At 42.5% G+C, this 58,093-nt stretch overlaps 1 protein-coding gene across 4 annotated transcripts; it reads left to right on the top strand.

Moving 5' to 3' along the window:
* Window positions 1-7,320: 7,320 nt before the first annotated feature.
* On the top strand, window positions 7,321-55,556 carry EEF1AKMT2 (EEF1A lysine methyltransferase 2). 4 transcript variants are annotated; one of them, XM_063670372.1, is made up of 7 exons: window positions 7,950-8,124; window positions 9,505-9,570; window positions 10,660-10,774; window positions 26,510-26,617; window positions 35,341-35,557; window positions 40,382-40,499; window positions 52,279-55,556. In XM_063670372.1, the coding sequence occupies exons 1-6, from the start codon at window positions 8,015-8,017 to the stop codon at window positions 40,474-40,476; spliced, it is 711 nt and encodes a 236-aa protein (XP_063526442.1). In that variant the 5' UTR covers window positions 7,950-8,014; the 3' UTR covers window positions 40,477-40,499; window positions 52,279-55,556. The 4 variants fall into 4 exon arrangements, 3 of the variants coding, with proteins under 3 accessions (XP_054359266.2, XP_063526442.1, XP_054359268.1); XR_010127486.1 differs by having other exon boundaries at window positions 7,951-8,124; window positions 40,382-40,567; XM_054503291.2 differs by lacking the exon at window positions 52,279-55,556 and having other exon boundaries at window positions 7,321-8,124; window positions 40,382-40,931.
* Window positions 55,557-58,093: the final 2,537 nt, after the last annotated feature.

Below are 58,093 nucleotides of genomic sequence, written 5' to 3'. Positions count from 1 at the left end.
CTTGGGCTCAGAGGCCTGACAAGGAGTTCAAGACCAGCCTGGCCAACATGGTGAGACCCTGCCCACTCCCCCCCGCCCATCTCTATTGAAAATACAAAAACTAGCTGGGCATTCTGGTGCGTGCCTGTAATCTCAGCTACTCAGGAGGCTGAGGCATGAGAATCGCTTGAACCCGGGAGACAGAGATTGCAGTGAGCCGAGATTGTGCCACTGCACTCTGGCTCTGTCTCAAAGGAAAAAAAAAGGAAAAGAAAAAAGGCAACATTTACCAAGCTCAAGGATGAAAGGATAGAGGTAATTCAGGCAAATAAACAATTTGGTATAGTAGTGACATAATGTGATAACAGATAACACAACCACTTTGGCTGCAGAGTTGAGACTGTAGTGTCTTGGGGTGGGAGGGAAGTGAAATGGTGGTTCAAGTCACCATCATCTCTCTCTCCCAGAATTTTGTATCCTCTTACTCAGGGAGTCCAAGCTGGTGGCAGTTTTGCCCCCCAAAATGGCATGTGGCAATGTTTGGAAACATTATCAAATATCATAATTCGGTGTCAGGTGCCACTGACATCTGGTGGGTGGGTAGAGGCCAGAGAAGTGGCTAAACGTCTTACAGTGCACAACAACAGGCCCACAATGAAGAATTATCATCAGTGGTGACAAGGCTGAGAAACCCAGTGTTCCTGCTTCAGCTTTTAATCCCCTCCTTGCCAAATCTATGCTCAACATAGCAAAATGGTTGACATTTAAATGTAAGAATTAAACCATGTTGCTTCTTGGCCAAACACCAAGTCTTGCCAAGACCTGGCCCCTATTACTTGTCTGACTTTATTACCTGCTACTGCCCCCTTTATTTACCGAGCTTCAGCTACATTAGTCTTCTTTCTGCTTCCTGGACGTCCCTAGCTCATTCCACTTTAGGGCCTTTGTGCTTGCTGTTTTCTTTGCCTGGGATGCTCTTCTCCCAGGCAGCTGCATGGTTTACTGTTTCTGCCCTAGATGATTTGATGTGCCACCGAGAACTCCTGTCCGCCTTGCAGGATTGATTGATTGCTGCAGGTCAGCTCTCTCCTATAAGTATACCTAGTTGAAGAGAGCTTCATCGCCTAAGGCCAGTCCTCCCTTTGTGGGCATCCAGCATTCAATGCCTGGTCGAGGTAGATGAATAAAGGGGAGGGCCAGGAGGGATTTGCTGAAATTCTGTTGTAGTGGTACCTCAGTCCAACTACTTCATTCAGCCAATCCTGCTTCTTTTTCTTCTCCAACAGATGATGATTCTCAGAATACTCCCTAATCAACTTCCTCCCTGTTCATCTCAGCGTCACACTTTGCTCCCTGGGAACAAAACCTATGACAACCTCTTTTAGGTTTTCACTCAGTGCTGCCACCCCTTCAGAGAGTCCTTCCCTGGTACCCTATCAAGGATTGCAACCTTTACCCCATGTTCTCAATAGTACTTCCCTGTTTACTTTTCCCTTTACCACTTATCATCTAGCAGCATCTCTGTGTTATTCATCTTCCTGTCCATTGTCTTTCCCCCTCTCCAAGCATGTTCTGAAGTTCATGAAGACAGGGATTCTTTTTTTTTAATTTTTATTTTTAGATATAGGGTCTTACTCTGTCACCCAATAGCTCACTGCACCTCAAACTCCTAGACTCCAATGATCGTCCTGCCTCAGCCTCCTTAGTAGTTGGGATTACAAACATGAGACACCACACCTAGCAAAGACAGGGGTTCCTGCTTATTTACTGTTGCATCTCCATCATCTGGAATAATGGCTGGCATGTAAATGTTGCCAGATACATGACTGTTGAATGAACACTGCGTGAAAAAGTGGGAGGGTTTTAGGGAAGGTAGCTGTGTTTGATCAGCAGGGTGCTGGAGCGGGATGGAAACAGAAGCAGCTGATAAAAAGTGTGGCTTGCTAATAAGGAGGTGCCTAGGTTTGCTCACTGAAGAAACAATTTGGGATGTAGGAGATGAGAGAGGAAAGAGAGGCAGATGAACTGGGAAAATTTATGGGGTGAAGGAGAAAGAGGATGAGAAGAGGAGATGAGTGGCTACAGTGAGATTCTGGACTTTGGGGACAGAGAGATGACAATAAAGAATTTTTAGGCTCTGACCCGGCTTGGTGGCTCACACCTGTAATCCCAGCAATTTGAGAGGTCAAGGCAGGTGGATCGCTTGAGCCCAGGAGTTCAAGACCAGCCTGAGCAACATAGTGAGACCCCCATCTCTACAAAAAAATAAAAAAATTAGCTGGACATGGTGGTGGGCACCTGTAACCCCAGCTACTTGGGAGGCTGAGTTGGGAGGATCGCTTGAGCCCAGGAAGTCGAGGCTGCAGTGAGTTAAGTGATCATGCCACTGGGCCGGGTGCAGTGGCTCATGCCTGTAATCCCAGCACTTTGGGAGGCAGAGGCGGGCAGATCATCTGAGGTCAGGAGTTCAAGACGAGCCTGCCAACATGGTGAAATCCTGTCTCTACTAAAAAGACAAAAAAGATGAGCCAGATATGGTGGCATGCGGCTGAAATCTCAGCTAGTCAGGAGGCTGAAGTGGGAGAATTGCTTGAGCCCAGGAGGCAGAGGTTGCAGTGAGCTGAGATCATGCCACTGCACTCCAGCCTGGGTGACAGAGTGAGACCCTGTTTAAAAAAAAAAAAAAAATTAGATCATGCCACTGCACTCCAGCCTGAGGGATAGAGTGAGACCTTGTCTCAAACAAACAAACAAACAAAAGAAAATCTTCAGCAAAACACCTATAGTGATAGAGCACACTCATGTAGTGGTTATGCTTGAAAACTTTATGATAGATTGCTTGGGTCCCAATCTCAGCTCCAGAACTTACTTCTATGTGCCGTAGTTAGCTCATCTGCAAAATGAGGCTAATACTAATATCTACCTCATGTGGCTATCTTTTTTTTTTTTTTTGATGGAGTCTTGCTCTGTCACCCAGGCTGGACTGCAATGGCGCGATCTCGGTTTACTGCAACCTCCGCCTCCTGGGTTCAAGTGATTCTCTTGCCTCAGCCTCCCGAATAGCTGGGATTACAGGCACCCACCACCACACCCGGCTAATTTTTTGTATTTTTAGTAGAGACCGGGTTTCACTGTGTTGGCCAGGCTGGTCTCGAACTCCTGACCTCGTGATCTGCCCGCCTCAGCCTCCCAAAGTGCTGGGAATGTGGCTATCTTTAGAAGTAACTAAAATAATATATTGGATGCACTTAAAACAGTTCTTGGCACACAGTGACAGCTGTACGATTGCTAGCCATCATTTCTATCATCATAAATTAGTTTAAAACGTAAGAGATCTATAGGCATTGACAAAAAAGATCTCTAAGTACAGTATATCACTGGAATATTGTTAAATGAAGATGTAAAATGCAAACATGCAAATAGTAATATTCCATTTATATATATCGATACAAAGCAAAGCATTTCTGCATGAGAATGCCACGCTTTGCTATGATGGGCCTGAAAGTGGGAACAAGAAAATCCAGCTTCATTTGGATTATGCCCATTTGAGGAAACTGCGACTTAAGATGTTTAAATTTAGTAACTCACTCAAGGTCATACTTTGTATGGAGTAAGTTGTGATTCAAGTTCAAGTCAATTTGCCTCTACAGTCCATGATCAGGCAGGAGAATGCAAAGGAAAGGAGTGAGTGGTGTCAGGCACTGAAGGAGAGGAAAACTGGGCAAGTGTTGAAGGCCTTTCAAGAGGTAATGGGAAACAAGGCATAGCTGGGGCCTGAGAAGGAGCCAAGTGCCAAATGGCTCCTGGAAGGTTTACTCAGAAGCTGCTGCAATGGCCTGAGTGGCCAGAAGGAAGGCAGAGCAGTGGTTACAGGCTGGAGAAATGCCTGAGTCCAGGGACCAGTCCTGACCAAGAGGAGCAGTACAGGGAGGAAAGGAGGAGGATGATGCTCCACTTTGGGTGACAGGGTAGATGGTCAGGGATCAACCAACTGCAAACACAGAGGAGAAAGGGTTTGGTGGGGAGGCATGGTGGGGGGGTGGTAATGCAAGTGAGTTCAGTATTGAACAAATTGAGTTTAATGTAGCAAGGGACATCCAGGCAGCTGCAATACAATAAAATAAGAGAAAATATGAATCTGGAGGGAGAGCGAGGTTGGAATCAGAAGTCACTGACACAGGCATATGAAAAGGTGCTCAATATCACTGATCATCAGAGAAATGCAAATTAAAACTACACTGAGATATCTCACTCCAGTTAAAATGGCTTCTATCCAAGAGACAATCACAAATATTGGTGAGGACGTGGAAAAAAGGGAACCCTTGTACACTGTTGGTAGGAATGGAAATTAGTAAAATCATAATGGAGAACAGTTTGGAGTTTCCTCAAAAGACTAAAAATTGAGCTACCGTATGATACAGTAATCCCACTGCTGGGTATATACCCCAAAAAAAGGAAATCAGTATATCGAAGAGATAACTGCACACCCATGTTTATTGCGGCAGTGTTTACAATAGCTAAGGTTTGGAAGCAACCTGAGTGTCTAACAACAGATGACTGGATAAAGCAAAAGTAGCATATAGACACAAGGGAGTACACAAAAAAGAATGAGGGCCAATGTTTTCTGTCTGCGAAGACAACAGAAACGTGATAATTTGCAACAACATGGATGGAACTGCAGATCATTATGTTAAGTGAAATAAGCCAGGCACAGAGACAAACATCACATGTCCTCACTTACTTGTAGGATCTAAAAATCAAATCAATTGAACTCATGGACATACAAAGTAGAAGGATGGTTACCAGAGGCTGGGTAAAAAAAAAAAAAAAAAAAAAGAATGAATAAGACCTACTATTTGATAGCACAATAGGGTGCCTATAGTCAATAATAACTTAATTGTATATTTTACAATAACTTAAAGAATGTAATTGTATTGTTTGTAACTCAAAGGATAAATGCTTGAGGGGATGGATACCCCTTTTTCCAACGTGCTTATTTCATACTGCATGCCCGTATCAAAACATCTCATGTACCCCATAAATATATACACCTTTGTACCCATAAAAATTTCATTTTTATTTATTTATTTATTTTTGAGACGGAGACTCACACTGTCGCCCAGGCTGGAGTGCAGTAGTGTGATCTCGGCTCACTGCAAGCTCCGCCTCCCAGGTTCAAGAGAATTCTCCTACCTCAGCCTCCTGAGTAGCTGGGATTACCGTTTCTCGCTCTGTTGGCCAGACTGGAGTGTAGTGGCGCGATCCCGGCTCACTGCAAGCTCCGCCTTCCGGGTTCACGCCATTCTCCTGCCTCAGCCACCGAGTAGCTGGGAGTACAGGCGCCAGCCACCACGCCCAGCTATTTTTTTTGTATTTTTAGTGGAGACGGGGTTTCACCATGTTAGTCAGGATGCTCTTGATCTCCTGACCTTGTGATCCGCCCGCCTCGGCCTCCCACAGTGCTGGGATTACAGGCGTGAGCCACCGCACCCGGCTGACCTAAAACTTTTAAAGACTCACTCAGCCCCACTCAAGCATCTAGAACCTAGAAAAGATCAAAACAACCGCTTGCCCAGGGCAGCACTAATTGGCCGTGGCATCCGGTGGTTTTATTGCTCTGTAACAAGGTTACTTAAGTTCTTTCTTGAATTTTATTTTATTTATTTCTTTATTTTTGAGACAAAGTTTCACCCTGTCGCCCAGGCTGGAGTGCAGTGGTGCAGTCTTGGCTCACTGCAACCTTCGCCTCCCTGGTTCAAACAATTCTCGTGCCTCAGCCTTCTGAGTAACTGGGATTACAGGCGACTGCCACCATGCCTGGCTAATTTTTGTCTTTTTAGTAGAGATGTGGTTTCACCATGTTGGCCAGACTGGTCTCGAACTCCTGACCTCAGGTGATCCTCCTGCCTCGGCCTTCCAAAGAGCTGGGATTACAGGCTTGAGCCACTGCGCCCGGCCTTTTCTTTAATCATTACGCACAAGGATTTCCATCTGCCTTTTTTAAAAATTTTTTTTTGGAGACAGAGTCTCACTCCGTCGCGCTAGGCTGGAGTGCAGTGGCGCGATCTCGGCTCACTGCAATCTCCGCCTCCCAGGTTCAAATGATTCCTCTGCCTCAGCCTCCCAAGTAGCTGGGTCTACAGGCGCGGGCCTGGCTAATTTTTTGTATTTTAGTAGAGACAGGGTTTCACCATGTCGGCCAGGATGGTCTCTATCTCCTGACCTCGTGATCTGCCTGCCTTGGCCTCCCAAAGTGCTGGGATTACAGGCGTAAGCCACCGTGTCCGGCCTCCCGTCTACCTTTTATCTTATCCTATCACTCACTAGTGGCTGCCTGAAGAGCTCAGAACACCACGTATAGGAGATGCGCATCCGATCCTAGGAAGGATTTCTGATGCTATTTTATCTTTAGGGACTTGTTACTGGGCTTCTGTCTGCCAAGACAACAGAAACGTGGCCTAGCAAACAATTCCTTTTGGTTGGAAGGCAGTCTCCTTAGGGGCCTTTGAGGGCCTTGCCTACGACATAGGACCAGCAATATTTCATAGCTACTACAGAAAATACCCCAGACTTTGGCCCATAAGATTCTTGTATTATACTGCAGATCTACCAATGGCAGTCAGACCCAGAGGCAGATGCAATCTCCGGTTCGCGGGTTGGGAGCAGTCTTGTGGAAGAAAGTCACCGTCTAGTTCTGACATGGTACAGGGAGGAAACACACAGAGGTTAAGACTGAGACAAGAGGCCAGGCGCGGTGGCTCACGCCTGTAACCCCTGCACTTTGGGAGGCCGAGGCGGGCGGATCACTTGAGGTCGGGACTTCGAGACCAGCCTGACCAACATGAAGAAACCCCATCTCTACTAAAAATACAAAATTAGGCAGGGCGCGGTGGCTCACGCCTGTAATCCCAGCACTTTGGGAGGCCGAGGCGGGTGGATCACGAGGTCAGGAGATCGAGACCATCCTGGCTAACACGGTGAAACACCGTCTCCACTAAAAAAAAATACAAAAAATTAACCGGGCGTGGTGGCGGGCGCCTGTAGTCCCAGCTACTCCGGAGGCTGAGGCAGGAGAATGGCGTGAGCCCGGGAGGCGGAGCATGCAGCGAGCTGAGATCGAGCCACTGCACTCCAGCCTGGGCGACAGAGCGAGACTCCGTCTAAAAAAAAAAAAAATACAGAATTAGCCTGGCGTGGTGGCGCCCGCCTGTAATCCAGCTACTCGGGAAGTTGAGGCAGGAGAATCGCTTGAACCCGGGAGGCGGAGGTTGCGGTGAGCCGAGATCGCGCCATTGCGTTGCACTCCAGCCTGAGCGACAAGAGCGAAACTTCGTCTCAAAAAACAAAACAAAACAAAAACTTAAGCAAGGCCAGGTGCCTGGGTCGAGGCAGAGCTGAGGCTTATCCGGGCATCCTCTCACTTAGCAGTCTTTCTTTCACGACACACTGATCCCCGTGTTTGGCGTATTGTGGAGAGTTGCAGGGCATTCCTTTCCCTGGACATAAATTTCCACGTCTACCGGTGACATCAAGTCACAAGAGGCCAGAACGCAGTTTTCAAGTCAGAATCTTAGCCAGAAACGAAGCTGGCCTCTTGCCAAGGAGCCAAATATCTGGATGGACGCTCTCACCCACTTCGCAGACGGGCGCACGCGGTGGAGAGGTGAAGTGATTTCTGCGTTTGGGTAGAGCGGCTTCGGCTTTAGGTGTCCACGGTGCCGAGGCCAGCCGTTTTCCAAAATGCAATGGTCCCTCACAAACAGCAGTCCCCAAATACAGCCGCTCTTGAACCTCGACGAAGGGGATGCCACTAACGCTGTGGAGAGAGCGCTGTGGGGAGAGCGCACGGTCCGCGCCGGCGCAGGGAGCCGGGGGTAGCGCGAAAGGCGTCGCGTCTCCATCCCAGCCCCAGCGCGGGGGCTGGAGCAGTCGAGAGGGCGGCCTCCCGCCGCCTAGAGGCGCCGGTCCGCTCGTCCGCTCTGCCTGTGCCCCGTCTCTATGGCGGCCCCAACGGCCGGCCAGGACGTGGAGCGAAATGAGCTCGGGCTCTGACGGCGGCGGTGGCGTTGCGGTGGCGGCGCGGTCGGACAAGGGCAGTCGCGGGGAGGACGGTTTCGTCCCGTCGGCGCTGGGTACCCGCAAGCAGTGAGTGTGACTCTGAGCAGGGGAGGATGAGCCATGCCCCCTTGCCTGGGCCCCGAGAAGGGGACGGCGGGGTGGAGACCCGGGGCTCAGGGACAGGGAGACCCTCGGGGGCGTGACGGGAGCAGGGCCACCTGGCGGGGGCTCACGGGGATTTCAAAGAGTGGACTCCCTAGGGGTCGCCCTGCGCGGTTAACCGACGTTTCAAGGGATTGGAGCCCAAGGGGCTTGTGGGTGCGGGACAGGCTTTGGCTCCTGGGAGGCCTTTTGGGAGTCTCGAACCTGAGGGCCAGGCTTGGGGGAAAGGGGGAGAGGGCGAGGCTCGCGAGTAGGGCTGGTCGGCGAGACTGAGAGACCGAGGGAGAAGTGCTGGGCCTGGGAGCCGAAAAGGCTGGGTAGGAGGGGAGGGATGTGGGAGCTGGAAGTGGGGTGGGAATAGCGGATGACCCGAGGCGGGAGCGGGGAGATAGTGGGGGATCTTGGGGTGAGAGAAAGCGATCTGACTTAAAACAGACGCTCAGGAATTATTAAATGAATTAATGTGGGTGGATGAATGACTGCAGGGAACAGTTGGGGAGAGGTAAATTGGCGGGATGAGAGGGAGCAGGGATTCTAGAGAATCATTGTAGGAAAAGAGACGGCAAATGAAAAGGATTCAGAGGGCCGGGTGCGTGGTGGCTCACGCCTGTAATCCCAGCACTTTGGGAGGCCGAGGCGGGCGGATCACAAGGTCGGGAGATCGAGACCAGCCTGACCAACATGGTGAAACCCCGTCTCTACTAAAAATACAAAAATTAGAGGGATGTGGTGGCACACACCTGTGGTCCCAGCTACTCGGGAGGCTGAGGCAGGAGAATCGCTTGAACCCGGGAGGCGGAGGTTGCAGTGAGCCGAGATCGCGCCACTGCACTCCAGCCTGGCGACAGAGCGTGACTCCGTCTCAAAAAAAGAAGAAAAGCGTCCAGAGAAAATTTAAACGGAGGGCTAGAAGACTGGAATAGGCAGAGACAAATAGCACAGGAAAGAGACTGCTCCTGCACACTTGAGACCAGATGTGCTTGTTTCATCAAGTTTTGAACTTGGGTCAGGGACTTAGGGATACGTGGATAAATGTCTCTGTTTTTTTAGGCTAAAACTTATTGTCGTGCATCAGATATTGTCCTAAATGCTTTACATGTACAGTATAAACGTATTCTGCTTGCCCATATATTTCCTTCTTTTAACTCAAGGACGTTAAAAGATTGAACTATGTGTATTTATTAATAACACTAGTGATGTTTAAACCTCTGTCATAAATAGCTCTGTAATGTATTAGAAACATACATTTAATTCATAATACAGTTTAATTCAAGAGTCTTGCTTTGCATTTCATTGTTTACATAGTTGGGATGCTGTCTATGAGAGAGAACTGCAAACTTTCCGAGAATATGGAGATACAGGTGAAATCTGGTGAGTTAGGAAAAGAATCAAGTTATAATCTAGAAGATTGTATGTATATGTGTGTGTGTTTAAAAAAAATATGTATATATTCGCCGGGCGCGGTGGCTTACGCCTGTAATCCCAGCACTTCGGGAGGCCGAGGCAGGCAGATCACGAGGTCAGGAGATAGAGACCATCCTGGCCGACATGGTGAAACCCTGTCTCTACTAAAATACAAAAAATTAGCCAGGCATGGTGGCGCGCGCCTGTAGTCCCAGCTACTTGGGAGGCTGAGGCAGGGGAATCATTTGAACCTGGGAGGTGGAGATTGCAGTGAGCCGAGATCGCGCCACTGCACTCCATCCTGGGCGACAGAGCGAGACTCCATCTCAAAAAAAAAAAAAGCATATATTCAAGTGCTTATACCCAAAGAATGCCTAAAAATCCTGGGAACCCTGGATTAAGTCTGGCTTTAGTGGGTAGATTTAAAGTATGTCTCTTCTTTTATTATTATTATTTTTTTTTACTTTTTTTTTTTTTTTTAGAGAGGTGGGGTATCACTCTGTCATCCAGGCTGGAGTACAACCTGGACCTCCTGGGCCCAAGTGATCCTGCCGCCGCAGCCTCCTGGGTAGCTGGGACTATAGCTGCATGCCACCATGCCCAGCAAATTTTCTTTTTTGTAGAGACAGGGTCTCACTGTGTTACCCAGGCTGGTCTCGAACTCCTGGCCTCAAGCAGTCCTCCCACCGTTACCTTCCAAAGTGTTGGGAGAATGCGTGTGAGCCCTCTTTTAATATCTCACATTTACATTTGATGACAGCATTTCACCCTATAGTTGTACTTTGTCAATAAACAATAAAATTCTGAGACACCAACACATACAAGTGTTAATGCTGATATATAGAAATGTTAGTAAATAACATATTGACCTTGTCTATTCTGTTGTATTCCTGGAAGTGGTTTCTCCTAAATTACAGTAGAGACAAAGCTTAAGCAGTCACAGATGTTTTCACTTTCAAATAAGAGTTTGAGCATATGGTATAAATAGCTTAAATAGAATATAGTGGTGACTTTTGCTCTGTATCCCTCAGTTATTTGACTGATTCTCTCTAACAGGTTTGGAGAAGAGAGTATGAATCGACTAATAAGGTGGATGCAGAAACACAAGATTCCACTGGATGCTTCAGTGCTTGATATTGGAACTGGAAATGGTGTTTTCCTGGTTGAACTTGTTGGTACTTTTAGTATTTGTTTGTTAGAGACAAATTTTAAAAGGAAAATTTTTAAAGGCCCTGCAGTTGAGGATATTAACCATCTAAATATAAAATAGTAAAGCAGTCATACTTGGAGAAGTCACATAGTACAAAAGGGAGGCTACATGGATTGTGGAGAACCTAGGCAATCTGAGTCCTAGTCTTGACCCTTTTGGCTATAGCCTTAACCTTGAGTAAGCCACTTAATTTTTCTAGGCTTCTGTTCTTTCCTAAGGGTTGTGACTAGGTGATTGCTATTGGTTTCTTGTAGCTTAAAACTCTGGAAATGTATATATATAAAGATGACCTTTTGCAATTCCAGTAGGACATACGTACCTTATCTTAGGTAAGCATATGGTTTGAAAAGCGCATTTTGTCCATGAAACTGTGTTTTGGTAAACATTACGCTGCTAGCTAAACCATCACTGTTGTATGCCTGTAGTGTGCTCTTGCTATGCTGTGTGCTATGGAGGAATTATAAGACTTAGGCTTCATCCTAGATAGTTTTACAGTCTTAATTAGTACAGAAATAAACATAAGAGTGAAATTTGTTAAGTAACCACCGCATGCCAAGCCTCATGTTTGGCGTTGGCAACAGGAAAATTTAGACTTTGTGCTTGAATTGTTTACATTACAATAGAGTATGGACTGACATATGGACAGTTGTGCTATCACTTGATGCATGCAGTAATACACTGAATATAGAAAAGAGGGTCATTAATTTTGGAGTGGAGGGGTAGGGAAGCATCTTGGAGGAGTAAATATCCAAGTTGGGTGGAAATTTCAGGGACAGTATGGTGACCTAGTGGAGTGTAAAGAGGGAGAAGATTTCAACTAATGGAAATATTATCTAAAGGCATGAAGGCTGAAGAGTATTTTATGTTCTGGGCCTGTAAATAATTTGATAAATTGAAATACAAAGTATACGTGGGGATGGACAGACATGAGGATTAAGTTAAAGATAGGAACCATATTATGCTTTGCCATGCTTAAGACCTTCGATTTTGCATTTAGGCTATGGGGAATTGTTAAAATGTTTTTAGTAGTGGAATATGATTAGAAGAACTTGAAATAACCCTTTTTGAAACATTGAGATATAGTATGTGTACATTAAAGTGCACAAATTAGAAGTGTACAGCTAAGTGAATTATCAGAAAGTGAATACATCCACGTAACAATCTGTCACCCAGGTAGGAGTGCACTGCTGAGATCATGGCACATTGTGGCCTCAACCTCTCAGGCTCAAGCGATCCTGTTGCCTCATTTTTTGATTTTTTTGTAGAGACAAGGTCTCACTATGTTGCCCAGGCTGGCCCTCCTTCCTTTTTAAAAGTAACCACTATCTAGCAATCGTGAACAAAAGATGAGTTTTAACATCAGATTAATTTGCCTGTTTTTGAAGGTATAAATGAAACTCTTTAGGGTGTGCTATTCCTGGTGTCTTTCAGCCTTTTTTTTTTTTTTTTTTTGAGATGGAGTCTTGGCTCTGACACCCAGGCTGTAGTGCAGTGGCACGATCTTGGCTCACTGCAACCTTCACCACCTGGGTTCAAGCGGTTCTCGTGCCTCAGCCTCATGAGTAGCTGGGATTACAGGCGCACGCCATTATGCCTCGCTATGTAGTTCATTTTTATTGCCATATAAGATTCCTTTGTGGCCGGGCGCCGTGGCTCATGCCTGTAATCCCAGCACTTGGGAGGCCAAGGCAGGTGGATCACAAGGTCAGGAGATCGAGACCATCCTGGCTAACACGGTGAAACCCTGTCTCTACTAAAAATACAAAAAATTAGCCGGGAGTGCTGGCGGGCACCTATAGTCCCAGCTACTCGGGAGGCTGAGGCAGGAGAATAGTGTGAACCCGGGAGGTGGAGTTTGCAGTGAGCCGAGATCAGCCTGGGTGACAGAGTGAGACTCCGTCTCAAAAAAAAAAAAGATTCCTTTGTACAATTATATCAGTTTCATTTATTCTTTCTTTACCTATATAGGTTCTTTTGGGTTTTAATAGTTTACTGGTAGAGGCTAAAGATTTATCCTTTGAGATTAATAGCTTGTAGATTATTATTTTCTTTTCTTTTTCTTTCTTTATTTTTTTTTGAGATGGAGTTTCACTCTGTAGCCCAGGCTAAAGTGCAGTGGTGCGATCTCAGCTCACTGCAGCCTCTGCCTCCTGGGTTCAATCAATTCTCCTGCCTCTCAGCCTCCCAAGTAGCTGGGACTATAGGCGCATGCCACCATGTCCGGCTAATTTTTTTGTACTTTTAGTAGAGACAGGGTTTTACCATGTTGGCCAGGCTGGTCTTGAACTCCTGACCTCAAGTGGTCCATCTGCCCTGGCCTCCCAGAGTGCTAGGATTACAGGTGTGAGCCACCGTGCCCGGCCAGTTTGTAGATTATTTTAGGCTTTCTTCACATATAATTATGTACACTGTGAATAGTGGCAATTTTATTTTTTCCTTCCCAATCCTTTATAACTTTTCCTCTTATTACATTGTCTAAGACCTCCAGTAGAATGTTGAAAAGAAGTGGTGATAGAAGGCATCCTTGTCTTCTTTTCCCTTTTCAGAAAATGCTTTCAATATTTCAGTCTTAGGTGTGATGTTAGCTGTTTGTTTTGTAGATAACTCCATATCAGATTAAGGAAGCTATTCCTGCTTTGCTAAGGGGGGTGTGTGTGTGTGTGTGTGTGTGTGTGTGTGTGTGTGTATGTATGCATGTATGTATGTATGTATGTGTGTATGTGTGTTTTTTTTTTTTTTTTTTGAAAAGGAGTCTCACTCTGTCACCCAGGCTGGAGTGCAGTGGTACAGTCTTGGCTCACTGCAAGCTCTGCCTCCCAGGTTCAAGTGATTCTTGTGCCTTAGCCTCCCCAGTAGCTGGGATTACAAGTGGGTGCCACCACACCCAGCTAATTTTTTGTATTTTTAGTTGAGATGGGATTTCGTCATGTTACCTAGGCTGGTCTCAAACTCCTGAGCTCAGGTGATCTGCCTGCCTTGGCCTCCCAAAGTGCTAGGATTACAGGTGTGAGCCACCAACACCTGGCTGGTTTCTGTCTTTTTTTTTTTTTTTTTTAAATTTAGAGATGGAGCCTTGCTCTGTTTCCCAGGCTGGAGTACAGTGGTGTGAGCATAACTCCCTGCAGCCTTGAACGCTTGGGCTCAAGCAATTCTCCTGCCTCGGCTTCCCAAGTAGGTGGGATTACAGGCACCCAACACCACACCTGGCTGTGTGTGTTTCTCATGAATCTTGTTGTTGTCAAATGTTTTTCCTGTTATCAAGATAATAAAGTGATTTTTCTCTTATGGTCTGTTAATGTTAATTAAATTGGCCCATTTTCAAATGTTAAGTGCATTTCTGGAATAAACCAAACTTATATATGCCACTAGATTCAGTTTAATATTTTGTTGAGGATTTTTGCAGCTCTCTCATGATGGAGATTGTCCTGTAATTTTCTTGTGATGCTATTGTCAAGTTCTGGTTTCAGGTTATGCTGGTATCATTAGTTGAAATTCTATTTTTTGAAATTTTAAGAATGGTGTTACTGGCTGGGCGTGGTGGCTCACGCCTGTAATACCAGCACTTTGGGAGGCCGAGGTGGGCAGATCATGAGGTCAGGAGATCGAGACCATCCTGGCTAACATGGTGAAACCCTGTCTACTAAAAATACAAAAAATTAGCTGGACGTGGTGGCGGGTGCCTGTAGTCCCAGCTACTTGGGAGGCTGCGGCAGGAGAATGACGTGAAGCCGGCAGACCGAGCTTGCAGTGAGCCGAGTGAGCCGAGATTGTGCCACTGTACTCTAGCTTGGGTGACAGAGCGAGACTCCGTCTCAAAAAAAAAAAGGTGTTATGTCTTCCTTAAATGTTTGTCGTTTTTGGGACAAACGGGGACCCCTTTTTGGGACAAAAGGGGTCGTTTTTGGGAAGTGTTTTTCTTTTTTGAGGTAAATTTTTCTTTTCCTTTTCTTTTCTTTTTTTTTTTTTTTTGAGACAGAGTCTTGCTCTGTCACCCAGGCTGAAGTGCAGTGGTGCCATCTCAGCTCACTGCAACCTCTGCCTCCTGGGTTCAAGCGATTTTCCTGCCTCAGCCTCATGAGTAGCTAGGATTACAGGCGTACACCATGCCTGGCTAATTTTTGTATTTTTTGTAGAGATGGGGTTCTGCCATGTTGGCCAGCTGTTCTCAAACTCCTGACCTCAGGTAATCCATCTGCCTGCCTCGGCCTCCCAGAGGTGCTGGTATTACAGGTGTGAGCCACTCTGCCTGGCCTGAACTTCTTTTTTCCTTTTTGAGACGGAGTCTTGCTCTGTCGCCCAGGCTGGAGTGCAGTGGGGCGATCTCGGCTCACTGCAAGCTCCGCCTCCCGGATTCACGCCATTTTCCTGCCTCAGCCTCCCGAGTAGCTGGGACTACAGGCACCCGCCACCATGCCCGGCTAATTTTTTGTATTTTCAGTAGAGAAGGGGTTTCACCGTGTTAGCCAGGATGGTCTCGATCTCCTGACCTTGTGATCTGCCCGTCTTGGCCTCCCAAAGTGCTGGGATTACAGGTGTGAGCCACCACGTCCGGCCCTGAACTTCTTAATTGAAGTGTAGTTTACGTAGAAAGGTGAGCATAAGTGGTACAAAATGAACCCCTTGTGTTATTCACCAACCTGACCAAAAAATAAGACATTTCTAGTACCATAGGAGCTTCCTTGTGGCCCCTCCCACTCCTTCCCTTCTAAAGATGACCACTGGTGTCACTTCTATCATCATATAGTAGGCTGTTTTTGATATTAATTGTAGTAGCTTCTTACGGTTTTAATTTGCATTTCTCTAATGAGTAATGAATGATGTTGAGCACCTTTTCATGTGCTTGTTTGCCACTTGTGTATCTTTTTTTTTTTTTTTTTTTTTGAGACAGAGTCTCGCTCTGTTGCCCAGGCTGGAGTGCAGTGGCATGATCTCGGCTCACTGCAACCTCTACCTGCAGGGTTCAAGTGATTCTCCTGCCTCAGCCTCCTGAGTAGCTGGGATTACAGGTGCGCGCCAGCACGCCTGGCTAATTTTTTTGTATTTTTAGTAGACATAGCGTTTCACCATGTTGGCTAGGCTGGTCTCGAACTCCTGACCTCAGGTGATCCACCCATCTTGGCCTCCCAAAGTTCTGGGATTACAAGTGTGAGCCACCATGCCCGGCCTGTTTATCTTCTTTAGTAAAATGTGTGTTCAGATCTTTTGCCCATTTTTAAATTGGATTGTTTACTTATTAAGTTTTGACAATTTTTAACGTATTCTGGATATGAGTTCTTCACCAGGTACAAGATTTGCAGATGTTTTCTTCTGTTCTTTGGCTTATCTTTTCATTCACTTAACAGTATCTTCTGAAGAGCAGTTCTTAATTTTGATGAAGTCCAATTAATTTTTTCCTTTTTTGGATCATGCTTTTGTTGTCATATTAAAGGACTCTGCCTAACCCAGGGTCACTTAGAACTTCTCCTGTGTTTTTGTTTAAAGTTTTAACATTTTACCTTTTACATTCGTTTTTTTTTTTTTGAGACGGAGTCTTGCTTTGTCACCCAGGCTGGAGTGCAGTGGCATGATCTCGGCTCACTGCAACCTCTGCCTCCTGGTTTCAAGTGATTCTTCTGCCTCAGCCTCCCGAGTAGCTGGGACTACAGGAGTGCAACACCATGCCTGGCTAATTTTTGTATTTATTTTTAGTAGAGATGGGCTTTCACCACGTTGGCCAGGATGGTCTAAAACGCCTGATCTCGTGATCTGCCCCCCTTGGCTTCCCAAAGTGCTGGGAGTGCAGGGGTGAGCCACCGCGCCCAGCCTACCTTTTACATTTAGACCTTTTTTTTTTTTTAAGATGGAATCTTGCTGTGTCTTCCAGGCTGTAGTGCAGTGGTGTGATCTTGGTTCACTTCAACCTCTGCCTTTGGGGTTCAAGGAATTCTCCTGCCTCAGCCTCCTGAGTAGCTGAGATTATAGGTGTGTGTCACCATGCCCCGCTAATTTTTGTATTTTTAGTAGAGACAGTGTTTCACCATGTTGTCCAGGCTGGTCTCGAACTCCTGACCTCAGGTGATCCACCCATCTTGGCCTCCCAAAGTTCTGGGATTACAGGCGTGAGCCACCCTGCCCTGCCTATTTTTATGTTTTTAATTTCATTGAGTTCTGTTCTTTTTTTTTAATTCCTGATTTTACTTTGTTCCTTTTTTTACTTTCTTAAGGTGGAAGCTTAGGTTATTGATTTGAAACTTTTCTAATGAAATTATTTAATGCTATGAATTTATCAGTAAGCACTGCTTACTCCCCACAAATTTTGATATATTATATTTTAAAAAATTGTTCTACACCTCACCTGAATTTTTTTTAAATTGTTGATTTGTTGTATTTTTATTCAGTCCAAAATATTTTCTAATTTTTCTAATTTTTTTCTTTTATCCATGAGTTATTTAGAAATCTGCTTAATTTCCATGTTTTTGGGATTTTTCTGTTATGTTTCTGGTACAGATTTATAGTCTAATTCGGTTATAGTCAGATAACATGCCTTATATGATTTGTATGATTTCAATCCTTTTAAATTTGTTAAGGTTTGTTTTAAGACCCAAGATACAGTGTGTCTTGGGGAATTTTTCATGTGAACTTGAAAAATGTATGTATCGCCAGGTGTGGTGGCTTACACCTGTAATCCCAGCATTTTGGGAGACCGAGGTGGGCGGATCACCTGAGGTCAGGAGTTTAAGACCAGCCTGACCAACATGGAGAAACCTTGTCTCTACTAAAAATATAAAATTAGTTGGGCGTTGTAGTGCATGCCTGTAATCCCAGCTACTCGGGAGGCTGAAGCAGGAGAATCACTTGAACCTGGGAGGCGGAGGTTGCGGTGAGCCGAGATTGCGCCATTGCACTCCAGCCTGGGCAACTAGAGTGAAACTCTGTCTCCAAAAAAAAAAATAAATAAAATAATTTAGCCAGGTTTGGTTGGTGGCTAGTGCACCTGTAGTCCCAGCTACTTGGGAGGCTGAAGTGGGAGGATCATCTGAGCCTGAAGAGGTCGAGGCTGCAGTGAGCCATGATTATGCCACCGCACTCCGGCCTGGGTGACAGAGTGAGACCTTATTTCCAAAAACAAAAAAAGAAAATTCATGTGTAAGTTTTTGTGTGTACATATGTTTTCACTTCTCTTGGGTATTTACTTAGGAGTGAAATTGTTGGGTCATATGCCAGTTAAGCATACTCAGTAAGTTTAACCTTTTAAGGAGCTGCTAGACTGTTTTCCACAGTGGCTATACCATTTTACATTTCCATCAGCAATACATGAGAGTTTAAATTCCTCCATATTCTTGGCTGGGCACAGTGGCTTATGCCTGCAATCCTAGCACTTTGGGAGGCCAAGGCCGGTGGATCACTTGAGGTCAGCAGTTTGAGACCAGCCTGGCCATCATGGTGAAATCCTGTCCCTACCAAAAGATACAAAAATTAGCCAGACGTGGTGGTGTGTGCCTGAGTAGTAGTCACAGCTACTCAGGAGGCTAAGATGGGACAATTGCTTGAACCTGGGAGGTAGAGGTTGCAGTGAGCCAAGATGGCCCCACTGCACTCCAGCCTGGGAGATAGAGTAAGACTCTGTCTCAAAAAAAAAAAAAAAACAAAAAAGTTTTTTCCCTATATTCTCACCAATACTTTTAATTATCTATCTTTTAAATCATAGCCATCCTAGTGGACATGATGTTCAGCCCCTTTTTGTTTAGTTTTTACATGTTATATCATTTTCCATCCTTTTACTTTTAACTTACCTTATTATTATATTTGAAGTGAATTTCTTGTAGCCAGCATATAGTTGGTACTTATTTTTATCTATTCTAACAATCTCTAACCTTCAACTGGTGTATTTAGAACATTTATGTTCAATGTGATTATTGATACGTTTGGATTTAGGTCTACATTTTATTGTTTTCCCTTTTTTACCTGTTTTTCTTTTTTTTTTTTTTTTTGAGACAGAGTTTCACTCATGTTGCCCAGGCTGGAGTGCAATGGAGGGATCTCGGCTCACTGCAACCTCCACCTCCTGGGTTCAAGTGATTCTCCTGCCTGTGATCCCTGAGTAGCTGGGATTACAGGTACCCACCACCACACACGGCTACTTTTTGTATTTTTAGTACAGACGGGGTTTCGCCCTGTTGTCCAGGCTGGTCTTGAACTCTTGACCTCAGGTGATCTGCCCGCCTCTGCCTCCCTTTGTGCTGGGATTACAGGCTTGAGCCACCGTGCCTGGCCTTACCTCTGTTTTTTCTTCTTCTCTTTTTCCTTTCCTGCTGGTGTTGGTTTGTTTGAACATTTGTTAGTATTTCATTTTAATTTATGTGTATCTTCTTGAATATATCTCTTTGTGTATGGCTGTTTTAGTGGTTGCTTTAAGCAGTTGACTGTGTCTTTTGGTGTGGCTTTTCTAGTGGTTCCTGTGTAGATTACAATATATATAGTTGTCAAAATCTCCTTGGAATCAGTATTTTACCACTATAAGTGGAATGTGAAAACCTTATCATGTTGGGTTCTTGATCTTTCACCTTTATGTTGTAGTTGTCTTTACTATTACCTTTATGTTGAAAATTCCATTAGATAATATTATGATTTTTTTCAAACATTTTAAGGAATGCAGTAGGAGAAGAATATTTAATTATATTCACCTAGATATTTATTTCACCTTTGTATTCTGGATCTTCTGAGCTTTTTTTTTCTTTCTGTCTAAGAAACTCTTCTTGGAAATTATTTTAGAGAGGGTTTTCTTGCAACAAATTTTTTTTGTTTTCCTTTACCTGAGAATAGCTTTATTTCACCTTCATTCCTAAGGAATGTTTTTTTTTTTTTGGCTGAATATAGAATCTTTTTTATTTTGTTTTTTTGAGACACAGTCTCACTCTGTCACCCAGGCTGGAGTGCAGTGGCACAATCTCACAATCTCGGCTCACTGCAACCTTCGCCTCCTGGGCTCAAGTGATTCTTCTGCCTCAGCGTCCCGAGTAGCTGGGATTATAGGTGTCCACCACCACGCCCGGCTACTTTTTGTGTTTTTAGTAGAGATGGGGTTTCACCATGTTGGCCGCGCTGGTCTCGAATTCCTGACTTCGGATAATCTGCCTGCCTCAGCCTTCAAAAGTGCTGGGATAACAGGCGTGAGCCACTGCAGCCGGCCTGAATATAGAATTCTGAGCTAGCCGTTTCTTTCAGTACTTTAAAAATGTTATGGGCCGGGCACGGTGGCTCACGCCTGTAATCCCAGCACTTTGGGAGGCCAAGGCAGGCAGATCACGAGGTCAGGAGATCGAGACCATTCTGGCCAACATGGTGGGACCCCATCTCTACTAAAATACAAAAAATTAGCTGGGCGTGGTGGCATGCCCTTGTAGTTCCAGCTACTCAGGAGGCTGAGGCAGGGGAATAGCTTGAACCTGGGAGGCGGGGGTTGCAGTGGGCCGAGATCGCGCCACTGCATTCCAGCTTGGCGGCAGAGCAAGACTCCGTCTCAAAAAAAAAGTTACGTCACTTGTTTTTGACTTCCATGTTTTCTCATGAGGAATCTGCAGTCATTTGAATTGTTGTTTTCCTATGAATGCATCATTTTCCTGGATGCTTTTAAGATTTTTTTTCTTTGTCTTTTGTTTTTTGCAGTTTGCTTATGATGTGTGCTGTGGCTTGGATTTCTTTGGCTTATCCTATTTGGTGTTCATTGAACTTTTTGCATCTGTAAGCTTTTGTCTTTTGCCAGATTTGTGATATTTCTAGCTTTTGTTTCTTCTATTTTTTTCTGTATTACTGTCTTTCTCCTTTCCTTTTGGGAGTCTATATACGTGAAATGTCAATTTTTCTGTTGCTCCACAGGTCCCTGTGAACTCCACAGGTTCAAGTTTTTAAAAGTCATTTTTGTCTTTGTCGGCCAAATGTTATATTTCAATTGATCTGTCTTCAGATTCACTGACTTTTTTCTCTGTCACCTTCATTTTGCTGTTAAGTCCACACGTTGCAATTGGTTGACATGTCTTAATTTTTTACTGCATGATTTCTTTATTTACCATTACGATTTATTCTTTGTAGAAGGTAGTTCATTTGTCTGAATGGTTTTTCACAATGTGAACTTTCTAATTACATCTCTATAGTATTTAACATGTTTTCTGTCCCTTGTGTTGTCTGTAGGTTGGAAATTAGACCTAAATTAAGGGTAAGCAAACCACAGTCTATGGGTCAAATCTGGACCTCCTTTGTTTTTATAAATATTTGTTGAAATACAGCCACATTTATTCATTTGCATATTGTCTATGGCAGCTTAAGTGCTGCATTGGTAGAGTTGACTGGTTGTAACAGAGACTGTATGGCTGGCAAAGCCTAAAATATTTATTTTGTTTCTTTTTGTTTTTTGAGATGGAGTCTTGCTCTGTCGCCCAGGCTGGAGTGCTGGAGTGCAGTGGCGTGATCTCGGCTCACTGTAAGCTCTGCCTCCTGGGTTCACGCCATTCTCTTGCCTCAGCCTCCCGAGTAGCTGGGACTACATGTGCCCGCCACCATGCCCGGCTAATTTTTTGTATTTTTTAGTAGAGACGGGGTTTCACTGTGTTAGCCAGGATGCTCTCGATCTCCTGACCTCGTCATCCACCCACCTTGGCCTCCAAGAGTTCTGGGATTACAGGCGTGAGCCACCGCGCCTGACTATTCTGTTTCTTTTTTTTTTTTTTTTTTTTGAGACAGAGTCTTGCTCTGTCGCCCAGGCTGGAGTGCAGTGGTGTAATCTCGGGTCACTGCAAGCTCCACCTCCCAGGTTCACACCATTCTCCTGCCTCAGCCTCCCGAGTAGCTGGGACTACTGGTGCCCGCCACCATGCCCGGCTAATTTTTTGTTTTTTTTTAGTAGAGACAGGGTTTCACCGTGTTAGCCAGGATGGTCTCGATCTCCTGACCTCGTGATCCACCCGCCTCGGCCTCCCAAAGTGCTGGGATTACAGGTGTGAGCCACCGCGCCCAGCCACTATTCTGTTTCTTTATAGAAAACGGTTGCTGGCTGGGCATGGTGGCTCACACCTATAATCCCAGCACTTGGGAGGCCAAGGTGGAAGGTTTGCTTGAGCTCAAGAGTTTGAGACCAGCCTGGGCAACATGGTGAAACCCTGTGTCTACTAAAGACACAGAAAAATAGCCAGGTGTGGTGGTGTGTCCTTGTAATTCCAGTTACTCAGGAGGCTGAGGTGGGAGAATTGCCTGAGCCTGGGGAGGTTGAGGCTGCAGTGAGCTGTGATCACGCTGTTGCATTCCAGTATGGGTGACAGAAGGAAACCGTGTTTCCATAAAAAAAAGAAAAAGATTGCTGACCCTGGATTGAGAGATTTTTATTAGATTTTTTTTTTTGGCAAGTAAACTTATTAGGTGTTGGTGTATATTTGCATATGTGGCATAGAACATTTGGCATAGAACATTCATCTTTTTGTTATATTAACAGCCATTGAAGACCATTTCTTATACGTACTACTTTTTCATTGATCAGCTACATTTTTGGTGGTTACTTTTCCTACATTTTTGGTGGATGTTTTTGCTATATCATTATAGGTTACTATTTTTCTTTTACTATCTTCTGGCTTCCATTCTTTATCACTTATTGTTAGCTATAAGCCTTATTGTCGTCCTTTTAAAGGTAATCTGTCGCCTTGTATCCCGCATCCCTACTCCCTGGATGTTTTTGAGATTTTTCTGTTTTTCTTTTTTCTTTTTTTTGGGACGGAGTCTCACGCCGTCGCCCAGGCTGGAGTGCCATGCGCCATCTCTGCTCACTGCAACCTCTGCTTCCGGGGTTCAAGTGATTCTCCTGCCTCAGTCTCCTGAGTAGCTGGGATTACAGGCATGTGCCACCACACCTGGCTAATTTTTGTATTTTTAGTGGAGACGGGGTTTCACCATGTTGGCCAGGCTGGTCTCGAACTCCTGACCTTAGGTGATCCGCCTGCCTTGGCCTCCCAAAGTGCTGGTATTACAGGCATAAGCCACCACGCCCAGCTGATTTTTCTGTTTTTGTTTTTCATCAGATACACTATGATGTGTCTAGGTGAAGTTTTCTTTGCTTTCATCTGCCTTGAATTTATAGTGTTTCTTGAATCTGAGGCTTGGGTCCTTTGTCACTATTGGAGTATTCTTAGCCATATGCCATTTTTTCTTCTGCCCTATTCTCATTTCCTTTCCTCTCAGATTCCACATATGGATTGGGTATATATATATGTTTGTGTGTATGTATGTGTGTGTGTGTGTGTGTGTGTGTGTGTATGTATAGACTGTGTGTTAAAATTGTCTATGCATACACACTATAACCTCCAACTCCGGAGCTCACTATAACCTCCAACTCCCGGGTTCAAGCGATTCTCCTGCCTCAGCCTCCCAAGTAGCTGGGGTTACAGGCACCTGCCACCATGCCCGGCTAATTTTGTGTGTTTAGTAGAGATGGGGTTTCACCATGTTGGCCAGGCTGGTCTCGAACTCCTGTGGATATAGAGGGTTTTGTGTGTGTGTGTATGTATATATAGTCATACACTACATAACAATATTTCAGTTGAAATGTACCACATATACAATGGTGGTCCTATAAGATTATAATACTGTATTTTTACCTTTTCTTTGTATAGATATCTTTAGGGCTGGGCACAGTGGCTCATGCCTGTAATCCCAGCACTTTGGGAGGCCAAGGCAGGTGGATAACTTGAGCTCAGGAGTTCAAGACCAGCTTGGGCAGCCTGGCGAAACCCTGTCTCTACAAAAAAACCAAAAAAACAAAAATTAACCAGGCATGGTGGTGGCATGAGCCTGTCTAGCTACTGGAGAGGCTGGGGTGGGAGGATTGATTGAGCCAGGAGGCAAGGCTGCAGTAAGCCATGATTGTGCTACTGCTCTCCAGCCTGAGTTACAAGAGTGAGACCCTGTCTCAAAAAAAAAAAAAAAAAAATCTTTAGGTACACAGATACCATCGTGCTACAGTTGCCTCCAGTATTCGGTACAGTAAAATGCTGTACAGGTGTGTAGCCTAGGAGTAATAAGCCATACCATGTAGCCTAAGTGTGCAGTAGGCTCTACCATTTAGGTTTTTGTAAGTACACTCCATGATGACACATGACTGTGTGTGTGTATGTGTTACATCTTATATTCTGTGCTATATTCTGTCTTTTTTTTTGAGTCAGAGTTTTGCTCTTGTAGCCCAGGCTGGAGTGCAATGGCGCGATCTTGGCTCACTATAATCTCCACCTCCTGGGTTCAAGCAATTCTCCTGCCTCATCCTCCTGAGTAGCTGGAATTTCAGGTGCCCACCACCACGCCTGGCTAGTTTTTGTATTTTTAGTAAAGAGGGGTTTCACCATGTTGGCCAGGCTGGTCTCAAATTCCTGACCTCAGGTGATCCACCTGCCTTGGCCTCCCAAAGTGATAGGATTACAAGCGTGAGCCACCATGCCCGGCCCATATTATGTCTTTGATATTCTTTCCTGTTTTTAATTTTCCATTCTTTTGTCATTCTGTGTATAACAGGGATATTTTCTTCTGACTGTTCTTTGCTGATTTTTTTTTTTTATTTTTTGCTGTGTCTAGTCTGCTATCAAGCCCACCCTTGAATTTCCTAATTATTATATTTTTCAATTATGTTGTTTATTTTTATTTATTTATTTATTTTTGAGACAAGAGTCTTGTTCTGTTGCCTAGGCTGGAGTGCAGTGGCGTGATCTCGGCTCACTGCAAACTCCACCTCCCGGGTTCAAGCGATTCTCCTGCCTCAGCCTCCCAAATAGCTGGGATTACAGGCACTCGCCACCACAAAATTAGCCTGGCTAATTTTTGTGTTTTTAGTAGAGATGGGGTTTCACCGTGTTGGCCAGGCTGGTCTTGAACTCCTGACCTCAGGTGATCTGCCTGCCTCCGTCTCTCAAAGTGCTAGGATTATAGGTGTGAGCCACCGTGTCTGGACCGGTTTGTTTCTCTGTTGTAGTTTTCAGTTCTCTGCTAGAATTCTCCCACTTGTCATTGTCATTTCTGTCAGTTGTTTTGAAATCTTTTTCCTGATAATTCATTTATTTGGGTCTCCTGTCGGGTCTGTTTCTAAAGTCAATTTCTCCCCTTGGGTTTGGTTGTTTCCTTGAATGTCTGCTCATTTTTGGGTGCCAGAAATTGAACGTGAAAGACATTGGAGATAGTTTGAGGCCCTGAGTGATATCTCTAGAAACCTAAAACATCTATTTGTGATTTTTATAAGTTGTACTAGAAGAATAAACAGGCATGGGAGAAGAAGGAACCGGTAGGCCGAGGCAGGCGGATCACGAGGTCAGGAGATCAAGACCATCCTGGCTAACACAGTGAAACCCCATCTCTACTAAAAATACAAAAACAAAATTAGCTGGGTGTGGTGGTGGGTGCCTATAGGCCCAGCTACTTGGGAGGCTGAGGTGGGAGAATGGTGTGAACCTGGGAGGCAGAGCTTTCAGTGAGCCGAGATCGTGCCACTGCACTCCAGCCTGGGTGACAGAGTGAGACTCTGTCTCAAAAAAAAAAAAAAAAAAAAAGAAGGAACCGGTAAGAATCAGTTAATAGACTCATCCTGGGTTCTAGGTCTCCCAGAGAAGCAGTTAAGGGAAATGGGGAGAAAATCTCAAGGAATAAGGAGGGATACAGCTAAAAGGGTAGAAGGTTGGCATCAAAAAAGAGAATATTAGACCTTTAGATTAAAATCAAAAATAAAGGGAGCACTCTACCTGTAGAAAGTAATTGGTATACTTGTTCCTTGAGTTTAGATTAGGAATCAGTTACTTAGGGTTAAAAAGACTTGGTAGGTCTTCATGGATTTGATGTGGCAGTAGGTTAAGTTTTAAACGAAGTAACCATTTAGTAAATGGTGAAGAGCAGGAAGGGAATTTCAGGCTATACTGTACTTTGTAACTTACTTTGTTTTTCATGTTTCCTTTGAAATTATTTTTAGTCTCATTGGTCTAAAAATGTTTAGTGTTGTTAGGGGATGTGTAAAGACCAGAAGCCTCCATGCTTTTGCCATAGACACTACACAGCCTAGATGGGTTAATGGCTAGTAAACACCAAAACTCTCAAGTCCAATGAGTTAAAGAAACTTCTTGGGGATACTGATACCTGCCCACCCTACCTCACAGGTTTTCTGTAAAGATATAATGGGATGTATGAAATATTTTTAAAGATGTAAAAGTAGTATACAAATGTAGGATGGTTAAAAATCACATGGCTGGTAGAGAATTGCATAATGTATAATTACACTGAAGGGAAAATTTAAAAATTGATAGCTTATTACATTTGCATTGATTTTGTTAATATAATTTAATTGGGTTAAGTAAAATATATGACAAATTTATGTGTGAATTGGAAATTATCAGCATCAAAAGTTAATGTTACCTTTTTTTGCCTGAGGGCTTATACATATATTTTCATTATTTTTGAGAACATGAATTTCCTTTTGAAAAAGAGATAAAATATTATGAAAACAAAGGCATTGTCATAGTATATACACTTTCAGTTTTTATTTAGAGTCTACAATAAAATTTAAGCATTATGAATTATTGGATTATATGTCATTTTCTCTACGTCAAAAATAAGATAACCCCAGTCCTAAAGGAATGTTATAATTCATAGACAAAACATTATATTAAAATTTTATACTAAAGTATAAAATTATTTCTCTCTCTCTAGGCAAAATTTGGTTTCTCTAATATTACTGGAATTGATTACTCTCCTTCTGCAATTCAGCTTTCTGGAAGTATTATAGAAAAAGAAGGTTTATCTAATATTAAGTTAAAGGTAACTATTATTTATATTACTGTAATATTTACAATAGAGGTTAAATGTTTCTAGAGCATATTAATTGACAAGTTTTAAACTCACATAAATTAGGGATCAATCATAAATAATACAAATTGAAACATTTTTAAATAGCCATATTAAAAATTTAATCTAGTTGGTTTGGGGAAGTTATTTTTTCTTCTGTATGTTTGTTCATACACTGCTGCTCCTGATGTTTGCAAATACACATAATACTTAACTATGGATTAACCAGATCAAAAGGTTTTTTTTTTTTTTTTTTTTGAGACTGAGTCTCGCTCAGTTGCCCAGGCTGGAGTGCGGTGGCGCCATCTCGGCTTACTGCAAGCTCCGCCTCCCGGGTTCATGCCATTCTCCTGTCTCAGCCTCTGAAGTAGCTGGGACTACAGGCGCCTGCAGCCACGCCCAGCTAATTTTTTGTATTTTTAGTAGAGATGGGGTTTCACCGTGTTAGCCAGGACGGTCTTGATCTCCTGACCTCGTGATCTGCCCGCTTCGGCCTCCCAAAGTGCTGGGATTACAGGCGTGAGCCACCGCGCCCGGCCCAGATCAAAAGGTTTTAAATGCATCAAGTGGTATAATGTCGCCAAAAATCATTTAGTTTATTTTTGTGTCCTATGATCTGTGAGATGATGATTCCTAAATTTATATTTCTAGCCCAGGCCTCTCTTCTGAGCTCTAGAGTTATAGACAGGCATGCCCTGTTTTTTTGGCTTCCCAAATGGTATGTTTTTTGACAAAGGTTTGTGGCAAGCCTGTTGAGCCCCATCTGTTGACACCATTTTTTCAACAGCATGTTCTTACTTTGTATCTGTGTGTCACATTTTGGTAATTGTTGTAATATTTCAGAGCTTTTCATTATTATTTTATCTGTTACGGTGATTCATGATCATTGATCTTTGATATTACTATTGTAATTGTTTTGGCGCACCATGAACTGTGCCCACCTAAGATGGTGAGCTTAATTGATAAATGTATGTTCTGTCTGCTCTACCTACTGGCTGGTCTCCTATCTCCCTCCCTCCCCCTCAAGCCTCCTTCTTTCTTGGGACACAGCAATATTGAAATTAGGCCAATTAAAAACCTTACAGTGGGACAGGCACAGTGGCTAACGCCTGTAATCCCAACACTTTAGGAGGCTGAGGTGGGCAGATCACTTTGAGGTCAGGAGTTTGGGACTAGCCTGGGCAACATGGTGGAACCATATCTCCACCAAAAGTACAAAAAATAGCCAGGCGTGGTGGCGGGCACCTGTAGTCCCACCTACACTCCAGCCTGGACAACAGAGGGAGACTGTTTTAAAAAAAAAAACAGAGGCAGGAGGATCGCCTGAACCTGGAAGGTGGAGGTTGCAGTGAGCTAAGATTGTGCCACTGCACTCCAGCCTGGGTGACAGAGGGAGACTGCGTCTCAAAAAACAAAAAGAAAAAAACAAGGATAAAAAAATAAACAACCCCCACCTCAACACAGTGGCCTGTAAGTGTTCAGTTGAAAGGCAGAGTCACACATCTCTCACTTTAAATCAAAAGCTAGAAATGATTAAGCTTAGTGAGGAAGGCATGTTGAAATCCACAATAGGCCAAAAGCTAGGCCTCTTGTGACAAAATTTAGTCAAGTTGTGAATGCAAAACAAAATTTCTTTAAGGAAATTAAAAGTGGTATTTCAGTGAACACATGAATGATGAGAAAGTCAAACAGCCTTATTGCTGTTATGGAGAAAGTTTTAGTGTTCCAGATAGAAGATCAAACCAGCCATAGCATTCTCTCAAGCCAAAGCCTAATCCAGAGCAAGGCCTTGACTCTTTTCAATTCTATGAAGGCTGAGAGAGGTGAAGAAGCTGCAGAAGAAAAGTTTGAAGCTAGCAGTAGTTAGTTCATGAGATTTAAGAACAGAAGCCATCTTGGCTGGGCACAGTGGCTGACGCCTGTAATCCCAGCACTTTGGGAGGCCAAGGTGGGAGGATCATCTGAGGCCAGGAGTTTAAGACCAGTCTGGCTGACATGCTGAAACCATCTCTACTAAAAATACAGAAAGTTAGCCGGGCATGGTGGTGGGTGCCTGTAATCCCAGCTACTTGGGAGGCTGAAGTAGGAGAATCGCTTGAACCTTGGAAGCAGAGGTTGCAGTGAGCCAAGATCATGCCACTGCACTCCAGCCTGGGCAACAGAGCGAGACTCCATCTCAAAAAAAAAAAAAAAAAGAAAAAGAAAAGAAGCCATCTCCATGACATAAAAGTGCAAGATAAAGCACTAAGTACTGATGTAGAAGGTAGAAGGTGTAGCAAGTTAGCTAGGAAATAACCAGTGAAGCTAGCTAAACAACACACAGATTTCCAATGGAGATGAAATAGCCTTATATTGGAAGAAGATGCCATGTAGGAGTTACATAGCTAGAGAGGAGAAGTCAGTGCCTGGCTTTAAAGCTTCAGAGGAGAGGCTGACATTATTGTTAGAGGGGGCTAATGCAGCTGAAGACTTTAAGTTGAAGCCAATGCCCATTTCCCATTCTGAAAATCCGAGGGCCCGTAAGAATTATGCTAGATCTTCTTTGCATGAGCTCTATAAATGGAAAAACAAAGCCTGGATAACGGCACATCTGTTTACAGTATGGTTTACTGAATATTTTAAGCCCATTTTTGAGACCTACTGCCCCAAAAGAAAAAGACTCAAAAGTATTACTGTTCATTGACAATGCATGAATTCACCCAAGAGCTCTGATGGAGATGTATAAGAAGATTAATCTTGTTTTTTTTGAGACGGAGTTTTGTTCTATCACCCAGGCTGGAGTGTAGTGACTCGATCTCAGCTCACTGCAAGCTCTGCCTCCCAGGTTCATGCCATTCTCCTGCCTCAGCCTCCCAAGTAGCTGGGACTACAGGTACCTGCCACCACACCTGGCTAATTTTTTTGTATTTTTAGTAGAGACGGGGTTTCACCGTGTTAGCCAGGATGGTCTGGATCTCCTGACCTCGTGATCCGCCTGCCTCAGCCTCCCAAAGTGCTGGGATTACAGGCATGAGCCACCATGCCCAGCCGATTAATCTTGTTTTTATGCCTGTTAACACAGGATCTGTTCTGTAGCCCGTGATGGATCAAGGAGTAATTTCGACTTTCCAGTCTTAAATGTGTTATTTAAGAAATGCACTTCATAAGGCTATAGATGTCATAGATAGTGATTCCTCTGATGCATCTGGGCAAAGTAAATTGAAAACCTTCTGGAAATGGGCCAGGTGTGGTGGCTCACGCCTGTAATCCTAGCACCTTGGGAGGCTGAGGTGGGCGGATCACAAGGTCAGGAGATCAAGACCATCCTGGCTAACATGGTGAAACCCCATCTCTACTAAAAATACAAAAAATTAGCCGGGTGTGGTGGCAGGTGCCTGTAGTCTCAGCTACTTGGGAGGCTGAGGCAGGAGAATGGTGTGAACCTGGGAGGCGGAGCTTGCAGTGAGCTGAGATCTAGCCACTGCACTCCAGCCTGGGCGACAGAGCAAGACTCTGTCTCAAAAAAAAAAAAAAAAAAAAAGAAAACCTTCTGGAAATGATTCACCATTCTACATGTCGTGAAGAACATTTATAATTCATGGGAGGTCAGAATATCAACATTAACAGGAGTTTGGAAGAAGCTGATTCCAACCTCCCTAATGGATGACTTGGAGAGAGGTTCAAGATTTCAGTGGAGGAATTAACTGCAAATATAGTGGTAGTAGCAAACTAGAAGTGGAGCCTGAAGATGTAACTGAGTTGCTACAGTCCCTTGATAAAACTTGATCAGATAAGGAGTTGCTTCTTATGGTGGACGACCAAAGAAAGTGGTTTCTTGAGATGGAATCTACTGTGAACATTGTTGAAAAAGGATTTTGAATATTCCATAAACTTAGTTGATAAAGCAGTAGCAAGGTTTGAGAGCATTGCCTCCAGTATCAAAGGAAGTTCTACTGTGTGTAAAATGCTATCAAACAATATCATGTGCTCCAGAGAAATTTTTCATAAAAGGAAGAATCAGTCGATATGGCAAACTTTATTACTGTCTTATTTTAAGAAATTTTCACAGCCACCCCAGCCTTCAGCAACCACTACCTTGATCAGTCAGCAGGCATCCTCATCGAGGCAAGCCCCTCCAGCCAGAGAAAAGATTATGACTTACTCATGGTTTCGATGATGGCTTGTTAGTGTTTTTTAACAATAAAGTATTTTTTGTGGGGGATGGAGTCTTGCTCTATCACCCAGGCTGGAGTGCAGTGGTGCGGTCTTGGCTCACTGCAACCTCCGCCTCCTGGGTTCAAGTGATTCTCCTGCCTCAGCCTCCCGAGTAGCTGGGACTACAGGCACCCGCCACCACACCCAGCTAATTTTTGTATTTTTAGTAGAGTTGGGGTTTCACCATATTGGCCAGGCTGGTCTTGAACTCCTGACCTTGTGATCCACCCGCCTCGGTCCCCCAAAGTGCTGGGATTACAGGTGTGAGCTACCACGCCCGGCCATTTTTGTATTTTTTTAGTAGAGACGGGATTTCATCATGTTGGCCAGGCTGATATCGAACTCTTGACCTCAGATGATCCGTCCACCTTGGCCTCCCAAAGTGTTGGGATTACAGGCATGAGCCACCACTCCCGGCCTACAATAAAGTATTTTTTAAGGCACCCATTTTTTTTTTTTTTTGAGATGGAGTTTCACTCTTGTTGCCCCGGCTGGAATGCAATGGCGTGATCTTGGCTCACCACAACCTCTGCCTCCCGGTTTCAAGTGATTCTTCTGCCTCAGCCTCCTTGTAGCTGGGATTATAGGCATGTGCCACCATGCCCGGCTAATTTTTGTATTTTTAGTAGAGATAGGGTTTCACCATGTTGGTCAGGCTGGTCCCGAACTCCTGACCTCAGGTGATCCACCCACCTTGGCCTCCTAAAGTGCTGGGATTACAGGTGCGAGCCACCATGTCTGGCAAGGCACCCATTTTTTAAAAGGACATAATGCTATTGCACACTTAATAGACTATAATACAGTGTAAACATAACTTTTATATGCATTGGGAAACCAAAAATTTTGTGTGACTTGCTTCATTGTGATGTTTGCTTTGTTGTGTTGGTCTGGAACAGAACTTGCAATATCTCTGAGGGATGCCTGTAAAATCTGCCTATTCAAAACTTCCATTTGGAAAGCTAATAGTCTCTCAACTTAATAAGTCCAAAATGAAACTCTTGGTTTCCTCCTCAGACCTGATTTCCCCAGTCTTTCCCGTCTCTACTAATAACACTCCCATTTACCCTGTTGCATTTACCCAAAACCCAAGGAGTCATCCTTGATTCTTCTTTTTCCTTAAAGTCCTATATCCAATTCTGTTAGTTTTATTTATACATATATATTCCTATATATACATATATATATATATTTTTTTAATTTTTATTTTATTTTATTTTTTTTGTGGAGACAGTGTCTTGCCCTGTAGCCCAGGCTGGAGTGTGGTGGTGTTATTACAGCTCATTGCAGCCTCAGTCTCCTGGGCTCAAGTGATTCTTCCACCAAAGCCTCCAGAGTAGCTGGGACTATAGGCCTGCTTCACCACACCTAATTTTTTTGTAGAGATGGGGTTTTGCCATGTTGCCCAGGCTAGTCTTCAATTCCTGGCCTCAAGCAATCTGCCTGCCTCTGCTTTCCAAAGTGCTAGGATTACAGTTATGAGCCACTGCTTCTGGCCAGTTTTATCTTCAAAATATATCAAGAATGTGATCATTTCTTGTTATCTCAATTGCTCCCTGTGAAGTCCGAACCACCATTATTTCTTGTTTAAACTACTACAGTAGCCTTTGATTTTGCCTCTCCATTTCCACTCATGCTGCTCTGATGTTCTTTCACCACAGGGAAGCCAGAGTGATTTTTTATTTGTTATTTTTTGAGATGGAGGCTTTTTCTGTTGCCCAGGCTGGAGTGCAGTGGCACCATCCTGGCTCACTGCAACCTTGGCCTCCTGAGTTCAAGCAATTCTCATTCCTCAGCCTCCTGAGTAGCTGGGACTACAGGCATGCACCACCACACCCAGCTAATTTTCTTTGTATTTTTTTAGTAGAGATGGGATTTCAGCATGTTGGTCAGGCTGGCCTTGAACTCACAACCTAAGGTGATCTGCCTGCCTTGGCCTCCCAAAGTGTTGAGATGACAGGTGTGAGCCACTGCTCCCGGCCTAATTTTTGTATTTTTAGTAGAGACCGGGTTTCACCATGTTGGTCAAGCTGGTCTCAAACTCCTGACCTCAAGTGATCCACCTGCCTTGGCCTCCCAGAGTGCTGGGATTATGGGCATGAGCCACTGTGTCCAGCCCTGGCCAGATTTTTAAAAATGTATGTTCATGTCGCTTCCTTGCTCACAATCCTGAATTGACTTCCCCATTGTGTTGTAAATGGATTCTGAACCTCATCCAGCCTTACAAAGTCCCTCATTTCTTACCTTCTTCCTCGTTTATCATCAATACTCCGGTCACACTGGCTTTTCTTCTATTCCTGAAACATGTCAAGCTTATTTTGAGTCTGTATACTTGCTGCCCTCTGCCTAGAGTATTCTTGCCCCAGATCTTAGCATGTTTGATTCATTCTTATAATTCAGATCTTTGCTCAAATAACACCTTAGAGGAAACTTTATTTATTTATTTGTTTTTATTTTTTGAGACGGAGTTTTGCTCTTGTTGCCCAGGCTGTGCAATGGTATGATCTCGGCTCACCGCAACCTCCGTTTCCTGGGTTCAAACGATTCTCCTGCCTCAGCCTCCTGAGTAGCTGGGATTACTGGCATGCGCCACCACGCCCAGCTAATTTTTGTATTTTTAGTAGAGGCGGGGTTTGTCCATGTTGGTCAGGCTGGTCTCGAACTCTCGACCTCAGGTGATCTACCCGCCTCAGCCTCCCAAAGTGTTGGGATTATAGGTGTGAGCCACTGTGCCTGGCCAAGAAAAGTTTCTACTCTGTTTTCCAAACTGTTTCTCTTCCAAGTCACTTAATGTCTTATTTCTCTGGTTTTATTTTCTTCATGGCATTTTATCTGAAGTTACTTATTTAGCTTATTTATCTTTTATCTTTCTCTTTGTAGAATTAAAGGTATATTTTCTTTCTTTTCTTTTCTTTTTTTTTTTTTTTTTTTTTGAGGCAGAGTCTCGCTCTGTCGCCTAGACAGGAGTGCAGTGGCGTGATCTCTGCTCACTGCAACCTCTGCTTCCCAGTTCAAGCGATTCTCCTGCCTCAGCCTTCCAAGTAGCTGGGACTACAGGCACATGCCACCATGCCCAGCTAATTTTTTGTATTTTTAGTAGAGACAGCGTTTCACCTTGTTAGCCAGGATGGTCTTGATCTCCTGACCTCGTGATCCTCCCGCCTTGGCCTCTCAAAGTGCTGGGATTACAGGCGTGAGCCACCGCGCCTGGCTCTATTTTGTTTACTGTTATATCCAGGGTCTGAAAAGTACCTGACAATAGATGTCCACAAAATATTTGCTGAATAGATGAGTATTTTTATATAGGCATTTAGGATGAGGAAGCCTCTTCAAAGTTAGCTCTTCAGAGTGATAGTCATTATTTTGCTTCAGGTCTAGTAAATACTTTGGACGTGAAGGAAGGGAGAAGACCCACCTTCCAATATACATCAATAGTATATACATTTTTAGGTCAATAGAGTTTTAGATTAAACATGATTTACAATTGCTGTATTAAATTTGTATGGATAATTGTGAGCTAATTGCCTAATTATTTTTTTCAAAATGAGTTTTCAGAATTTTCATTGGTAAATTGTGAATATTTTATAAAATTGAGGCAGATTGCTATTTCCGATGCTTATTATGCATCAAGTTATTGACAGTGAATGAGATGGTGATGCATGACTTTACACCTCTAAAGTGCACGAAATTTACCAACTTAAGTAATTACAGTTTAAAAGTTATTTAATTTCTTAAGCCTTATGCCATTCATTATATCCATTAGTAATTTCGTAAGCTGCTTAGTCAAGACCCAAGAAATTCTTTTTTTTTTTTTTTTAAAGGCTGGTCAAGTGAAGCAGTGGTAATAGAGAAGGAAGGAATAAATTTGTAACAGGTTGTGATCGATTAGTTGTAAACACCACTGCACTCAGACCAGCCAAGGCCCAAGAACTTTTGATCTACCGTGTTTATTTTAGGTTACACACTAGGAATATAAGCTAAAAATCTTATTCCCGTAGCTGAGTGCTGTGGCCACATCTACTTAGGAGGCTGAGATGGGAGGATTGCTTAGCTCAGGTTTTCAAGTCTATCCCGGGCAACATAGCAAGACTCCTGTCTCCAAAAAATCTTATTTCCGGTGAACTTAGTTCCAAATAAATTGTCATTTTTAAGAATATGTAAAATTTTCTACTTTTTGACAGAAACAGGTTTTTCATAAACTAGGCTCGTGAGCTCCATAATGTGCTGGTATTATTAGGGAATATGGCTGGCTTTTGATTTGTTTCCAAATTTGTAGAGATTTGGAATGTTCAGGAAATATCAGTCTCTCTTATTAATCTTGGCTTTAATGATCTTGGAATGAAGCTCATAAAAGTTAGCTATAAAGTTGAAAATATGTTTATTATATGTAAAATGCCATTATAATTAATGGGTCCTTTTATTAATAACCTTTTACAGGTTGTCACTTATATTCTGTAAGAATTTTGTTTTAATTGTTCTCACATAGACGTTGACTTTTAATATAGGTAGAAGACTTTTTGAATCTCTCCACACAGCTGTCTGGATTTCATATTTGTATTGACAAAGGGACTTTTGATGCCATAAGCCTTAATCCTGACAATGCAATTGAGAAGAGGAAGCAATATGTGAAATCTCTCTCCAGGGTGTTGAAAGTAAAAGGCTTTTTTCTAATAACGTCATGTAATTGGACCAAGGAAGAGTTGCTAAATGAATTCAGTGAAGGTAAATGACTATATGGTGTTTAAATGTGTGCTTACCTCAGGTTTCATGTACTTAAATAAGTTTTCTCCCCGTTTTGTGTTATAGTGTTTTACTTTTCTATTTGTGGGAATTGCCTGCTTTTTTCTCTGTTAATTACCTTGACAATAACTTTTGACTGTATATGCAAAGCACAGAGAAATAACATTGGTTGAGATCCAGAGATCTTTTAAAAAATTTTCTGAGAAACGTTGGCAGTTAAATACTAACATTTATGAGCCTGTAAAAATTAAGTTCTCAGCCTGGGCAACGTGGCGAAACCCTGTGTCTGCTAAAAATACAAAAAATTAGCTGGGATTGGTGGCGCGTGCCTGTAGTCCCAGCTACTCAGGAGGCTGAGGTGAGAGGATCGCATAAGCCCAGGAGGCGGAGGTTGCAGTGAGTCGAGATTGCGCCACTGCACTCCAGCCTGGGTGACAGAGTGAGACATATCTAAACAACAAAAAAGAAAAACTTAAGTTCTCTATTTGAGTCATACAATCTTTTATTTAAGGTATATAATCTATCATTTATAGAATCAAACAAAAAGCACATATATTGTGCTTCTGACTTCAGTGCACTGATTTACTGGCAAATCCATAATAATGCAAATGGAAGAAGTACTTTTGTCTTACATGCTGAGAGTTTTGATATTATAGATACTTTAGCTGTCTTGCCCTAGTGGTCATTTAGGTCTTCAGAGATTATAGAACAGTTCTTGTTTTCAGAGGATATAGAACAATTATTTTTAAGATTGCACAGAATTAAAATGTAGGGAATTGATGGAAGATTCTGGTGCTGAGGCAGGCTCCTTTTTTGCCTAGTTAGCAAAGTGTAATTAGTGCCGTATCTACTTAGTGGAGATCTTGTGAGAACTGAGAATCTGTAATCTATACACAAAATATTTTGAGTTCTCTGGCAGACTGTTCCTTGCATTTTTTAAGAAATATTTTATCTGCCAGTTTTTTATGTAGTGCACAGGCATTTCTGGGAAAGTATCTTGAGAATCTACAGATATTTGCTTGTTTTTTCTTAGAATCCTTTTCAGATTAGTTTTTTTTTTTTTTTTTGATCCTGTACTTTTTAAAGGATAGGATAAATTTTCAGGATGGAGTCTTGGGTAAATAATATGGTACTCAATATTTGGTTAAATTTTGAACCTCAGTTGTCACAAGCTAATGGAAAGTGAATTACCTCAAGAGAATAGTTTACTGTGTACCATTTATAACCGTTTTGGATATACCTTATTTTAGAGTTTGTTTTCTTTTTAGTATTAAGGGAATAGGCTGGGAGAACACTTAACACATGTCCTTTTGTGTGTGTTCAATGGCTTTGACAGATTATATAATGTAAAACCTGAAGTGTTTGAGGCTTGAAATATGAGCTTATGGCTTCATTACTATTGCCTCTGGAAAACAAGAATTGTATGTGATTTATTGTCTTTTATTTCATGCCATTTATTTTATTATCTTCCATGTTAAATTTGTTTCCTTTAGAACTGTTGAGGCCCTGTATCAATAAGCCTTTCCTCTTCCTGAACTTTGACAGTTTTAATAAATGCTCAAAGTTACACTGTGTAGGGCAAGTTTCTTTCCTGGTTTTTAAATACAGGTGTTCTTTTTTACTCCTAGAACCAGCAGACAAAAACATATTTGTCTGTCTTTGATAATGAGGAACAGACTTTAGCCTGGTTAGAGTACTTAAAAATGTGTCTTTGTCTGAAAACTATTGAGTAAACTATGTTCAATTTTAGAACAAAATACAGAATTTAAGTGAAATGTTATAATGGGAAATGTTATATAAATAATTATATACAATTGAAAACATTTTTTAGGCATGAGTCCCTTAGAAAATGGTATTTGGAGTTAGATATGGGACAGTAACAGAATACATTGCCCTGCGTCACTGCCAGAGGTCTTGTTCCTGACTACTCATACTGGCTGCCACATTCTCTTTGCATAAAATAAAGCTTGTTTCACCAATCTTTTAAGATTCTTTCTTATTTGAACTATAAATGTTCATAAAACTGTTGAAACAGATCTTGCATTTTTTCCTTGATACCCCTGATTATACAAATACTTTGTGTTGTAATTTTTTTGGTGAGGGTTACCTGGAACCAGTTGCCCATGTTCTAATTTGATGTCGAAGGGAATTGACTTTATGACAATGAATGAACGAAAACAATAACCACCCATCTTACTTCAGAAGCAATTTAAGGGAGTCTTTCTGAATCTATTCAGGTTTGGGGAACTATCCTTTAAAAGAAAAAGTAATTCAAATTTATTATCTAAATAATTGAAAAATATCAACGTCAACACATAAGCATACAGATTAAAATAATTAAGACAATTTGTTTACCATCAGTGGAGTACAACCACTATTAATATTTTGGTATATTCTATTTTGAAATATAATAACTCCAATTCTGTAGGGTTAGTTCAGGGAGTTAAAAAGTTACTCCTGGAAAATTCATACAGACAGAAAATTTTTATTATTAAATATCCAAAGCATTTGTAAAATTTTTGAAAACAAATATGGGTGTATAACTATGTATGTATCCAGCACAATGCCTGCATTTTCCAGCATTAAGATACATCATATTATTTTATTAAAAGGAATGTCCTAATTTGGAAAAGTTTTCTTACGATAAGCTTTTAATAAGCTTTATAATATTGAGTTATTATGATTTGGTGAAGTTAGATAACATGAATTAGGATGTATAATGAAATAGTATGATAGACCAATTGATGCAATAATATAATTTTTATTTTTATTTTTGAAATGGTCTCTCTCTCTCTGTTGCCCAGGTTGGAGTACAGTGGCAGGATTTTGGCTCACTGCAGCCTTGACTTCCTGGGCTCAAGTGATCTTTTCCACTTCAGCCTCCTGAGTAGGTGGAACTATAGGCACATATCATCATGCCTGGATAATTTTTATATTTTTAGCAGAGACGAGGTTTTGCCATGTTGTCCAGGTTGGTCTGGAACTCCTGGGCTCAAGTGATTCTCCCACCTGGCCTCCCAAAGTGCTGGGATTATACCATGCCAGGCCCTCGTTGGCATTTTAGTAAGTGACCTTCCAGCTTTATTTGTTTTATTTTTTAAAAGCAAACTAATATAACATTTTATTTCATAGTTTAGGAAAATACTACATTACCTTATTTGGATCTTTACAAAATCACAGTGAATTTGATGGGGTGGTGTGGTGCATTGGTATTAGTAGCTTAAGGCTGGGATTAGAGGCCTGAGCCACTGCACCCGGCCAGTATACATCACTTAAAACATTTTTTTCTGTTTACAAGAGTTATTTGAGCTCAAAGCATGAAAATTTAGAAAAATACAGAACCCCACCCCTGCCTCAAGAAAAAAATATTCCAAAACTGATAGGTCCATCAATGAGGGAAAACCTTGATTGGTGTTTTATTTTACTTTAATTTTAAAATTTATTTTGAGACAGAGTCTGGCTCTGTTGCCTAGGCTGGAGTGCAGTGGCATAATCTCGGCTCACCACAGCCTCCATCATCCGGGCATCTCCCACTTCAGCCTCCCAAGTAGCTGGGACTACAGGCGCACAGGCGCAGGCCACCACAATGGCTTATTTTTGTATTTTTTTAGAGATGGGGTTTTGCCATGTTGCCCAGGCTGGTCTTGAATACCTGGCCTCAAGTGATAGAAAGTGCATAGAAATCAGGATCATGGTAGAGGTAACTTGACAGTCTATCTCATTTAGTAAGTGGTGAAGCTGAGACTTCACCTAGGATTTTAGATTCCAAGTTAATTTTTTTTAAACCATACTGTGATGCTTTGAAAGTTACTAGTTCCTTGTCTTCCAGGCCCTTTATTAGTTCGTTTAGTTTGAGTCTTCATCTTTGTTATAAATTACTGTTTTTAATTCTGCTGAAATACATATACCATTTTATAACCATTTTTAAGTGTACACTTATGTGGTATTAAGTACATTTACATTTTTTTGTGCAATTGTCATCACTACCCTTCTCCAGAACTTCTTCTACAAGTTCATTTATATTTCCAAGTTATTTTGCCTTTCTGTATTAAGTGCTTTTATATGTGTGGTGTGAATTAATAAGATTACTACATATAAAGCACTCAAAATAATGCCTGGCACTTAGCAAGAACTCAACACAGGGCCAGGCGATGTTGTTCACGCCTGTAATCCTAGCACTTTGGGAGGCTGAGGTGGGTGGATCACTTGAGATCAGGCGTTCCAGACCAGCCTGGCCAACATGGCGAAACCCCGTCTCTACTAAAATATGAAAAATTAGCCAGGTGTGGTGGTGCGTAACTGTAATTCTAGCTACTTGGGAGGCTGAAGTGAGAATCGCTTGAACTCTGGAGGCAGAGGTTGCAGTGAGCTGAGCTTGTGCCACTGCACTCCAGCCTCGGTGATGGAGTGAGACTCCGTCTCAAAAAGCAAACAAACAAACAAAAAAACTTGACACATGCTAGCTGCTTCCTACAAACCAGGTGATAGAGGCTAACAGAGATACAGCTTTGCAGGGATGACATACAGGAAGTGGAGGAAATGGGAGGTGGATGGAAAGCCTGTTTTTTCCAATTTGTTTTTGGTCTTGTCTTTTCCTTGTTAAATTCAAAGTGATTTTGGATGACCATACATATGCTGTACATACATAGTAGAATTGAAAACTCATGAAGTGAAATTCAGCACAATTTAGAGTTTGGAATCATAGTTTTACAAAGGGTTCAAAGGTACAATGTTAATGCATGCATATAAATAAATGTAAGTATGAGACTCAATTATTAATAAAAGTATTTAAATTTTGTCTGACAGGATTTGAACTTTTCGAAGAGCTGCCAACACCCAAGTTCAGCTTTGGAGGCAGATCTGGAAACAGTGTAGCAGCATTGGTTTTCCAAAAAATGTGAGACTTTTTCTTGGACAAATTCAGGTAGCTACACAGAATCTACACAGCAAAGTTAACCTGACACAGAAAATCCTTGTGCAAATAAATGCTTAGTAAGTACACAGGATGCACATGTTGAATAGAGTATACTGGATTGGTGAAAGAAAATAATAATAATGAGCATCTAAGTGGTTGGGTTTTAGAGATCAATCAAGAATAATTTTAATTTTCTTTTGTATTTGAAATGTGAATAGTTTTCTTTTTGATTAAAAAAATTTCCTGTAACTGCTAAACAGTTAAAAACTTTAAAGTAGTAAATGAGTTTATAGAAAGCATGTATTCTTGATTTTTGTGCCTTGGTAAAGTTGATAACTATTTATGAATATTTGACCAAATTATTCCAGCATCAGAATAATAAGCAAAATAACTTTGTTAGTGTTTTGTTAGACTGTTTATGAAATATAACAAGAAATACTATTTTGTGTTGGATGGTGGTTATTTTTAAACTTAATTAATACCTGTGAAAAGGCCTCTTACCTTTATGTATATAATTAAACAAAATCAGAGAAATGTATCAGTTGCTCAAGTTATCAAGCCTGCATTTTGCAGCTATGGTCTTCTACACACTGTAAGGGTAGTAGAAGGAAAGAGAACTAAGGAGTGTTATTATTTGCTAGCGCTATGTTAAGTTGTCTTATTAAGTAATTGAATCCTTTCAATATCTTCTTGAGGTATGTATTGCTTGTTCTTGTTTCTACTTATAAGGAAAATGAAGCTGAGAGAAGTGAAGTCACTTTTATGAGGTTCAACAGTACAGATGGAGCCAGGATTTTTATCTGGGTCTGTCTGACTTTAAAACACATACTCTTCTCCTAGCATATTCTGCCTCACAGGTGCTAAGTCTCTGCCTTTGTAGCATTTGCAGTACAGCTGGAGACCCATGATGATTACATATAAAGTTCAGTTAGAAAAGATAGGTAGTTATTTTATTAGTGTTCATCTGTGGAGTATCATAATAGCAGTCAGCCAACTCCGTCTCATATCATCCTTCATTACTTTTCCCCATCCCCCTACTCAAAGACTTGCCTCTGTTAAGAATTTTGTCATTCTTCTGTGAAAGGGTAGTGTAAGTTATATAAGCCTGCAGTGATATATGCACAAAGATGTTCTAGTTAGGGGCTAATTTAGCAAGAGAAACAGTTTATTAATGTTTTTGAAAAGATAAGTCATATTTATACTTAATACCATTTTGTATTTGTGGTAGTATTTTAATATTGGAGCCAAATACAAATTTTTGCATAATTTTTTGATGATTTTCAGCTTTGTGGGCCTATTGGGTTACATAAGTGACTTTTTGTTTATTTGGCAAATGTTACTCCTGTATTGAGTAAGTCTAACATTACGTCCCTTTTCTTTTTGGGGAGGGGTAGACGGAGGAGTGAGTTTTTCATTTAGATCAACATTGATCAACCATTAAGACAAGATAGTTGAAGGACATGTACGTGGACTGTCAACAAAAATAACATTTTTTGAAAAGCTTTTATTTTCAACATGTAAAAAGTGAGAAATTACTTCAAAATGTATGCAATTTAAATTTTTTACAAAATTGTGTTGATTTTACAAGACAGGAGATCTTAAACTGTAGAAAGTTTTATAGTTTTTGAGATCGGGTCTTTGTTTTTTTTTCACATTAATATTCTTTGATTTCAAATATAACATAGATAAGTACTCTTAGAATTTTGAGTTAAGTATATGCTATTTTAATGTGCTAATCCTACAAACTAGGCTTTCTGTGTGACTAGACTGAGATGTTGAGTTTGATTCACAAAAAGCTTGGAATAGTTCTTTGTTGAAAAGCTTTTCGAGTCACTATTTGGGGCATGTTTGTGCCATTTGCAAAGGTGAAGGTTTTCTTTTCTTTTCTTTTTTTTTTTAACCATAGAGCTTTTGATAAGGTTAGGAAAAGGAAGTTGTCATCTCTTCTTATTACTCTAATCCTGCTGGAAGCTGGCTTCTTAGGGACTAAAACCAGAACAAATGGAAGGTCCAAAAATGCTAATAAGAAATTAGTATTTTCACATAATACCAAACTGTAAAAACCAGGCCAGCAAATGTCCCTAGGTTCCTGAAACAAACCATAAATACATTATTTAACTTAGTATTGTTAAATTGTATAAATATGTGGGTAACTGTGACAGAAATTATGCACTTATAAAAAGGAGCAGTAAGTTACATAGTTAATGCTGTTTTCTGTGGATAAGAAGTTGGAATTGTGATTTCATTTAATCGAAAGACGCTTATTTTGAGGAAACTTGTTTGAAATGCAAACGCGATTTCTCTGTGGAGCCTGCACGGAATTGCTGCTTTTCACTATGATTATTGCTGCATAACAGGCCACTTCTGTGTGTAGGAAGTGCGTGTGCAAGTCCAAAGGGAATTGAGGCCTGAATGGGTAGGTTACACCAATTAACAAATACAAAGTTTTCAGTACATTTTGTTTTAAGCCAGGTGCACAAGTTAGAGTTGCTTTTTGGGACTGGCATTTATGTATGTGAGAATCAAACCTGATATCACTCTTGGCAGCCTGACTAAAGCCATTTAAAAATAAGTACAAACTGTCCTTGAATGATTTTTTTCCCATTGTAGTAGCACTGAGTTTTCCTTTTTTCTTTATCTGTGGTATGCATGCAATCTTCTGGGTTTTTTTTCTTTTTGAAGAAATAAGAGAGCTAAGTATATACAAAAGACTTTTAGTCTTTTTATGAATCATGTGCTTCAGTGGACTTACTTATTTTAAAATTTCCATGATACTGTAATGCGGTACTGTATGTTGACCTCAATTCACATTTATCCAGAGTATAATAGAAACCTCAATTTTTAAGGAACCTACATTAGTAGTTAAGTTTCTTATGGCCTTGAAATAATTTTCTTCAAATTGGTATACAAAGAAATAGCGTATTCCTGCCTATGTTAATGACTTTCGTTTATGTTCTTTTAAGTAATTTTATTTTACGAATTGTATGTGTGTGTATGTGTGTGTCTGTCTGTCTGTCTGGTGGCCTACAATGAAAATCTGTACAAATGTGAACAGTTTGTCTCCAGGGGAGAGCCCTGGGATTTGATTTCCTGTTTTTGGCTCTGTAAGCTAACGTGTATGTGCTCCTGGACAGCCCTCTGCTTTGAGAGTATGAGACCAAGTGTCTTGTGTTCCACAGCAGTAACCTCTTTAGCTAATGGCGTGTGTGTGTGTGTGGGAGGGAGTGTTGATGGGCTCTGAAAGAAGTCTTGTCTTGTACATTTCACTGAATGAAGGCTGCCCATGACCTAGAGCTTGATTGTGGGAGGTGAGGAGCATATATGGCTGAAAGACAATTGCATAGTGGGGAAAAAAATTAGGAAATCCTTACATTTGTCTTGGTTAGGCAGGAAACAGAGATGTCCATAGAAGAAGAGGGAGCTCATCAGCATGTTTTATTAACAGTTAATGGAAGAAAATTAATGCTAATTTATTCTTCATATACACCATGCAATTTGTTAGAAAAGTAAAAGAATAGTTTGAAATTCTTTGGTCAATTGATGGATTCCTATGTTCAGGGCATAGAAATGAAACTCAACATCAAGCAGACAAATACCCAAGCCCACAGGCTACATAAATGCTGAATAAAACCAGCTCTACAATGGAACTCTGAAAAGCGACGGGGTAAGAAGCCTAATGAATGATTGAATATGACCTTAGCAAAATCCCTGGAGTGTTGTTGAAAGATCATTCATTTCCAGCTTAGATGTCAAGATGGGCTCCAGTAACCAGGAAAAAAGAGAGCTTGAGTCAGTACTTACTGAGTTTTAAAAATCTTTTGCAACACAGTGTATTAGACTGATCATTAAAAGGGCTTCTCTAGCTGAATTTTGAGCTGTCACTATAGTTTAGGCCCGGGGAAATAAACTTAAAAAGATAGGAATAATTCCTAAGACATGAATGTATCAATATCCTATCCTGCTTTTCTGGAGTAGGACTTCAAAAACTGAGATGTATAGGCTGGCAGAATGTACTTTTGTCATGCTGATACCATTGTAAAAAAGACTTAAACTAGGAGATCAATTGAGCCCTAAAGTATTTGCAAATTACTTGCCTAGCTTGTTAGAAGAAGAAATAAAAAGCCAAAATCTACATTTTTGTTTTCAAAAGAAATGATTTCTTTGTTTCCTGAAGAGATGAGAAATGATAAATTCTTCCATGTTATATTTTTACGTACGTATTTTTATTACAGTACCGTATCAACAAATGATAAGTATTTTAGTGAGTGATCTTTATTGTTCATAGTATCTGGAAGCGTCTTAAGAAAAGCAAATCTAATACATCTGTTTTCTCAAATATGTAAAAATTTACACATGATCCAGCAATTAGCATATCGTGTATATTTCTGAGTAGCTTAGGAAAAATATGAAACTACTCTGGTTGAATAAGGGGACTGTGAACTGTATTTCTCAATTTTCATTAATATATTACAGATCAGGCAGCTTATCATCGATGATAGCAGAATCGAAATGGCATTGGGATGGCTGTAGTTCCCCAGCTTTTGCCTGCCTTACTGCTGCAAAGAGGAGAGAATTGTTGGGAGGAAGAGGCTAAATGTAGAAGAGTGTGGGTGCTGTCAGTTCACATTTTCCTCCTAACCCTTCTGCTAATAGGAAAATGTCAGGCCTTTGTTCCCATCTAATTTTAGTACATCCTGGCTAAAAAAATGTTAGGATGAAAAAATGTTAGGATGATTTCCAACCATGGAACTTTGAGGGGTGGGGTAGGGGAAGGAAGAGTGGAGGAAAGAACAGTTTATACTCCATATCCGTCTGCCTTTCTGCAACAGCAGCTAGCCCCTACTCTGTTGATTTGGGTAATGAAATAAATTTAGATGCATTGAAGCAGTGATAATTAGGTTTTCCTTCTATGTTCTCAGTAAGAAGCCTAGTTGGTTTCTGAATGGGAAAAGTCATAATATGGTATTTAATGAAACATACCTGGCGGAATTAAAGAGCTGTACGCAAGCTTTGGAAGAAAGGCCTGAAATTGTGAGTGAAAACTACATGTGGTGCTATGTATAAATAGAACCTTTGAGATGCATTTGTATTTCAGGGAAGCTGCTTTTATACTGTTATTGTGAATGAGAGTAATATTTTGATTTTTAAGAATCAGTCATAAGCAAGGCACACAAGGCTGAGCTGTTTATCCCCTCTGTAAACCCAACAGGCCTAGAGGGAAAGCCCAGATTCAGGGAGAGAGCCAGTTGGATCAAACAATTGATAATATAGTTTGTTCAAGAGATAGGACAGAATTATTGGCTTTGTAGTTGAAACTACCAATTGTTGTGGTTGTTATTTGATTAAAAAGTAATTAACTGAATTAAACTAAAAGGGCAATTCTGAATACTGGAGCTCACTACGAAATAAGCTGTCTTCAGTATTCAGTTAGTGAGCTAAGGTATCCTGTTGGAATTTGTATGATGAAGACATTATGTAGCAGAAGTAAGATCATTTCATTATTTGCAATGAATTAAGCAGATTATTTTCTGAACTTGAAATTCAGTTGAATTTATTTTGGTTCCTTTCATTTTATAACAGCAGGTAATTTGTTAAAATCTATTAAGCAATAGAATAGATGTCAAATAAATGATTTTTAAAAATATTTAATTTTGGAGAAAAAATGATTAGACCTAGCCAAGTTACTTTCCTTTTCTGGTCTTCAGTTTTTCTCTCCATAAAACAGGGGCACTTAGTGATATTTAACATTGTGTATCCTTGTTAGCTCATGTTGCCATAATAAAATACCATGAATTTGGTGGCTTAAACAACAGAAATTTATTTCTAGAAAGTGAGTTCTGGAGGCTAGAATTCCAAGATCATCGTGCTGGCAAGGTATATTTTATTTTAAGGCCTCTTCTCTAGGCTTGTAGGTGGGTGACATCTATGTGTGTCTACATGACTTCTTTGTGTGCAATGGCGTTGGAGGAGAGAGAGCGCATAAGCTCTCTGGTGTCTCTTCTTATAAAGAGCACTAACCCCAGCCGGGCATGGTGGCTCACATCTGTAATCCCAGTACTTTGGGAGGCCAGGGAGGGCAGATTACCCTAGGTCAGTAGTTTAAACCAGCCTGGCCAACATGGTGAAACCCCGTGTCTACTAAAAATACAAAAATTAGCCAGGCCTGGTGGCACAAACCTGTAGTCCCAGCTACTTGGGAGGCTGAGGCAGGAGAATTGCTTGAACCTGGGAGGTGAGTTTGCAGTGAGCCAAGATCACACCACTGCACTCCAGCCTGGGTGACAGAGCGAGACTCCATCTCAAAACAAAAACAAAAACAAAATAAAGGTCACTAACCTCATCCTGAGGGCCTCACTCTCATGGCCTCATCTAACCCTAATTATTTCACAAAGGCCCCATCTCCAAATACCATCACGTTGAGGGTAGGGTTAGGGCTTCAATATGTGGATCGTAGGGGAAACCAACATTTACTCCATAATACTCCTGAAATCAATTGAGGCTTAGAAAAAGCCCTACAAAATAGGCTTCTAGAATAGCTGTCCCTTGGTATGCACGAGGGATACTGGGACCACCTGCTTATAACCAAATCTATACATAGGTGAGTTTTGCATCCCAAGAATATTGGATTATCGATCTGAGTTTGGTTGAAAAAAGCCAAGTATAAGTGGACCCACATAGTTCAAACCCATGTTGTTCAAGGGTCGACTGTATAGATGGGGAGATTAAATACTCCATTTGCTAACTCTCAGTTGTTAGGTAACTTGAAGGTTCTTTTAAACCAAGGTATCTGTACTCATATATATATGTACATAAGATATTTGAAGCAGTCAGATAGATGAGTATTCAATCTAAAAAAAACCTTTGTCTATGTTTTCTTAAACTTTGTATTTGAGTATTGTCACTGATATCTATTTGATAAGTTTGTATACATTTGACCAAAGGGGTTTTTTTTTTTTTCTTCGAGACAGAGTCTCACTCTGTCGCCCAGGTTGGAGTGCAATGGTGCGATCTTGGCTCACTGCAAGCTCTGCCTCCCGGGTTCAAGCGATTCTCCTGCCTCAGCCTCCCGAGTAGCTGGGACTACAGGCGCCCGCCACCACCCCTGGCTAATTTTTTGTATTTTTAGTAGAGACGAGGTTTCACCGTGTTAGCCAGGATGGTCTCGATCTCCTGACCTCGTGATCTGCCCGCCTCGGCCTCCCAAAGTGCTGGGATTACAGGCGTGAGCCACCGCGCCTGGCCTATTTTTTTTTTTTTTAGATAGGGTCTCTCTCTGTCACCCAGTCACCCAGGCTGGAGTACAGTGGTATGATCATGACTCACTGCAGCCTTGACCTCCCAGGCTTAAGTGATCCTCCTGCTTCAGCCTCCCTAGCAGCTGGGGCTACAGGTGCATGCCACCATGTCAGGCTAATTTTCCTATTTTTTGTAGAGATGGGGTCTCACTATGTTGCCTAGGCTGGTCTTGAACTCCTGAGCTCAAGTGATCCTCCTGCCTCAGCCTCTCAAAGTATTGAGATGACCAACGTGAGCCACCGTGCCTGGCCTAGAGATATCCAAGAAAGTTAGGAATTTACATGTTATTGTTTAGTCCACTTCCATTTTTATATATAGAAAGATTGAGATCAAGACTGGGCCTTAGGAAAATTGTGATAATTTGAGGAGTCTCCCCAGTATGGTTCTTTTTTGACACAAGACACAAACTACACACAGATGACCTAATTTGCCACTCTAAGATGAGTATAGTATATGGGTATAGTATATGGGTCTGCCATTCTTTTTTTTTTTTTGAGATGGAGTCTCGCTCTGTTGCCCAGGCTGGAGTGCAGTGGCGCGATCTCGGCTCACTGCAAGCTTCGTCTCCTGGGTTCACGCCATTCTCCTGCCTCAGCCTCCTCAGTAGCTGGGACTACAGGTGCCTGCCACCATGCCCGGCTACTTTTTTTGTATTTTTTTTTAGTAGAGACAGGGTTTCACCATGTTAGCCAGGATGGTCTTGATCTCCTGACCTCGTGATCCACCCACCTCGGCCTCCCAAAGTGCTGGGATTACAGGCGTGAGCCACCGTGCCCAGCCCTTGCCCTTCTTATATATAGTATGCTGTATATACTACAGTATATATAGTATATGGGTCTGCCCTTCTTATGCCCTGTGTCTCTCCAGGCTACTGTCAGTTTGTCTCTGTAACTGCTTATTTCCCCAGTGAAACAGAAGTATGTTACAGGTGATAGCAAAGTACCTTCTGTATAGTAGGTACTTAAGGTTGGTTTCCCTTCCCTACATTTCTTTGAAACAGCTTGGAGAGAGAAGCAGTGGTTTAGACCGTGCATATTAGGAATGTGAATATTAAGTGAGAAATGTAAAGCAGCTTAGCGGGATTGCTGGCACACACCAAGGCCAAATCAGTGTTCTTTCCTCCAAGGACCCTTCTTCCCATGGAGCTAATATGTTTAATTGTTTGAGATTTTACCCCTCAGTGCCACAGTTTTAGTATATTCAGTTCCATTGTAGGCATTTGTGTTCTAGGAGTGATTAAATGAGTGAAGAGAGGAGGAGTGCTAGATAAGTGAGAGGGAAAGTTTAGGTAGGCCTTTCAGAACTTCTTAGAAATCATACTGTGTAGCTTCTTCTTTAATCTCTAGCTAGCGCTGGTGCTGAAGCACTTATTTATTTTTTTGATAGACCAAGTCTAACTGTATTGCTTGGCTGGAGTCAGACTCCTGGTCTCAAGCAGTCCTTCTGCCTCAACCTCTTAAGTAGCTGGGACTCCTGAGCGGTACACTGTGCTGGGCTTGAAGTACCTTTTTTTTTTTTTCAGTCATTTAAGAAATGAGGATCAGATATTGGCCGGGTGTGGTGGCTCACGCCTGTAATCCCAGCACTTTAGGAGGCCGAGACGGGCAGATCACGAGGTCAGGAGATCGAGACCATCCTGGCTAACACGGTGAAACCCTGTCTCTACTAAAAATACAAAAAAATTAGCCGGGTGTGGTGGCGGGCGCCTGTAGTCCCAGCTACCGGGAGGCTGAGGCAGGAGAATGGCATGAACCCAGGAGGCAGAGCTTGCAGTGAGCCGAGATAGTGTGCCACTGCACTCCAGCCTGGGCGACTGAGTGAGACTCTATCTCAAAAAAAAAAAAAAAAAAAAAAAAAGAAATGAGGACCAGATAGTATAATGCCAGATTTTCATGAAATGTCCTTTATGATGTGTCAGCAGAGACTAAGAATACCCCTCGGATTTAGATCGTTATCTGTTTTAAGTGGTAATATATATATATTTTTTTTGGAGACAGGGTCTCACTATGTCACCCAGGTTGGAGTGCAGTGGTGCAGTCATGGCTCATTGCAGCTTCAACCTCCTGGGCTCAAGTGATCCTCCAACCTCAGCCTCCATAGTAGGTGGGACCACAGGCACATGCCACCACACCCAGCTATTTTTTGTAATTTTTGTAGAGACAGGGTTTCGCCATGTTACCCAGGCTGGTCTCGAACTCTTGGCCTCAAGCAGTCCTCCCGCCTTAGCCTCCCAAAGTGCTGGGATTATAGGTGTGAGCCACTGCATCCGGCCTCAGTAATTATTCACTAAGAAATGTAGGTATGGTGGGGGAAAATGTTAATGTGGGTGCATTTGAATTGAAACCAAATGGACAAGGATATGGTATACCTTCCTTCATTAGGTCTGAGTGCCAAGGCATTATTCCAAGTGATATCAGACAAAGGAACCAAGAGCATGTCCCTGTAGGATCATGCATTAGGAAGCTGGTAGCACTGGATTTAATGAAAGTGTTGAATTGGATTTGGGTCTTGGCCATTTAGGAAGCAGTGGCCTGATATTTTATAATTGATTTTTACTTTGCATCATCCAGATTTGATATCCTTGATCAGTGATTCAGGTTTATTTCCTTTGCTGTAAGTTAACAGTGCCATTCACGGTTTGATGTTGAGTAATACTTTAGTTTATCTGATTTGTCCTTAGTTTATACTAGAATTGACAGTGTAGTGTGTAAAATGTATGGTGAATCAGTTGTTTATGCTACTCTAGAAAACATTTGGTTTGGCTCGGCTCGGTGGCTTACACCTGTAATCCTAGCACTTTGGGAGGCTGAGGCGGGCAGATTATTTGAGCTCAGGAGTTCAAGATCAGCCTCAGCAACACGGTGAAACCCCGTCTCTACTAAAATACAAAAAATTAGCCGGGAGTGGCGGTGTGCACATGTAGTCCCAGCTACTCAAGAGGCCAAGGCAGGAGAATTGCTTGAAGCCGGGAGGTGGAGGTTGCAGTGAGCTGAGATCATGCCACTGCACTCCAGCCTGGGCGACAGAGTGAGACTCTATCTCCAAAAAAAAAGAAAAAAAAAAAGAAAAAACAAACAAAAGAAAACATTTGGTTTTTCAGGTTTGTTTATTTCTTTAACCTTTTTATTGGTGGTTATATGACTATCTCAATGTCTAGAATGCTTAGTATCACTATAGACATGTTGGCCAGAGCCATATTGCTTTCTCTAGTTAATCCTAGAGGGCTTTAGTCTTTTAACCATTTTAAGAAAGTTCTACAGAGTTGAGGTCAATATGATATGATGTACCTCTTTAGGACAGAACAGAATCAAAGCTTCGGTTCTTTATGTTAGGTAGTTTAACAGTACAGTGGTTGACTAACCTGGTTTTGATCAAGGTGTTTTTTTTGCTTTTTGTCCCTTGTAAAAGTTAAGAGAAGCTGTAAACTAGTAATTAAAATAGTAAGCCAACTTCTCATTCATATCAATTCTTTCATAGTATAGGTACAGTTAAACCTATAGCTGCAGGTTACGCACGTACAAAATCAGCAAGGCTAGTCTCTCTTAGAACAGTCATGGGTATGAATTCAAACAAAAGATCTTTGCTTTTGGTTAATATAATAGATTGACAAACTGCTGAGGAGAGTTAAGAAATTCACAGGCTAGTATGTAGGCTAAATGTTCTTTTCATACTGCTCCCAGGAATGTTCTGCCTTTTAGAACTAGAGGCAGATTTCTTTTCTTGACATTTTAAATCCAAAGGATTCAGCCTTTAGATTGGGTTTTTAAGCTCTGTGAAATCACCAACTGTATCTAGTTTTAGTTTCCTTTCTACCTAATGAAAATGAAATTTACTCAGTTTCATTTTTAGGGGGAAAGGCAGGAGAGCAGTAGCTTTGAGCATATCACTAGGGATGAATTCAAAATCGATTTTTCTTGAGGCAGTGACTTATGGCAGATAGTTGACAAGAGAAAAATTAAGTTTTGAGCTTATATCTCAAATACTGAATGTGAATTCCACTAAAGAATATTTAAGAAAAAAAAGTTGAAATGGTTTCATTTAAAGATGGTAACATAAACATTTAGCCTGGTCTACAGTTGAAATATTTTCTAGATTAAATGCAATTTATAATATAGCAATATGAAAATACTGTAATTTGTTTTTAGATGTTTTTGGTGGGGTAACTGAAGCAAACTAGGAAACTCACCATGTTATAATGATAATAATTAGAGTCTACTTCATGTAAGATCATAAACAGATGCTTTTGAACCTTAGTATTAGAATAATAAAATAGGTTTAATAAGTTTTACTTATGCCATTTACTTTGAATGTAGATAGTGAAAAGCCTTTCTTACACTTTTTTAAAGCTTTTTATTTACCATACATAAACTTTTAAATGTTTGTTATTCATGCTTGTGTTTTCTTGTAGCACATAATACCAGTAGTTACTATTAACTTTGAAAAAAAAATATGAAGTTGAAATAAGTTTTAACTGTTGCTCTGTTCTTTTTAGCTTACTTTACCAGAACTCTTCCATCCAGTGAGTTGCAAGCGTGACATTTGCTGTGTTTTCAGCACCTGCCAACTTGGAAAGCAGGGTTTGTGTTCAGGACTTAGGCTCACAACCCATACTTTGTGGTGCACAATGCTGGCCCAGCTGGCATGCTTTCGTACCTCAATGGTGCTAGACAGTCAGTTACAAAGCTGTGTGGCTTCACATGCACTGATCTCAATAGTCATTCCTCTTCAAGCTGCTTTCAACTCTTTATTTTGTATCAAAGGAGTGGGATTGGTATTATTAAACTCATTGCTGAGGTTATTTTTCAGTGAAAATAAATTGTTTTATTTAGTTCTTGGATCAAAGAGTAATTTTGTCCTCAGGAACCAAATACCTCTTTAAAAAGGTGTGTGTGTATATATATGTATCATGTATGTATGTATGTATGTATGTATATACACACATGCATGATTCCAGCCAGAGCTATAATTCATTTCTTATTTTCATCAGTGGATACAAAGGACAGGAAAGAACAGAGGGATTAATGTGTCATGTGATCCCTACATGCTAATGTAGGTAGGGTTATTAGTTGTAGCTGGACAAAGATGTGGGAAAATTTACAGAACTTTTCTTTCTGAGTAAGACATGAAAATTGCCCCGATGATAGGTTCAGATTTTTTATTTCCATCTATAACCAGAAACTTCTTATATTTTCCAAGGAAGTATATTTTGCTAACATATTTCCAGTCACCTATCTTTTTGAAAATACTTAAGGTGGACTTGGTGTTGTCTGTCTTCTCATAATTTATTATAAGCAATTTTAAAAAGGTTCTGCTTTAAAAAAGATCTTTTCAAATGTAGAAAGAACAGTGTGAAATGTGAATGACTGGCTTTTAATACAAGGGTTGTGACAAAGAGGCAGTGGCTTTTGGAAGCCAAATAAAGGGGTGAATACACGTGCATCTGCATACTGCTGTGTCCAGTGTATAACGTTTGGCGTTTGTTTAGTTCACTTGTTAGTCTGAAAAGGATAGTATGTTATTCTCTCAAACCAGTTTATAATTTTTTAGTGATAAGCTCTTTTTACAACCATACATACAGATAGATTTGATGGGAAAAATTGAACATTTGCTAGTACTTGCTCAAGCCTCAAAGCTCAGCTCTTTGTTTGAACGTCACATTTATCTGGTTCTAAAGGCATAAAAATAAAACACCCACTAACTACCTAAGACACTCCTTAGTGCATATCAAAACCCAACCTTTACCCTCGTCTGCACAAATGTGCTTAGGTGAATACTTTTATTAGCTTGTTGATACAAGTTATAGTAGGTTACACCCTTAATAAAACACACCCTTATTGTCATCCTGTTGCTTAAGAGCTTTAAACTTGTAATAGGGGAGCTCTCTAATATAGAATGATACTCAATTTCTATCTCCCAGGCAGTTTTGAGTGGAAGTGTGTTGCATACCTTACACACAAGTGTGCCTCTATTTGGTAGTCCTCCTTTGGGAGAACTAGGATTGCTGTGTTTTATCCCTGGCTTTCATATATTTTGTTTGTTTTTTTATTTTTTTTGAGACAGAGTCTTTTTCTGTCGCCCAGGCTGGAGTGCAGTGGCGTGATCTTGGCTCACTGCAACCTCTGCCTCTCAGGATCAAATGATTCTCCTGCCTCAGACTCCTGAGTAGCTGAGATTACAGGTGTCTGCCACCATGCCTGGCTAATTTTTGTATTTTTAATAGAGATGGGGTTTCACCATGTTGGCCAGGCTAGTCTCAAACTCCTGACCTCAAGTGATCGCCCGCCTTGGCCTCCTAAAGTGCTGGGATTACAGGCGTGAGCCACTGTGCCGGGCCGTCATATATTGGTCTTGACGTAAAAGACTGCAAGTAATCCCTGCATTTTATATTTCCCAGGGTGTTCTCTGGCTTAAAAAGGTTAGCGTTGGTTGATGATAATGGAAAAGTTACAAGTAATAGTTTTTAGATTATTTATGGATTTATTCCCAAATTGGCCTATGAATTTGCATTTAGGTGTCTGGTTGTGTGCAAAATCTGGTTTTGATTTGGTTTTGACCATTTCGGATTGAACAAAGATAGACAGTTTAGCTCCATGTCCCCGCCCCATTGCAGCTTTTACATAGCTTTAAATCCAGAGTTCTACGTTTTTAGCTACTCTTCTGAATTGAGCAGAACTCTAATATAACAACAACCTTTTGGGTAGAATTTTTTCATAGTAAAGAACTATGGAGCTGAGCACTAAGAAGTGAGGGTGTTTTATAATATAGCTGTAGGATTATTATATAATGGGGGAAGAGCCTATAGTATGGAAGGTTAAGTGTGACACAGGTCTTAATGTATGTATATCTTTTTAGCCTTTGGAGATACAAATCTAGAAAGTGAGAAGTAACTATTTATTGGTTAATAGCATAACTTCTTAAGCAAGTATATTAGTTCTAGACAGCCTCAAGAAAGCCTCAGAACCAGAAAAACAGGCTGCTTTAGGTTGGAAAGGAGGTGTTACAGCAGAGGAACTGGCCATGACCACCATCCTTGGAATGTGAAACGCAAATCATCCTGAAAGCAACAAGAATAATGGTTGTAATAATTGTTTCCAGGCCTGGGACCCTGCATCTTGTTTTTTAAGTTGACCTGATGAACTAGTAATTTTGTAGGAATAAACTGAATGTTTGCCAGCAGGAGTCACTCTAGGCTTCCTAATAAAACGTTAGTAAATTAAACTGTCCTTAAAGCTCTCAAAGGCTGAGGTGATTGTGTGATATCAGATGGCTTTAGGGAAACACTCTTTTCGTTAAGCATAGCAGCATTCTTAGATTATTCCTTGGGCCTTCTTTTGTTCACCATCGGTTCTTGGATCTTGTTCAAGATTGGTCCTTAATGCATTTTTAAAAAGCAACGTATATGGGTAAGGATATCAATATCTTAGTATTCTTTATTCTGTATGTTAGCTCATTTTGGCTTTCTTAGGATGAACTGACTCTATCCCACATCATGTAACTTGAAATAAATAGACTCATATCCTTTCCACTGATTGCTGTCCATTCTAATCATGCAGCAGAACTCAGTGGAGTGAGCTGTAGTGTGAAGAGATGTCAGTTCATACTTTTCTGAAAAGAATGGATCCAGTATGATGATATTCTGAAATATTTCAGCAATAGCCATGAAATATAATAGTTTCCCAAGCGCACAAAACTCAAGAAGTTAATTGTTCATTTATGTTTGATACTGGGATTGAAACATTGGATTAAAACCAATTAAATGTTCCTAGAAGCAACAGAAAAAGTTTCCTTATTTATGAATAGAACCATTCAAATGGCGCAGACACAATCCATGTAAAGTGATGAAGTGTTTTGTTTTTTTGGCAAAGGAGAACACAAAACAGGCATAGGGAGTTTTAAAAAACCTTCTCTTTAAAACTCGCTTTTTGGATACAAGGTCAATAAAATAACACACCAGTAGGAAGGAGTAATGGGAAATCTAGGGCTTCACTTCACAAGGAAAACAATCCCCCTCCCCCAGGTGAGCAGCACAATGAAAATACTCTGCTTATTCTATCAGGGTTACATTCCTGAACTTAAGTCAACATCCTAAGTTACAGAACTAAACATGCTTTGCCTCTGCTTAGCAACCACAAATCCTTCCTTCGCCAGTTGCATGTATTTTGGATGTGGCTTCTGAAGTACACAGTCTCAGCGCCCCGAGTTAGGAAACTTGCGCTTTATTTTCCCAAAGTGTGACACTTCAAGGTCCCCCCTCCCCAACCCCACCCGCCCGCTGTCCTGCACGCCACTGAAGTGATCGTTTCTTTTAAACCTCGGCATCTAACAACCCGGAAGCTGGACGCCTGAAGCCTATGCGGCCCAGCGTTTTCATCCCGGCTTGTGCGGGGGGCGGGGAGAGAAGCCCGTAGGGCCCCTGGCGCGGGGCCCGGGCAGCCGCGGTGGCGCGGCCCAGGCCCGGGGCCACTTCCCGCGTCCCGGGGCCTCGCAGGCGCGAGCGCGGCGAGCGGCGCGCGGCTGAGCCCGCAGGACGCCCTCTAGCCCCGCCGGCGGCGCGCCGCGAGTCCCTCACTCCCCGCCCATCGGCGGCTGCGCGCACTGCACACTCGCCTGCCGCCGCCGCACGCCGCCGCACGCCGCCTGCCTCCTGCACGCCGCCGCCGCGCCTAGTGCCCGGGCCCGCGACGCCGCCCGCTAAGCGCCGGGCCGAGTTCACGCAGCCGCGGTCGGGCGGCCCCGCGGCGGCGGCGGGTGCGGGCGGCCTGGCCGGTGCCGGTTAAAGGGACGAGTTGCAAACACTTCAGGAAGTGACAAGTCGATTTCCTCCTCCCCGGGAGCCGCTCGTACAAAGCGCTCGGCGCCGGCAGGCGAGCGTGCGCGCGGCGGACGCGCGGCGGGCACCCCGGACGACTTGGCGAGCGCTGGCGGTGACGGCGCGGGGTCCGCGCCCGGAGCGCCCCGCCGCTCACAGTAAGCGACCCCGGGCCGGGCGGCGGCGGCGGTGGCCGGGGGGCTGGCCCCGAGCGAGGTCCGGGCCGTGTGCGTCCCGGCCGCCGGCTGGAGGGAGCCCGGCTCGCGTGCGCAATGGGCTTGCCTTTTTTTTTCTTTTTTCCTAATGTTGCTGGTTTCCTTTTTTCTGCCTTGTTTCGCCTTTGGGTTGGGTCGGGCGGTTTCTCCGGGCGCTCGGTCTCGCCCCTGATGCAGGCGTGAGACTTGTCAGAGCACAGGCATGGGGAGGAACAAGCCTGGCTGCGGCGGAAAAGTCTGCGCTCCCCAGGCCAGGGCGGGCGGGCGCGCGCGGGTACTGCTGCGCCCGGGGGTGTCCTCTCCGCGTCTCGACTTGAGCCCTGACTAGCCGCTGCGGAGGAGGCGCGGAGTCTCGGGAGCCGGGCGGCCCCATTCGCCTCGAAGTTCCCGCATCGTTTGCAGACAACTCTTTTGTTCGCGGAAGTTTGCACCCGCCACCTCCGGGGTGCGGGAGCGAGGCGGCGGGCTCCGCTGCTGCTGGACTGTCCGGGGCGGTCAGGATGGGGGTGAGGGGGCATTCTGTCCCGGGCGGGGGAAGCCCGCGGGGAGGCTACGGCTGGGGCTTGCGGAGTGGGGGCGTCCGCGCCGGCGTGGCTTTTGCACATGGCGAGAAGGGCCGTCCGGCACAGGCACACTGGTCGAGTCACATTTTTGCTAGTCTTGGATTTTGCAAGCCCGTGGGAGTCAGGTTCCCCGCTCAGGGTTTCTCTTGGGGCAGAGACGAAAGAAACGAGGACACCCGGAATCCAGGGAGGGTTTGCGGTTTGTGTTGTCCTAAGTGTGTTATCTCTCCCCCCGCCCCCCACCTTGTCCCCCAGCCCCCAGCTCTCCACCCCCGTCTTCGGACTTGGGGAACAATGCTCGTAGTACGGGCCGGGGCGCCGCAGCAGCGACGAACCGCGCGGACAGGTTTGTCCGGGTCCCTCGCGTTCGGACGCCCCCTGAAGCCGAGCTCCTTCTATCTGACCGCCCGGGCTCATTAACACGTACTGTACTTAGGACGATGGTGAACAAAGAAAAGCTCTTTGCAGCGTTTGATGAATGGGATTCTGCCTCCTATAGGCCACACTACAAGTCTTCCATACGGTACAATCTCCGGACTCGGTGGTGTTAGGAAAGTGGCCCCCGGAATGGCTTGCATTGCGGGTCTGGGATCCTGGGGTGGGCATTTGTGCCGCCGCCTTCGCCGCCGCGCTCGCCTTGCAGGAGCGGGTGCAGATGGAGCCAGGCTGACGGTTGTTCAACAGGAACAAATGTTTGTTCAATTGTTGGATGGTGGAGAA

The sequence above is a fragment of the Pongo pygmaeus genome, chromosome 8 (genome assembly GCF_028885625.2).
Source record: "Pongo pygmaeus isolate AG05252 chromosome 8, NHGRI_mPonPyg2-v2.0_pri, whole genome shotgun sequence".
In the NCBI taxonomy this organism is placed as follows: Eukaryota; Metazoa; Chordata; class Mammalia; order Primates; family Hominidae; genus Pongo; species Pongo pygmaeus.
This window is presented reverse-complemented; position numbering and strand designations above follow the sequence as displayed.

Coding starts and splice junctions, on each gene's coding strand:
- EEF1AKMT2 (XM_054503291.2), top strand. CDS start 7,784: ATGCCACTAACGCTGTGGAGAGAGCGCTGTGGGGAGAGCGCACGGTCC. Junction 10,775..26,509: donor GTGTTTTCCTGGTTGAACTT/GTTGGTACTTTT, acceptor CTCTCTCTCTAG/GCAAAATTTGGTTTCTCTAA. Junction 35,558..40,381: donor GCTAAATGAATTCAGTGAAG/GTAAATGACTAT, acceptor TTTGTCTGACAG/GATTTGAACTTTTCGAAGAG.